Source organism: Zeugodacus cucurbitae, chromosome 3 (assembly GCF_028554725.1).
Source record: "Zeugodacus cucurbitae isolate PBARC_wt_2022May chromosome 3, idZeuCucr1.2, whole genome shotgun sequence".
NCBI lineage: Eukaryota > Metazoa > Arthropoda > Insecta > Diptera > Tephritidae > Zeugodacus > Zeugodacus cucurbitae.
In genome coordinates, this window is record NC_071668.1 from 15501844 (window position 1) to 15555749 (window position 53906).

General features: G+C 35.4%; 2 protein-coding genes across 2 annotated transcripts; both read right to left on the reverse strand.

Moving 5' to 3' along the window:
* Nucleotides 1-13915: 13915 nt before the first annotated feature.
* Nucleotides 13916-41931, reverse strand: LOC105218376 (neural cell adhesion molecule 1). Its single transcript, XM_054227458.1, has 8 exons — nucleotides 41838-41931; nucleotides 38376-39014; nucleotides 32684-32878; nucleotides 29690-29887; nucleotides 28802-28933; nucleotides 26480-26632; nucleotides 17870-18358; nucleotides 13916-16098 (listed from the first exon to the last, which is right to left on the reverse strand). The coding sequence occupies exons 2-8, from the start codon at nucleotides 38425-38427 to the stop codon at nucleotides 15875-15877; spliced, it is 1443 nt and encodes a 480-aa protein (XP_054083433.1). The 5' UTR covers nucleotides 38428-39014; nucleotides 41838-41931; the 3' UTR covers nucleotides 13916-15874.
* Nucleotides 41932-49306: 7375 nt separating this feature from the next.
* LOC105218363 (uncharacterized) lies at nucleotides 49307-51570 on the reverse strand. The gene has a single exon (XM_011193904.3). The coding sequence runs from the start codon at nucleotides 51325-51327 to the stop codon at nucleotides 50146-50148; it is 1182 nt and encodes a 393-aa protein (XP_011192206.2). The 5' UTR covers nucleotides 51328-51570; the 3' UTR covers nucleotides 49307-50145.
* Nucleotides 51571-53906: the final 2336 nt, after the last annotated feature.

Consider the following 53906-nt stretch of genomic DNA (forward strand, 5'->3'; position numbering starts at 1 on the left):
GGAAGGTTCGACATCGAGAAGCTGCAATCACAACCGACAGCCGAACGATTTTCTACTCGACTTGCACTCCTGCTCTCTGAGAGCACTCATCAGCAGCTCGATATAAGGGAGATGTGGAACGGCATCTCAAACTCATTGCATACCGCTGCAGCCGAAACCATTGGCTTTCGGAAAAGCCAAAAAAACAGCTGGTATGATGAGGATTGTCGTCTCGAGTGGAGAGAAAACAGACTGCCTACCTCGCAATGTTGCGATCGACCGCAACACGAGCGGGATGGGAAAGATACCGAGAGCTGAAGAGGGAAGCGAGACGCATTTGCAGAAAAAGAAAGAAAGGGGCAGAAATGCGTGAGTATGAAGAGCTTGACAAGCTAGCCGACAGGGGTAATGCTCGAAAATTTTACGAAAAGATCCGGCGACTAACTGAAGGTTTCAAGACCGGAGCACACTCCTGTAGGACCCCCAGCGGTGATCTAGTGGTTGATGACCAGAGTATACTGTGTTTGTGGAGGGAACACTTATCCAGCCTGCTGAATGGCAGTGAAAGTACAACACCAGGAGATGGCGAACCCGATTCCCCAATCGACGACGATGGAACAGATGTTCCATTGCCCGACCGTGAAGAAATTAGAATAGCAATTACCCGCTTGAAGAACAACAAGGCGGCGGGGGCCGATGGATTGCCGGCCGAGCTATTCAAATACGGCGGCGAAGAGCTGATAAGGTGCATGCATCAGCTTCTTTGCGAAATATGGTCGGAAGAAAGCATGCCTGACGATTGGAATCTCAGTGTACTCTGCCCAATACACAAAAAGGGAGACCCCACAATTTGCGCCAATTACCGTGGGATAAGCCTCCTCAACATCGCGTATAAGGTTCTGTCGAGCGTATTGTGTGAAAGACTAAAGCCCACCGTCAACAAACTGATTGGACCTTATCAGTGTGGCTTTAGACCTGGAAAATCAACAACGGACCAGATATTCACCATGCGCCAAATTTTGGAGAAGACCCGTGAAAATAGGATCGACACACACCATCTCTTTGTCGACTTTAAAGCTGCTTTCGACAGCACGAAAAGGAGCTGCCTTTATGCCGCGATGTCTGAATTTGGTATCCCCGCAAAACTAATACGGCTGTGTAAGCTGACGTTGAGCAACACCAAAAGCTCCGTTAGTTCTGCTTTCTCCAGACTGGCTAAGGAAGCGAAACGTATGGGTCTGGTGGTGAACGAGGACAAGACGAAATATCTCCTGTCGTCAAACAAACAGTCAGCGCATTCGCGTCTTGGCTCCCACGTCACTGTTGACAGTCATAACTTTGAAGTTGTAGATAATTTCGTCTACCTGGGAACCAGCATTAACAGCAATAACAATGTCAGCCTGGAAATCCAACGCAGAATCACTCTTGCCAACAGGTGCTACTATGGACTAAGTAGGCAATTGAAAAGTAAAGTCCTCTCTCGACGAACAAAAACCAAACTCTACAAGTCTCTCATCATTCCCGTCCTACTTTACGGTGCAGAAGCGTGGACGATGTCAACATCCGATGAGACGGCACTAGGAGTTTTCGAGAGGTTTTGTGAAAGGTTTTGCGGAAGATTTATGGTCCCTTAAGAATTGGCAACGGCGAATACCGCAGACGATGGAACGATGAGCTGTATGTGTTATTCGACGACATAGACATAGTCCAGCGAATAAAAAAACAGCGGCTACGCTGGCTAGGACATGTTGTTCGAATGGATGAAGGTGCTCTGAAAGTATTCGATGCAGTACCCGCTGGTGGAAGCAGAGGAAGAGGGAGACCTCCACTCCGATGGAAGGACCAGGTGGAGAGGGACCTGGCTTCGCTTGGAATAACCAATTGGCGCCAAACTGCCAGAAGGAGAGATGCGTTGCGCGCTGTTTTGGACTCGGCTATAACCGCGTAAGCGGTGTCTACGCCAGTTAAGAAGAAGAAGAAGATATCTATAATATAAAAATGAATCGCAAAATGTGTTGCTAAGCGCATAACTCGAGAACCGCTGAACCGATTTCGCAAATTCTTTGTTTAGAATATTTTTGGAGCTACCGGGATGGTTCTTAAATTAGAAAAATTGCCTGAAAAAGTCTTAAATCGACAATTTTCTAATCACCCATACAAACAATTTGTGTCGTTAGTCTCGAAAAAAGTTGATAAGGGCCAAACCGATCTGGCTAATTTTAGTTTTGAAATATTTATGGAAGGCCAGGGAAGGATTAGAAAGTAAGTATACATCGAAAAATTGTGAGGAAGATAATAAAAAGATGATTTTATTTGAATTGACAACAAAATTATAAAAAAAAAAAAAACAAAACAAAAAAAAATAATATTTTGAAAGTTGTCATTTTTGCTTTGTTAAAATATTTTTATCATTGTTCAATTGTATAAGGCTGTGTTGGTAGCCCAAAACAATTTGTAACAAGTAGGGAAAGGCAACCGAACATTTTATACTCTCGCAATATATTGATGTTATTTTATTACACACAATTTGATATAAAGTCCAATAGAATAACGAAAATCAGCATATATATGTACTATCAGCATATATATGAGGGTTGAGGTAATTCCTGAACCAATTTCACTCATTTTCAACGCCCAGTTATAACGGGAATAGGGGCAACTTGGCACCTGTTAGTAGGCAGACAAACGTCAAATCGGCCTTGAAATTACTCCTAAATTGCAAATCAACGAAACACCAGTCTGCAAAATCGCCAAAAAAGAGCTATAAAGAAGATTTTCCAGATATTCAAGCCGCTGAAGGTACTGCACAGGACTTTATAAGATTTAAGCGACAACGAAAATTGATGAAGCCATGATTCTGTTGGCAGGTGATTTTCGCCAGACTATTCCTGGATCAACTGTTGCTGACGAACTAATCACATTCCTAAAATTCGCCAATTAACAACTAACATATGAGTGTTTTTCCAACAATATCATACTGCGATTGAAGAAATAGTTGAAAATGGTAGCGACGCAGTTGACACCTCGATGGATTAATAACATTTTTAACGGGTTTCTGTCATTTCATGGCCTTGAAAGAGGAGCTTATTCACCGTGTTTTTCCTGACATGAAACTATAATATAATAAACATAAATGGCTGATTGAATGACCTATATTGGTGGTAAAAAAACAAGGATCACTTTGATCTTAATGCGACAATTTAGAATTTCGTTAAAAGAGAGTTGACACAGCTACAAACCAGGATGACGTATTCAATTATCCCACAGACTATTTTAAATTGCTGGACTATCCCCACTCACTTGCAATTAAAAGTAGTGTGAGTTGTCATCATGCTGCGTAACATAAATCAACATCAAACTTTGCAAAAGAACAAGACTGGCTGTGAAGAAGGTAATCCATATCGTCACCAAAGCCAAGATAAAGCTAACTATGAAATTTGGTCATTTATTACTTTCTCCAATATACGATTAAGAAAATCAAAGTTTTACAAATTATGATGATTTACGCTTAACACAGATCTACAATAATGTCTATCAATCATTTTAAAATTATCGGCTATAACGTTTTCGTCTTTATGCGTAAGAATTTTTTCTCTGCATTGAAAGATTTACTAATTTAATGTATATCTTAGCCACAAAAACGTGTGGCCGCGTCTGCTAGTAGAATATATTTTTGAATCCAATATCTACATTTTTAAACGATTTTTATTGCAATTTACTTACACAATTTTACTGAAATAAAAGAAAAAATAAAATATTATTAAAAACAGAAAATAAAAAATATATAAAACATAATTAAAATTTAGAAACTAACAATTATAATAAATTATATTTGAAATAATTTTAACTCAATATAAAGTTTTTAGTGAAACAGCGGACACATGTTATTTTATAATAATAATTGCTTTAAAAATGGCATAGGAAAACAAAAGCAAATAAATTGTAAAATATGTGAACAATATGACTAATAAAGAAAAACACATAAAATAGACAATAAAACATTAATTAAGGATACACTCAATTAACATAAATAACACATTGACTGAAATTAAATAACTTTAACTATATTATAGAAGAATAAAATGGGCAAGTCTTGTGTGTTTGATGGGCAATTTGGTCATTAGTTGGTCATCTTTCCAAAAGATAGCTATTCTATATTAACAAAATCGATTCCTTAGGAGAAGGTTACTGTTTATGACAACGTCAAGTGAAAACGGTCGTAGTTCCGTAAGGGTTTGCAGAGTATTTGGTGGGATTGGCAAGGAAACATCTACTTTGAGCTGCTCTCTTATGGCCAAACTCTCAATTCGAACCCGTATTTTCAACAATTAGACCATTTGAAGCAAACAATTGCTCAAAATCGATCATCTGTGGCCAAAGGACAGGAACTGCGCTCCATCGGGACAACTCCTTGTGATTATCACGTGTTTTTGTAAATGGCGAATGTTTTCTTGATAAAAAACTCACGTCAAGAGAAGCTATAAAATGGAATACCAGAGGTGTTTGCCATTAGATGACAAAGACGAGGGTTTTAGAAGAATAAGACCGAATCTAGTATTATTGTTTTCCTCAGTTAAGTACAGTTCAAGATCTTTCAGTATTTAGCAAGATTCTTGAGTTAACTTCACTCTAGTTACCCGATTTATAATAGATTGGAACAGTGTGATCCGAGGAAGATATTCTGCCACAATCTATTGACGACTGAGTTTTCGCAGAGGTAAAGCTCTAGCTATAGTTACCATAATAAATAGATATCCTTTCCTAAAATTAAAATTCTTTTATTCTGCTTTCTATCTATACTACCAATTAGCAATTCTGGGGTACGCGCTATAATTATATTTGATGGTGCTAAATGGACTTCGGCAACTGACATGGACTGTGTTCAATGAAGATACAAAATTTCTTTGCAAGAATTTATAATTTTTTGATAGTAGTTTGTACTCATTTATATTTTGTATATTCATATAATCGAATTATGCTAACACTATTTAGTGATTTGTGAAAATATCAAATTTAGAAAAGTATTTAACTCAATCATTAAATTGTCCAACTATTGCTACTATATTCATAAGTTTATGAACTCTAAAAATGCTTACACTTAAAATGAATATCTGCGGTTGTGTATGTGTAAGCGCGTAGCCACAAAACACCCATAAGAATTTTTATACATACAGATGCTTGAGTATATATATATATGTATAGGTATGTATGTTTTTGATGTGCATATCGCAATTTTGCGGTTAAATTAATATGCATATTTTGCGTTAAATAAAATTGTGGTGGCAATGAAAACAGCTATCAAACGGGTTACAACAATAATAACAGCAACAATAAAAGCATGAGATTAAACAAAACAAACGCACAAATGACCAACCGGCGATCGACAGCCGATAAATATTCGCATATATATATATATATAGTATAAAAAATAATTATTTTTAACAAAAAGTATGCACAGCAATGTAGATTATACCATATGTGTGTGTATAGTGCAAACACACACGCGCCCACACGGATATCCTGTGTGCTGTTTAGCAAATATGATAAGCGTCTGTTGTTGCTGTTTTTGTTGTTATCTTTTGTGTTATCTACATTCAATGAAATTGCAGTGAAATGATTCATTTTCTTCCAAAAAAAAATGAAAAATGAAAATTTATTTTATTAAGTCTCATTCTTTTATTAAATAATGGCACAGAGCATACATAGTATATGCGAGGGTGCATCAAAAAGTAATCAGATTATACAAATTCATAACATTTTTTGTCTTAATTTTGTATTTTGACACACTTTTTATTGAATTTGGGTTGCTCTCCAAACCTTTCTTACAAAAGTTTAAAAATATATATTCTTCAAAGAATTTGTTCAAAAGACCCAAGATTTGGAGTTATCACTAATACAACCTTTAAGTTTCTCCTTTAGAATATACAACTTTGCTTCCGCCGTTTTTTTTGTAAATTTTAGGCATTTTCACTTAGGACAGCCTCACCTTACCTGTCCGAAAGCATTCGATGAGCCTCAGCTTGGAATTAAAAAATAAAAGCAAAATTTCCCGCAAATGTCGAGAACTCGGCTCAAAAAGTGTTATTTTCAGTTCAGAATAAGTTTGGGATGCAAACAGATCTCTACAAATATTTTGTTGGGTTAATGTTGACACAAATGTCCAAGATCGATCAAAAAAAATCGATTTTATCGACCGTCAAGCTCTGGTGGACATCTATTGAAAAACGGTGGAAGCAAAGTTGTAGACCTAATATTTCCGTTTTGAGTACTATTTTTGAAGTCAGCTAACCTAATGAATTTAGTAAAGAAATCGAATATTCGATAGTATTTTCAAAACGTCTTTCTCTAGTCGACCAGTAAAACTTGGTTTATTACGGGACCGAACTAAGAAGTTTAACTCAACATTACTTGACCTTTTACGACTTCCTACCATTTCATTTTCAATAGAAAGACAGCATAATCACGTATACTTCCAGAAAAGTTTCGATAGTAAACAATCTAATGAAACTATCGGCCTAAAATGTTGTCATATAGGAATTTCCAGCTTGATTGGAGAGTATTATCCAGAGTATTATCGAACCAGCTTTAGTTTAAATCGTCGTTACTATATCGAAATTGATATTTGTCTCTTAAAAATATTGAGCTATATATTCAGGTTTTAAGTCAGAGCCCTATTTTCTACAACAATTTGGATATGATTTCATCAATATATTTGATTGGAAAATTCGTCTTTTAGAAGCTAAGTGTGAATCCAAATCTATTCAAACGATCTCAACCTAACCTAAAACTGTTCAACTGCTGCTGAAAGCTCTGAAAATAGTGAAAAAACTTAAAAATTTATATTACCGAAGTACGATAAAAGTTATTTTAGCTCTTTTTAGCTCACCGAGTTCTCTCTTTAGTTCATTAACTGATATCAACAGTCTTTTTAAGTGCTGAGCTTAACTGAATACTAACTTCAACCTATCGTCTTCGAACAGCTATTCTAATCCATAACCAACACTCGGAACTTCCATCTTCCATCAGCACTCCAACCAAACTTCATCGGAAACTTCATAGCACTTTGCTCGAAAACTTGTTGATGCACCCACGTAAATACACAATACATACTGCACAATGCATACACATAAATTTTTTCGAATTTATTTCAAACTACTAGATATTTATATAGATATTACCAATATTCCAGCTTTCCCCCCAATTTCTATGCTTTAAGTCAGTTTTAGCAAATTTATTGCACAATTTTTTTTAAGAGAAATTTGCAAAATTGTTTTATTGTGATATTGCGCTGCATTGTATTGTTGTATTCGTATCTATGAATTTGTGGTTTCGGTATGAAAAGTGCTGATTTAATCAAAATGCCATTTATTTTATTAAGCTTTTGCACAGCATGTGAATATATGTATATGGGTGTGTGTGTGTGTGTGGGTTTATATTTGTTTCGTTGTTGTACTAAAAGTGAATGTGCAAATCTCTTGCCGCACACGACTAACAACTGTTGAATATTATCAAATGGAAAATATTAATTTAATTTACGCATAAATTTAATGAAATGTAGCTTTTTGCAAGGTTAGCAATACTAGAAACGTTGCTTGAAATGATAATCGTACTTAGTTCGGGTTAGGTTGAGGCATCATTGTTCGAATAGTAGTATTTTAGATTGGATTGGAGCATTTTTGAAATCGTCGGACAATCAGGCACCTAATCAATACAAACTAAAAACAAGTAAGGAAGGGCTAAGTTCGGGAGTAACCGAACATTTTATACTCTCGCAATTTATTTATTTAAAAGTATAAAGTCCATTGAAAGTTGGAAACCAAGTTCCACACCGACTTTATATATTGTAATGTAAACGATTCAGATCGTCTTCAAAGTTCTGGTATATAGGAAGTAGGCGTGGTTGTGAAGCGATTTGGCCTATTTTCACAACATATCATTGGGATGTACGAAAACTATTACAAACCAAGTTTCATTGAAATCGATCAAGTAGTTCCTGAGATAGGGTTTTTGACCCATAAGTGGGCGACGCCACGCCCATTTTCCATTTTGTAAAAAAATCTGAGTGCAGCTTCCATCTGCCATTTCTTATGGGAAATTTAGTGTTTCGGACGTTTTTCGTTAGTGAGTTAATCCACTTTAAGTAATTTTCAACCTAACCTTTGTATTGGAGGTGGGCGTGGTTATTATCCGATTTCTTTCATTTTTGGACTGTATTAAGAAGTGGCTAAAAATCGACTGCAGAAAGTTTGGTTTATATTGCTCTATTGGTTTCCGAGATATGTACAAAAAAACTATATGGGGGCGGGGCCACGACCACCTCCCCAAAAAAATTACATCCACATATGCCCCTTCCTAGTGCGATTATTTATACTAAATTTTATTTCCATAGCTTTTTTTATGGCTTAGTTATGGCACTTTGGCTTAGTGTTTTCGGTTTTCGCCATTTTGTGGGCGTGGCAGTGGTCCGATTTTGCTCATTTTCGAAAGCAACCTTCCTATGGTGCCAAGAAATAAGTGTGTTAAACCACGGACTTCTGAACAAGATAACTTAAGAAAGGTGTTTTTAAAAGACCAACAATACTATTGGTCTACAACTTTGCTTCCGCCTTTTTTTTTTTTGTAAATTTAAGTTTTTTTTTGTATAAAAGCGGTTACAAATGTCGATGAGCCTCATCCGCACTTTGGAATTAAAAAAGAAAAGCAAAATTTTCCGCAAATGTCGAGAATTCGGCTCAAAAAGTGACATTTTCAGTTGAGAATAAGTTCGGGATACAAACAGATCTCTACAAATATTTTGTTGGATTAATATTGACACAAATGTCCAAGATCGATATAAAAAAATCGATTTAATCGATCGACCAGTGCTTGACCCTAGAGACATTCCCGCGAACGTCGAGAATTCGGTTCAAAAAGTGACATTTTCAGTTGAGAATAAGTTCGGGATACAAACAGATCTCTACAAATATTTTGTTGGATTAATATAGACAAAAATTTCCAAGATCGATATAAAAAAATTGATTTAATCGATCGACCAGTGCTTGACCCTAGAGACATCTATTGGAAAACGGCGGAAGCAAAGTTGTAGACCAATATGAACACATCCAAAGGAAGATTGCAACAAATTGTATCATGTTTCAAGCATATTGTTGTACCTCCACCTCTAACAACACAATGACACAGCAAATTTGCAAATTTTAAAGCAAAAAAAAACGAAAATTAATACAATTATTATATATTGGCGCCATGCGAACTCATATTTGTACAACTACTTAGTAATAATGCAAAATAATAATATTTCATTCGTTGTTGACATTTCGCCCATATAATATCGTATAAATATAGCCAGCCATATTTACATATTATATTTGATTATGTACGCATGTTATTGATTATATATATATATATATATTTGGCGTAGGAACCGCTTTAAGCGATTATAGCCGAATCCACCAGAGCGCGCCACTCATTCCTCCTTTTTGCTTTTTGGCGCCAACTGGAAACACCAAGTGAAGCCAGGTCACTTTGCACTTGGTCTTTCCACCGGAGTGGAGGTCGTCCTCTTCCGCGGCTTCCTCCAGCGGGTACTGCATCGAATACTTTCAGAGCTGGAGTGTTTTCTTCCATCCGTACAACATGACCTAGCCAGCGTAGCCGCTGTCTTTTTATTCGCTGAACTATGTCAATGTCGTCGTATAAATCGTACAGCTCATCGTTCCATCGTCTGCGGTATTCGCCGTTGCCAATGTTTAGAGGACCATAAATCTTGCGCAAAACCTTTCTCTCGAAAACCCCAAGAGTCGTCTCATCGGATGTTGTCATCGTCCACGCTTCAGCGCCATACATCAGGACGGGAATAATGAGCGACTTATAGAGTTTGATTTTGGTTCGTCGAGAGAGGACTTTACTTTTCAATTGCCTACTCAGTCCAAAGTAGCACCTGTTGGCAAGAGTGATTCTGCGTTGGATTTCAAGGCTGACATTGTTGGTGTTGTTAATGCTGGTTCCCAGATAAACGAAATTATCTACAACTTCAAAGTTATGACTGTCAACAGTGACGTGGGAGCCAAGACGCGAGTGCGCTGACTGTTTGTTTGATGACAGGAGATATTTCGTCTTGTCCTCATTCACCACCAGACCCATACGCTTCGCTTCTTTATCTAGTCTGGAAAACGCAGAACAAACGGCGCGGTTGTTGCTTCCGATGATATCAATATCATCGGCATACGCCAGGAGCTGTACACTCTTGTAGAAGATTGTACCCTCTCTATTTAGTTCTGCAGCTCGTATTATTTTTTCCAGCAATAGATTGAAGAAGTCGCACGATAGTGAGTCACCCTGTCTGAAGCCTCGTTTGGTATCGAACGGCTCGGAGAGGTCCTTCCCGATCCTGACGGAGCTTTTGGTGTTGCTCAACGTCAGCTTACATAGCCGTATTAGTTTTGCAGGGATACCAAATTCAGACATCGCGGCATAAAGGCAGCTCATTTTCGTGCTATCGAAGGCAGCTTTAAAATCGATAAAAAGATGGTGGGTATCGATTCTTCTCTCTCGGGTCTTTTCCAAGATTTGGCGCATGGTGAATATCTGGTCCATTGTAGATTTTCCAGGTCTAAAGCCACACTGATAAGGTCCAATCAGTTCGTTGACGGTGGGCTTTAGTCTTTCACACAATACGCTCGACAAAACCTTATATGCGATATTGAGGAGACTTATACCACGGTAGTTGGCGCAGATTGTGGGGTCTCCCTTCTTATGGATTGGGCAGAGCACACTAAGATTCCAATCGTCAGGCATGCTTTCTTCCGACCATATTCTACAAAGAAGCTGATGCATGCACCTTATCAGTTCTTCGCCGCCGTATTTGAATAGCTCGGCCGGTAATCCATCGGCCCCCGCCGCTTTGTTGTTCTTCAAGCGGGTAATTGCTATTCGAATTTCTTCATGGTCGGGTAATGGAACATCTATTCCATCGTCATCGATTGGGGAATCGGGTTCGCCATCTCCTGGTGTTGTATTTTCACTGCCATTGAGCAGGTCGGAGAAGTGTTCCCTCCATAATCCCAGTGTGAGCAGGTCGGAGAAGTGTTCCCTCCATAATCCCAGATTGATCCATGTTATTGATTACAATGTAATTAAAATTGTATTATAAAACACAAATTATGAATAAATTATGTAGTAAACACAGCTGTTTGTGCGGCTAAAACAATCGATGAAATTAACGGTTTCAATTCGTATTGTTTATTGTTATAAAATTAACTTTTTCCGCTGTCGCATAGTTGCTTTTGTTGCGCCACAGTAAATAAATCAAAGTAAATATTTTTATTATTTACGCAACAGCTGAGCATCAGGTTGGAATGGAAAGGTGGCAAGGGTCAGGTTTTTCTCATTATGGGAATATTCTTATAAGTAAGGAGTTTCTGGTTAATCGATTACAAATAGCTTCAACATTTCTAAAAGAGAGCTTTACAAAATACTGACTAGATGACTGGTTATAAATATGGATTCATAAGGTTACTTAGGAGCTACCTGAGGCGTTGGTTAAAATTATAGGAAAATAGCATAAAATATGTTTCGAATTGCTTTCACATCCACCGTATTCTGCGGATCAGAACTCCATAGACCTTTTCCTGTTTTGAGAACTCAAGCGTTAGATCAAAGGAAAGAAATTGAAACAACATTGAAGATGTGACCTCCGATATAGAAGGCTTTTTTGCATTTTATTTAATTAACTTTCAATTAAATAGAGCATCAAGAGCTGGATATCATGTTCAAATCCCAAAAATTAAACTTTAAACTTTGAGAATATCACTTAGGCTGTACTTTTTAAGAAGCGCCACAGATCAGTTTAGTGAGTGCCGCGATCTTCAGGATTTGTGTCATAAGAACTCCAAATAGTGAGTTAGCCTTAGGTTTATCAGTGATGCTATGCTCGTATATCATTTTTAAAGGCCACATTGTTCTCCGCTTCAGACTTATTTTGAAAAATATATAATATATTGCATTTCTAGCTAATAATGTATGTACTGTACTAGCTACATAATTAATAAATACATATGAAGATACACTAAAGCTTTGTGCCTAATCTGTCAGTCTCTATCAGTCACGTGCCTAAATTGTATCAATATGTATATGGCTTACAATGTAAGTACAATATACCAACAATTACATGAAGGTTATATAGGTCAGCTTTATTTGTTATACAAGTTTTTAATTCTTCGTTTGACCAGATGCAACCAATAACTCTTTGACATGTAAAATAACAAAATCAACAACAATATTTGATGTTCATGTCAGAAAATTTTAACAAAACGAAGTAATAAAAGTTTTTTAAGTAAATACTCGGCCAGTGAACCAAACAACATAAATATTCAAATTGTTCAAATAACTCTATCGAGATGCTATTGGCTTCAAACAAAACGACATAACGTAAAAGCACAATTTTTTAACATACTGGATAGATATGGTCACACCAAATCCATCACAGTCCGAAATTCTTGTTTTCCAATTTTGATGGTTGCGTTAGAAACCGTTCAACAGCACACGAACTGAAGAATTAAACTAACGAAAAACAAAAACAATTGGTTGGTGTCTGTCTAAGTTTTCTGTGACAACAACTAATTATTTGGTGACTCACAATATCGCTCACATCAACTCAAAAAACCAAAAAGTGAAGAATTTCCTACTTTTTATTCATGGATACCAAATTCAGACGTAACGCAATATAGATCACCTCTTTTCGTGTTTTGAAAAGTCGGAATATAGAGGAGGGTATCTCGACATAAGTCACTATTGTGGCTTTTTGGCAATTATCAGCTTCGTGGGCCTAAATTCATGCTGCAGTTCTCGTTAAACCTCATCAGTTCGCTCTTTACAATCTTGTATTCCCAATCTCAACTTATTGCTACTGTTTTTGAAATTCTCAACCGGAAATCCTACAGCGGTAGGATTATTCTTTAGAAGCCGGTGACTGAAAAAATGAACATAAAATTCTCTGCAAGAGTTAATTGATAAGTCACATATTGGTTTGAATCGAGTTAATTGAATCGATTTGCATCACCGTCACTATATACCAGTTGTACTGAAGCAAGTCTCACCTATTTAAATTTTTTATTATATATTATAACAGAAAGATCGTCTAACCAATGGAAAATACCTTAAATTCAATACTTTACAAAAACTACTAAATTTTTTTCTAAAGCTTCTAGAGCTCTTATTAAATAAACACTAAGGGTATAATTCGAAGACACTGCTTGTCTTCTAAGTGCATTCGAGAATTACTTTGACTCACCCCCCAACCTAAAATAATCATTTCGAAACTTGAGTAAAACAACAATTTTCACACATTCATTGGAATTATATTTCGTTTTATTCATTTGTTATTTTGTTTTGCGCATTTCTTTATTTTATATTAACTAGTTTTTTGTTTGTTTTTGTAATATTAAATATTTTAAGCTACAATAATCGTTTCTGTTTAAATTCACGATAATCATACTTCATTTAGTTTTGTGTTCTTTTTTTGGTTTTGTTTAATTTTTTTTGGTTTTGTTTTACATTCAATTTGGACTTATGCACTTACTTAGTAAAATCTTTCAAGTTCGCTATTATGTTTCTTCTTTGTTTTCACTTTACGACACAGATGTGAAATTCGTGCAGAATTTCTTTTAAAAAAGTACAAAAACGATGAATGAATACTTGCGAATGATTCTTTACTGGAAAAAGTGTTGGAAAAGCATATTTATATTTGAAAACAAAAAAAAAATAAAATTTGGAACGAAAAAAAGGCGACATATATTTTTGTAAGGATACTAAGTTTTCTTGATGGATTATCCCTATCTATTTTACAAAAAGAAAAAAATGTGTTTTGAATAAAAATTGTGAGTTCAAAATGTAAAAGTTAAAAATTTAAAACGATAAAAATTTATAAAAGAAGCATTCGGGATCCTGACTAATAACGCCACTGACTTCAAATTTCGGTAGTAATTTTTTTATAATTTCAACTCGTTGTTGGATCGTATCCATGATGAAATGGCACACATTACTGAATAGAAATGGCAAAAGAAAAAAATATGGCGTCGTTCGCTGTCCCTATCGGTCTACTTTTGTAGCGTCCCTATTGAATTGTTAAGGGGTTAGGGGTAGTCAGAGATAGGAAAAATTAGAATTTTCAGTAATTTTTTTTTGCTATTAAATCAATTTATTTTACAAAAGTAGTAATATGGCGTTATTAAAAAATGTTTCGACTCGAAGTCACGAAAATTTAAAAAATAAAATTTATAATTTCCAAAGTTATAGCTCTGTCTGTGTTGACCCAGTTTCAAAAAAAGGTACTTGCGGTGATAATCATAAGTCCTTGGAGATTCATTTAAAATCAATCGGATAAAAAAAAAGTAGTTTTATAAATAGATAATCCTGGGCCTGATCTAAGCTTTTTCTTCAAAAGTTAGAAAAATGGCGGCCTCAGGAAATTTTTTTTTTAGATTTTCGCGAAAAAAATCAACAGTTAATTGGCGGCCTCAGGAAATTTTTTTCAAGATTTTCGTGAAAAAATCAACAGTTAATTGATCTTAAAAATTCGAAATTTTTGAAGAAAAATCCTTCGATCAGGCCTGAGTTTATTATATCTTATTCTAAAAGCTGTATGAATTTTATTAAAATCTACTGAGCGGTTATCGAGTTACAGCTGCCACCAGTTCAAAAATCATAGTTTTGAGATAAACGCATTTAAAGTTTCATACTATCGTGTTGGAGTGCCTGGACGTTCTTTGTTATTTGTCGAATAACTCGAAAAGTAATTATCGGATCAACTTCAAATTTTCAGAGGATACTTTTTTTGATATACCACTTAACGAAATTGCAAAAAACAAAAAAATGATTTTTTGAAATTCCTGACTATCCCTAACCCCTTAAAGGAAAATATAGGGTTCCCGACAATAATATTTTATAACACAAAACACAAAATTTTATAACACAAAATTTTCGATATGAAAAATAAAAGTTGGCTAGTATAAATAAAAAGATTTAAATATTTAATTTCTTTTCAAATATAAAATTTATAATAATTTTAAACTTTGAAAAACTGTAAAAGAAAAAATCGGGATCATGCAAGGTCAGGAGTAACCGTAGAAGTTATTACAAAGAATAAATGATAATGAAAATGCAAAAGTTAAAATTTTTTTGGCTTTGAATATTTCTAAAAAAACAAACAAGTCGGGGGACCACGAAAGAAATATTTCACAATCCCGAAATTTCTGAATTAAAAAATAAATAAATAAAATAAAATTTTTATAACCTCTCATATTTGCAAAAATAATCTCGAAATTTTTATAGAATTTCGAAATTTCGGGATTCGCAAAAACAATAATAACAAAATTTGCGATTTATTTTTTTTAAATATCACAGAATCTAAAAGCAGTGTAATTTTCTAAAAATGTTCAAGGTGCATTTCCAACTCATTATATGTATGTAAGTACATATGCAGAGTCTGTATTCAAAACAAATCAGGTACATAAAAATATAACAGAATTAACTACACACACAACTGCATGTACATACTCGTACTAAATTTTAATAATCGTAAACATTCAACAACAATGCATGTAGTAGTGTGTATCAAATAACTATTTAACAGAGATCGCACCTCACTATAGGCCCTACCTATTACCACCACACATATAATATATGTATGTATGTATTTTACCAATAATTTGCTAAGGAACAAGTAAAGCATTTGGGGGAGAGTGGGGAAATAGGAGAGAGGAAGGCATGAATTGTTAGAGTGACTTACTTTATATGGATGTATGTATGTATGTATGTGCTCAATCACATATACAAATACACAATCAACTACATACACGTACATATGTATGTATTAGTTGTAGTCCATGTTGCTACAAACTTAAATATACGCACTAAATTTGACATATTCACTAAGTGAGTATCCTAAGCCAACTACTAAACATGTTTGCCAGATAATATACGTAACGGTTCTTCGTGCGAAATTTGTTAGTGTTGCGAAAATTTTCACCGTACTCCAATCACTAAGACCAGCTAGATTGCGCGTTGCGGCACGTACCAAATACGTGGTGTTGCGGTCCAAACCGTCGAGCACAAAGCGTCCACCTGTATGTGTAGCGGCGGTGGGTGGTGAATAGTGGAATTGTGTTAAAAGACAAGACATGAATATAAAGTTTAGATAAAATGCTATTTTATGGTTAAATTATATTTGTATTGACAAATTTTAAATTGGCCTTAATGGAATTTATTTTATTGGGCTTGTAAGAACTGAGCAATAAAAAATAAATGTGGAATTGAAATAATAAAATATTAGAAAGAGTGGGAAATATGTCATTTTACTACTCCTTTCTCCCTCTCACTATATAGTTTTCACTCTCCATATTTCTTTCTCTCTGTTTACTAAATTCGCTATCTCTGTCCACACCTAGCAACTCTCCAAATAGCTCTCTATATCTCTTTATTACTTAAGATATCTCTCTCTTTTTCGCTTTCTCTCTCAAATGAGTCATAACTCAAAAGTCAAATATATATCACTTGACTGTTATTGTTTCTTGCTCCTTCTCTCTATATATTTTTTTGCCTCTATATTTTTCCATCCTCGTTACCAAGGTTCTCTAAATTTCTCCACCCTCTCCATATTTGTTAAGTCGCCCGTCTACTCTCTATATCTATTTATTACTTAAGATTTCTCTTCCCTCTCACTTTCTCTCAAACGATTCATATCAAATTCAATATTCATAGTCAAATATACTATATGACTTGACTGAGATTGTTTCTTTCTTCGTCTCTCTAAATAGTTTTCCCCATCCATATTTCCCCTCTCTCGGTTTCTTTGGCTCTCTATCTCCCTCTACACTTGTTAATTCTTCCGTTCACCCTCTATATCACTTTATTACTTAAGATTAAGATGATCTTCACTCAAACGATTTATAACCCAAAGGTCAAATACTTATCACTTTATCAATATTTCTCCTCTCTCTATATAATTTTTCCAATTCACATTTCTCTCTTGTTTTCTCAAGCTATCTATCTATCTTTACACTTGTTAACTCTCCCGTTCACTCTCTATATTTCCTTATTACTTAAGATGTATCTCTCTCTCTTTACCTCTCAATCTTAATTCAATTCCTAACACAAATTGGAAGACCTGGGACTAAATTAAAACTGACTGTACTATTGTATTACCTTAGACCTCCTTATAGTCACTTAAGCCATGAGGCCTAAGCTATTAACAAAAATTTAAAAAATATCTTTAGTCGCTTTTCTACCACTTGGCATAGAGATCTCGACCTCATATGTCAAGGACAGGACTGCCTATAGGCGACTCTCACTAACAATTTCTATATTGAGGTTCGCAAAATACCGCGCATTCCTCAGGAACTCACAGATTTCAACGCTAGAGGCTGGAAACTGCTAGGAAATATATGAAATATCTAGACTTTGCAAAGACTGTTGAATATCTATCTTATGATAAGTACACTCCGAAACGCAGACGAAAGTTCAACAGGTTGAGCCAAGATCATGGAATGCGAAAAGAGTTTGAAGATCTTAGGTTCTAGGAGACCTTTCTGAAGTTCATATATCATAAATTGGAGATACAATCAGCTTAAGTCACAATAAAATCTATAATTTATTATATAAAATATATAAAAACCAAACCAAATACTCGCGTCCATAAAAATAAAAACTCAGGCAAATGAAGACTTCAAAGGACTCATCCCCCATTCAAATCAAAAGCAGAAAAGAACAAGATATTTTTCAAAGAATAAAAAATTACTGCAAACAAACCGGGGAAAATGAAAAAAAAATATTATCCATCAAAATATTCACATTTTACCTCCCTTGCATACACTCCTTAGCATGCATAGGCACTTACCACGTTGCAAGTTGAAATCCTTATGTTTGGCATAACTCCAATTGCCCGCGCTATGCTTAAAATCACTCTCACTCATATATTGCACACGATAGCCGTACGTACGCATAATCTCCTCCATATTCGAATATTTCACCGATCTGATGTCGAGGTCGAAGCCATCGATGAATGCGCGCAGCAATTGGAAACGTGTCGGTCCGCTCGGTTTCTGACCCTTACGCAGTTTAACTATGCGCTCCAACATACCCAACGGATTGGCAACTTTGCACTTATAATCGCCGAGTTGTGTCTCATTTCGGACATGTATCTGTAGCGTTGAACCGTAATCGGCATAGAAAAGGCGATAATTACGTCCGGTAATGGCACGCCCCTCATGCACCCAGGTGAACGAGGGTGGCGGCTCACCCATTGCATCGCATGAAATATTCACCATACCGCCGATATATGCATATTGCACCAATGAAGTGTCATTATCGAACCAATGGGGCTTATCTAATGTAGGTAAAGCGAAAAGCGAAGTACATAGAAGCGCAGGTGGGCACAAGTGTGCGTAGTGCAATGGAATTTGTAGTAAAAAAAGAAGAAGAATGTTGTCGGAATTAAATGAATTGAATGCTAGTTTCAAGTGTACGGTAAATATGATTAGGTGAATTTCGCAGGATATGTACATACACCTACTCTATGGTGCCATATGTGTTTATGACTGTATGTTTGTGTGCGTCGTATGTGTCGGCGTTGTAGTTGCAAAAGTGTAGTTTTTTGCACATTTTGTAAGTTGGTTAACGTTTCTGTAGCGCTTAGGTGATTTTTGAATTTTATTAAATGCATCGGCTGCAAAGCACCCATACTTGCTCTGAGCTTTCATTAGGGTAAGCTTTTTACTGAGCTTTTGATAGAAGAGCTATTTAGTTAGTCTATTTACATTAAAATTTTGATCAAAAGAATCCAAATTTTCTTTTCAAAACGAACCGGGATTGATCGATCAATATGGTAAGTCAAACTATCAGTCAAAACTTGGACACCTTAAATCAGGATATAAGTATACGGTTAGAGACGAAGTATCTATATCGTAGCATATTACAATGAGGACATTGAGATCCGTACCCAAGACAGTTAGATCTATCTAACCGGGGCCCACCAATGACTGTAAACTCGACAGCATTCCTCGAACATCAATTGTAAAATTAGAGTTATGTGGAGCAATAATGTAGCAGATATCGAAATCCAACGCAAAATCAGTCTTGTCAACAGGTGATACTTTGGTCTGAGTTGACAATTCAAAAGTAAAGCCCTCTCTCGACGAACAAAGACCAAACTCCACAACTCCCCCATCATTCCCGTTCTGCTTTATGGTGCAAAAGCGTGAACAATGTCGACATCCGATGAGACGGCACTAGGAGTTTTCGAGAGAAAGGTTACCCGGAAGATGTATGGTCCTATGAACATTGTAAACGAGGAATAACCCAGACGATGAAACGATGAACTGTATGAGTTATACGACGACATTGACATAGTTAAGCGAATTAAAAGACAGCGGTTACGCTGGATAGGTTGTGTTGTCCGATTGAGCGAAAGCGCTCCAGTATTGAAAGTTTTTGATGCAGTATCCGCTGGTTCTGCGGAAGATTTATAGTCCCTTAAGCATTGGCAACGGCGAATACTGCAGAAGTTGAAATGATGAGCTGTATGTGTTATTCGACGACATAGACATAGTCCAGCGAATAAAAAGACAGCGACTACGCTGGCTAGGTCATGTTGTTCGAATGAACGAAAGTGCTCCAGCCCTGAAAGTGTTCGATGCAGTACCCGCTGGTGGAAGCCGAGGGAGAGAGAGACCTCCACTCCGATGGAAGGACCAGGTGAAGAGGGACCTGGCTTCGCTTGGTATAACCAATTGGCGCCAAACTTCCAGAGGAGAGACGCGTGGCGCGCTGTTGTGGACTCGGCTATAACAGCGTAAGCGGTGTCTACACCAGTCAAGAAGAAGGGATCCGCTAGTTGAAGCAGATGAAGAGGAAGACCTCCACCCCATTGGCAAGATCAGGTGGAGGAAGACTTGGCTTCACTTATATTTTCGAATAACATCCAAATATGGACTTTCAAAAAATAGTTTACCAAAATGGCTACACCCTAATGCTGAAAATATTTTTGTAACATGCTTTTAGGCGCATCAGAAGTACCACATATAGCCAGACAGACAGGCAGTCAGTCAGTCAGACGGTTGGCTTAGCAAAATCCCAGGTTTTTTAAATTTCTCTCCAGCTTATGCAACTAAACAGCCCCCCATGAGGCGCACGCACACTTCGCAATAAAAGCGAATTTAACATATGCTTGTGTGTATGCTTGCAATTTGAACTCTCAACCTCTTCTAGTGGGGCTTTAATGTAAAACTTCTGCAGCAAATAGTTTGCGAAAAACTTTCGCTCCAAGCACCAAAATGCAAGCGCCACCACCCACTTTGCGTAACTTTCACTGCGCCACAACTGCAACTGTTCCACTTGTTCATATACATATATGTACAAACATAAGTACTCGTATACATGTCTACCCACTTTCCTACCTAGAAGTGTACGCAGCGGCAAAGTAACATATCGTTTCGCCCAATCCAATCAATTTGAATAGCGGTTTAGTGCACTACAGTGCTACATTTCCAACAACCCAGCTCAGCAGTTACACTGGAGTGTCTTCATGGTACTGCTACTGCAGCTGCTGCCGCTGAAGATGATGGTGGCGTTGTGGGTCTGTGGAGAGTGGTTGTTAGTTAGTGCGCACTGCAAATGCAAACTACGTTTTGCTGCCAAAGTGAAGTGGTGTACCATTCTATGCCATCACCACTACGGCCACCGCTGCAGCCGCCTGCCTTTAGTAAATATTCACTTGTGTCTTTGCTTACGCATTCCTCAGGAATGTGCGTCCGTCCCGCCCAGCCCGCTTGTTAATGTCAAAGTACTAAGTGTAGAGCCGTTTGCCTTTAAAGTTCCAGTTTCATTTCATTAGGCAAATGCGTTTGCGGCGTCGGAGCCGGTCGTCACCCTGTCTTTCCCCGTCTGCATGATAGCTAAGCGCTTATCCGCCCATGTTTTGTTCGGTCCGTCGATCCTTTCATCCGTTCGTTTATCGTTAAGCCCCCATACTTCATCAACAAACAGCAATATTTCTAAATCAGTTTCGGTTTTTTATCCACACACTTTTCGTAGTTTACTAAGGAAACTACAAATTTGCCAGCAATTAAAAGTGTATTTGAGGATAAATCAATTGGGTAAATATGTATATTTAGTAGGGTTGCTTTTTTTCGAAAGTCCGGTAGTGTTTACTGCACTGGCGTTTGATTTTAAACTTTTATTGTTTTTATTCGAGGAAAAGAGTGTTGGAAGAAGGATGGATAAATATATAAAATGCATTGTTGCAAAAGCATTGTTAATAAAAAATTAAGGTAGGTAGAGCTCGGGTTGCTAATGTATCTCTGGACCAACTGGATATTCATTAAGTGAAAATAAGGAATGTGATGGACCGTTTCCATTCTACGACAACATTTAATGTATAGAGAAGAAGAAGTAGTAATAAGAAGAGAGAACTCTTTGGTCGTTGGTATTTCTACAAGCATAACTATAATGAAAGAAGTAAGGACTATAGACTTCTAGGGCTCTCGATTCAATGGGCGTAGCTATTATTTGTCTTTCTGTATCTTTTTGGTATTGACAATAGAAACTCGGAAACCAGGAAGTTGATACGAAAAAGCGGAGGATCAAAGGATTTCAGAGAATCCCTACCAATTCTCATTGAATTTCGAAAATAAGTTAGCACCGCAGTGTGAAGAACAGAACGATTTCAGTAGTCGATCCCGTCTGATCTATAAGATCAGTTGTTTCAGATAGGATTTATCGGAAATCCCTGGATGCCTGAATAATGCAACAAGCTTTGTATCACAATAACAACTTGTTTATGTTTGCTGGACATAGTCTAGTCGTATCACAGCAGATATATTTTGTGCATTCCTTGGAAGTATTTATAACCCATGAAATCCAAATATAGTGCTCATATCAGCATGAATACGATAAGGATTAAGAACTAAAGAATTATGCATAATCGTATCGTCTCGGACGGTGTATATTTTAATGTTGAGTGAACCAAAAAGTGAGTCTATACAATCAGAGGGAATTTCCGAAAACAGATTATATTAATATTTTCAGATCAAGATATCATATTATGTGGATTTGTCGTTATCATCTTTATCTTTAAGGAATTAAAAATCCCATTACCAAACACCGAAGAGGCCTAATTGATGAAGGATCTTCGAAAATATAGACGCATAATTTAGATTACAGATATACTTTAAACGGTATGCCGTTAATGAGTTGTATTTCATTAATCGAAAAATTTTATTATCTCGCAACAAAAGATGCTAAAGAGAGTATTATAGTTTTGTTCACATAACGGTTGTTTGTAACACCCAAAACTAAACGAGTTAGATATAGGGTTATATATACCAAAGTGATCAGGGTGAAGAGTGGAGTTCCATTCCGAATGTCTGTCTGTCCGTCCGTCCGACAGTCTGTGTAAGCTGTAACTTGAGTAAAAATTAAGATATCTTGATGAAACTTGGCACACTTATTTCTTGGCACCATAGGAAAGTTGCTTTCGAAAATGAGCAAAATCGGACCACTGCCACGCCCACAAAATGGCGAAAACCGAAAACACATAAATTGCCATAACTAAGACATAAATAAAGCTATGGAAATAAAATTCGGTGTGAAGGATCGCACTATGAAGGGGCATATTTGGATGTATTTTTTTTTGGGAAGTGGGCGTGGCCCCGCCCCCTACTAAGTTTTTTGTACATATCTCGCAAACCAATAGAGCTATATAAACCAAACTTTCTGCAGTCGTTTTTTAGCCACTTCCTAATACAGTCCAAAAATGAAAGAAATCGGATCATAACCACGCCCACCTCCCATACAAAGGTTAGGTTGAAAATTACTAAAAGTGGGTTAACTCACTAACGAAAAACGTCAGAAACACTAAATTCCACATAAGAAATGGCAGATGAAAGCTGCACTCAGATTTTTTTACAAAATGGAAAATGGGCGTGCCGTCGCCCACTTAATGGTCAAAAACCATATCGTAGGAACTACTCGACCGATTTCAATGATATGTTGTGAAAATAGGCCAAATCGTTTCACAACCACGCCTACTTCCTATATACCAGAACTTTGAAGACAATCTGAATCGTTTACTTTACAATATATAAAGTAAGCACTAGTGAAGATATCGGTGCAGAACTTTGCACAAATACTATGTTAATAGTGTGGCAGCCCCATTCTAAAAATCGCCGAAATCGGACCATAGGTTTTTAAGGCCACATATATCGAACACGAGTACCTCGGTGCTTCTAACTTAATATTAGGGTTTCCAACTTTCAATGGACTTTATACCATATATATGACGAATATGTGGGTGAAATTGTGTATTATATAATATTAATAAAGTTGAATAAATAAATTGCGAGAGTATAAAATGTTCGGTTACACCCGAACTTAGCCCTTCCTTACTTGTTAGATATACATACTATCGCTTAGAAAAATTTAGAATGCGACATTTTTCGAAACGACGAATTATATGAAAAATGGCATCAAAATAATTGATATCTTTACAAGAACCCACCTAGTTTTCTAATGCATTATTTGGGTAATGGGATTAGTTGATAAAGGATGGGTAAATCCGAGGAATTGACGTAGGTACTTCTCTTCTATCTACTATTTCGTTCTGATTACAAGGATTCGATATGAACATCAAGTATCAACCTTTCTATGCCTACCGTATCCTTAAAGTGCGACACTAAACCGATACTGTTATTTAAGCCGATTCAATTTAAAATTTTTATTTTGAATTTTTTTTCTCTGCTTGCATTATATGTGTATATTTGTATGTACATATGTACACGTTGAAATTGGAAAGTTTTGTGCTCATAGAAAGTTTTTATTTCGCTTAAATTTTTATTTAAGCAATAACTTTCTCTACCACAATTCGTATAGTATAAAAGTTGTATGAGACGCAAGTTGCATTTAAATCATAACAGTTACCGCAAAACGCATACTGAAACATACATATGTATATACATTTCATATGAAATTGCAGTGAATAAAGTTGCACTGCTTTGTGGATTCGATTTCGTGTAAAGGAGGGTTCAAAAACAGGTTTTTGGTTGGAAAATTTATTGTTTACAAAACTAGAATTTCATCGTTAAGTAATCTTTTGCAGAATAAAGCAAAATATTGGTGTTATTTAATGAGAAATTATTTCAGTGATGTCTTCGAGTATATTTTCAATGAATTGAGTTTTCACTACTTCGATAAAATTGACTCCAGCAATTATGATATAAAGAGCAGTGTACGACATAAGGGTTACTATATGGTATAAAATAAAACTTTTCCTCATTAGAGCTTGTCTTCCACTATTCGTTGGTGCAGTTGTCAAAGTTAAGACGGATTCGGCTGACGTATTTTTCGCCCCAGCCATGTACTGTTCTTTAGGATCTACACACGTTTTAGTCGGACAATGCAATCTAGTATGCCTTGAACCTTGGAATGACAATTAATCTCAAACTCTAAAAGGTAGCTTCAAAGTAGGGATTTATTGGTGTTTATAGAAATTTTTTTAAGTAATTTAAGACATGGGAAATGGGAGAATAGCTGAATAATGGTCAGTCATGATTAGTGATAGTTACTAATATGGTTTTGTCTCCATTAACAACCAAGATAGCTACCGACTTCGTTCGGTCTTCGTAAACCTTTCAGAGACGCTATTTAGAGCTCGAATTCTGTTTACTTCTCACTATCTCTGGAGGCCATATGTTCCACCTAGAAACTGCGGGAAAATATATAACATATATCTCAAAGGGACGAAATCTTGATAATATTTTTTTTTTTGCTATATAATAATGAAGAAGGAACTAGTAGGTGATCTACTGTCCTCTTCCGTTCTGGCACTGGATCAGTGGACCCAGCACGAGTTCGGTAGTTGGTGGTTAAGAATCAGCAGCCGCCTGACTATGAGATCCTTTTGGCCCAGAGTGTATCGTAGGTGGTCCCCTAAATAACTTGCTCTTTGCAAAATTCAACTCGCCGCAATGGTAATGGTGCTTATTGGACACTGTCCAATGGACTCACATGGCATGAGGCTAAACATCCTCAAGGATGAAAGTTGCTGATGTTGCATGGAAGAGGACGAGATTTTAGACATTTTCACCTTCACTGTACAGCTTTTGCCAGACTGAGACTGAAACATCGCGGCGGTACTAATTTCGATTAACTAGATTAACTGGCTCCTTTACATATCAACCGCCTTAACAAATTTTTTAAAGGCACAAAACGCTTTGTTGGCCCCTGAAGATCTGTGGTATCCATATGTGGAAGTTCGTGGCATCACAAAGGACTTCTATTTTAACTGTCCAAGTGAGATCCATTGAATCAGTTCATTAACCTTTAAAATTTCATTAAAGAAAACTTGCCCACGAACCACCCTGTATGATAGTTTTAAGCACATATATGTAAGTATATATAGAAATATATTTATAGCAATGTTTAGAGCAGACAAATTGGTGAAAGAACGTGCATGCAAGCAGACAAACTAACGAAATAAGAATTAATATATACGGTAACACTTCCATACATACAACTGTATGTGTGTGTGTGTGGAAGGATACAAGTGAGTTGAGTTGCAATATACAAGTATGTATGCATGTGCATACAAAGTACTATCATGGGTGTAAAGCGTTGTGCGTGAATTCATCGCTTTCGGTTTTCGTAATGAAGTGCACTTTAGTGCCGCCTGAGCGTCAATAACGTCGAACACATGCGCATACATACATACGAATGAATGCATGCACATATACATATATACACATGCTTATGCAAGCAGGCATATGCATGTATGTATGTATGCTTGTGGTAAAGGAAATTTACGCTACTGAAATACTTTCGAATTGAGACAACACTTTCACGTGAACTCTCATACCTGTATATATACATACATACATATATAGAAAAATACATATGAGCGTGCATATATAAAAAGGTATGTGCAGTTTTATTTATGCATGCGATTGTGCAGTTAAATGCAAGTTGGCACACCCATTCTCCCATATCTATATGTGCACTGTAAGGCAAACAACGTCGACACTCCACTGCCAACAATTTGGAGTGAGTGCACCGAATAACTGTAAATTAAATGCATGCGCTGCTAACTCGGCTAAAGCCGCTATTATACAACCGCACTCGTCTTACAACGCCCCCCTCCCCAAACAGCATCACAACGCACATACAGTGTTGCATGCAGCGCCGAAGAGTTTAGAACCGCTTACCGCACGGATTTGAAACTACCGTTATACAACTTCATATACAATGTTATATTTATATATATACAAATTCATTGAAATAAGTGCGTGTGTATGTTATGCAACTATATTAAATTGTATGTATGTATGTGGCACATGTTCGTAATGCATGCCTGCAAGTTGGTTGAAAAATTCAATTCTATATATGGTATGTATGTATGTATGTCGATGTATGTGCATGTGTAAGTGTTTTGCTTTGGGACTCCATTGAATACACTTACGTTGTATCCTCAGTAGAATCGTAATTTGTTCGGTATCCGCAAAAGTTGGTGTGATTCTCATTGCACGACACGTGTACTCACCAGCATCCGATTGCTGTACATTCTTAATGAAGAGTCCATCGGAGAGTTTTTTATATTTGGTCGAATTGACGGCTGTGTTATAGAAATAGCGATAAAATTATGTGGAAAATTTCAATACAACTTTTTTTTTCAAAACTCATGTAGCGTGACATTTTTGGAACAGTGATTAATCAATTTTACTATAAAAGTCTATACAAATTTATAACTCAAACATTTTATAAAATATATTTTAAAAATATTTAAGATTTAATTTTATGAGCGTATTATATAAGTCAATAATTGTAATATAACTTGTTGGTATACATTTTTCTCTTATCCTAAAAATTCTAACTTTAACGAAGACTTAATATAAAACTCCGAATTTTCGAATATCCGAGGATCGGGGGTGGTCCCATAAGCCCTGGCTATTTCTTTTACAACACAGTATCCTTTTAGTTCAATACACTTGGTCCATCTCTTATACTAAAAATTACGAGGGCATGAGGTTAATCCAATAAATACCTTTGTTTCTCAACAAAGTCTCCATTTTGCTCGATAGACTTGGTGCAGTTTTTATCCTAAAAATTTTAACTTTCGAAGACCTAATTGAAATTCAGAATTTTCGAATATACGAGGATATGAGGGTGGTCCAATAAGCCCTGGCTATTTCATTCACAACACAATATCCTTTTAGCTCAATACACTTGGTCCATCTCTTCTACTAAAAATTCCAACTTTTCTAAATGTGATACAAAACTTCGGATGTTCGAATAGACGAGGGTACGAGATTAGTCCATTAAATACCTTTGTTTCCCACACAGTCTCCTGATGCACTTGGCACATAGATACTCCACTTCAATCCGTCTAAAAACATGTTCCTAATGCTCTCCGACGGTAACCGCGTCATTAAACTCAACTATCTCTCTGACATTTCAAAGTTTGAAAACAAAAAACAGACAAACGGGGTCCGACCTGGAAAAAACGGCGAATGGCCGTTTGTCCGTGGCAGAGGTATAAGTCAGTGCGTTTTTAAACTCAACTATCTCTCTGACATTTCCAAGTTTGAAAACAAAAACTAGACAAACGGGGTCCGACTTGGAAAATACGGTAGATGGCGCTTTCCTTTGCCAATTTGTCCGTGGCAGAGGTATAAGTCGTTGCGTTTTTATTGTGAAAATCTACTTTTGTCTTCTCCATATGTAGACGTTTTTTCTGCAATTCGGCCTCGATTCGACCCAATAATTCGGTATAGTAGAACTCCGTGACCGGTTTGCCCTTCTCCAGGTAATGTTGATCACACCTTGCGAATCCGTTTCGAAAAAGGTGTCTTTAACCTTTCCGGCCGATAAAGTAATATTCACATTCTGAGTTGTTTTCAGATTCTTTAGTTGAAGTCCACTGTTTTTACTGTTCATCTCTGATATGTATCGATCTCGATCGATAGTCTCGAAATAAAACCAAAACTCTATTGGATTACGCTTAAACAGCATCAAATACTGCTGTAAAAAGGCCTTGAATGAGGATTTTTATCCAGAGTAGTATTTTCAGATGAAATTTTGTCACGTTATACTCTGTGGTGGCGGTATTCGGGGCACATGGGCGTCAAAAAACCACGTTGGAACTTGTTAAACCATTTTGTTGACGGTCACCAACGAAGGAGAGGACTTATAGCACCCTTGTGCTTGTTGATTTACTGCTCGAGATCTCTTCCAAATGAAATAATAGTTGGTAATCCTAAACGTCAACAATATATTTTATAACCTTTCTGAATAGCGAATAACATGAGAGCATATAGGGCGGACTATGAGGGTCCAAGAAGTCTCGTTAACTTTGTATATACCATGAATTTAGACATTTAAACAAAAAAAAAATATTCGAGAGTTTTCGAGAATAAAATCTTTAGCTACACGGGGAACTAAGCTAAAATATGAAAAATGCTACCATTATGTTTCAAGTTCTAGACCTACTTCCAGATCGTTAATACAACTAGTTTGAAGAAACTACCCGTCCTCCAAAGAGAAGTACTTAAATTATCCAAAAATAATTTACTCCATAAAACACTTAATCCATACTAATCATAAAACTGTATACTGAACTAATTTTATTATACCGTTAACTGGCCTTTAACATCTACTTAATAACACCGACACGCATATATTTCAGAGATGTAGGTGTATTTTATACGCCATTTAACGCCTACAATGGCAGTAACTACTAATTTAATTTTATTGCAACACGTGTCATTGCATGCCTACTACTTACTGTTTATATAACCGCCATTGTATAGCCAGGACACTTCCGGACGGGGATCACCTTTAGCAAAACACTTGACCGTGGCGTCACGACCCTCACCCGCTGACTGCACCAGCTCCGTTTTGTCAAAGGAGATTTTCTCTTTTATTTTTTTTTTACGTTTTTCAGTTTTTCGTTGCATTGTGTTGGGTGGACGACGCATATTGTTTGTTGTTTTGTTATTGGGTGTTGATGTTGTTGTTGTGTTGTACGATGAGTTGGCAAAAGCGGTTGAGTAGACGAAATTTTATATTATTTTTTATTTTTTTCGCATTTTTATTTTATTTTATTTTGTTTTTGTTGTTGCCAACCATTCACATCAACCACAATGAGTCAGGCGGATATCCATAATACCACAACAAAGCGTTTACAAGCCGGTAAGTAGGGGCGTATGAGTAACCAACATTAAGGATATACGAAATAAATAGCAACGAAGTTAGTCGACCGAGTGCAAACGGTATTAAGAAACGATGTGTAAGCAAATGTTTAGAAAAATAGAAAATCAAACAAAAAGGACGATAATAAGCGGCAATTTATAGGACCAAGATATATATACATATATATATAAAAACACCTTTGTAAAATGGTTGTATATGTAAACAATGTAAATATGTATGCATGTCTATGTGTGTGTGGATGGCAAAATTGTTGAATAGATTATTTCCTAATTATAAACAAAGTGTGGCAGGCGTTTGCGACACTTCGACTCTGTGAGCTTTGTATAAGTGTGAGCATTTTAGGGACCCACACACACACATACAAAAACAATGTAAAGATTTGAATATGTATGTATGTTTGTATGTATATGTGCGTTTTGTATAAATTACACAAGATAAACCTGCACGGAAGTGAACGTACGATTTACGAGCAGCTCAAAAGACTTCCTCGCCTCACCGCTGCTGGCCACTGTTGCGGTGCTGCCAGCATCCGGCGTTGATGCTGCCGATGATGTGGCCTCATTGTTGTTGTTGTTGTTGTTGTTAGTCAACGTTGCTTCACACGTCCAGTTGCCCTTGTCCGTCAGCGCAATGTGCTCGAAGACCAACGCCAAAAATCCTGCATGCATGCCATTACAAAAAGAAGTAAAAGAAAAATGGAAGAAAGACACGAGAAGAAGAAGTAGAAAAAGCAGATCAGAAGAAGACGGAGTAGTGGCAGAAATATTACATACAAATCAAAAGTGTCACATAAACTGCAAACTCCCTGCTAGTGGTGGTGGTAGTGGTAGGCAGGTAGGTAGTTGAAGGCAGGGACAAGGGAAATATGTGTAATGTATGAATAAATGAATTGAAAGCGAAAATTTTTACTTTATATTCGTGTAATCCGTAAAGTTGCCAACAGCAACAGCAACAAGCATTAAGCATTGAAGACGCATGTACACACGCATGCAAAAGTTAATTACACATACACATACAAGGAAATATACATACACATATATACTCGTATGTGTATGTATGAAACTGTGTGTGCCTATGGACGACACATGTAAGCGGGATTTATGAAAGGATAATTCTTTTTTTTTTTGGTTTATTTGGTTCTTGCAAAAATTTGCATTTTTGTATTACAGTTGTTGATGTGGTTCGTTGGTTGTCTTTCGCTTCGTTGGTTGGACGTTCTCATTGCTTTGCTTTCGCCTCGTAAATGTCAGCATGTCAGTGGCACAAGGCAGTGGCGTAGCGACTAAGACAACTTATAATCAAAAGTGGGGAACTCGTGCTTACTTTTAACTAACCACAAATTCGTTAATAACTGGTTTTCCCGAGCTCGAAATTCAGGCGTTTTTAAAAGTGTACAGCAGGTCGCAACTCTTTTGAAAATATGGTATATTTTTAGATAGTCTATTATTCATGATAGGAAATAAGAGGATGAGTGATTTCTCTATATAGGAATATAACTTAATTGAGGTTAAGTTAAAGTTTTTCTCCACGTCTAAAGTTCTCTTAATATTAAGGAAGAAACCCACAGAAAAATATACTTTCTAAGATATCGTACTAGGCATCTTCCTTTTGGTAGGTGTGATTGAATAAAGAAAAAGTTACTTTAGGCGCTATGGCGGTGAAATCATCAATCAATTTAGCCATCGGCCGCACATTAAATGTGACTCACCGAACTTTTAGCCACCACCACTGAAGCCGTCAGTTCCACATACCAAAACCCTATAATTTCCAACGCCTAGACGCCCAATCTTATGTAAGTTAACTTTGGAAGAGAGCTGGCTATTTGGCCACAGTAAAAGTAGAAAGGTTTACACGATATTTCCAAATAATATATTAATCTATAAGGAAATCATATCTATACACAAGGTCAGGAGATCGAAACATAATGCATCGAAAAGAAGAAATTGATGAGAATTTAAGGTACGATCCGACGACTAATAATACAAAGAATAGATCTAGACAGGTTAAAGATATATAAATTGTAATGAGCACAATGAATTTTGAGATCAATTGAATACAACGAACGACCTAGAATGTCAGGATTTGTAGTCATACGCTGCTCAGGGAACCAGAAGAACTAAGAGAGATCGATTACACAGAAGCCATTTTTATTTAGAAAAAAAGTGGAGCTCAGAAATGTCAGGATTTGCAGTCATATGCTGTTCAGGGAACCAGAAGCTCTAAAAGAGATCGAGGACTCAGAAGCCACATTTATTTAGAAAAAAGTGGACCTCAGAAATGTCAGGATTTGCAGTCATGTGCTGCTCAGGGAACCAGAAGAACTAAGAGAGATCGAGGACTCAGAAGCCATTTTTATTTAGAAAAAAAGTGGATCTCATACTGTCACTAGTTGTGATATACTTTAATACCCGTATAAATTCTGGAAACATCAATGCTTTATGTTAATACGGGTTCGTGGTAATCATATTTTTAAAAGCGAAGTGACAGCGGTCACTCATCAATATACAATGTTTAATCTTCTTCATTCTCTTTTGAACAAGTAAATGTGTTCATAACATTTCACATTACGTTCAGTGATCCCTCACATGTGATTTGAAACTTATAAAATTCAGCTAATATCAGGATATGCACCACGAGTAGGAGAAGATGGGTAAAACATATACATGATGGCAATGGCTCTCTGCTTAGTATTTGATAACCTTCCGAAAAGAACATTTAATATTTTTCGGCAGCCTTCCGAAATCGTCGTGAGGTTATAAGAGATGATAGATAGTAACGAAAACTTTCGAATTTGGTCGAATTTTATTTTATTTTGAGGGTATGCCATACCCTCCATCTCCATAAGAACTTACTTTATTTCCATTTCAAGGAGAATTTCTTTTATAAATATCTCCAAAAAATATGTTTTAACAAAAATTACCAAAAAAAACCCAAAAATTGTAAACTACACCACTGTCCACAGTTCCAAAAGCATTGCCAAGCAACGGTAATTGGCATAGGAGCTGTGTGACTTTTGTAGTGAAAGAGGCGTTGATGCTTTTGCATAATGCCGCAAATGTCAGTGGCAAAGAACAGAAAGTGACAAGGCTGAGTGAGCATCAACTCATACAGCCAGAGTAGTGCGGGGGAACGGGGAAATGACATACAGAAGAACAAAGTGAAAAAAGTTACGCTGACTTTGGGCGGACACCGCATTAGCGTAAACTCGTATATTTCTATGATTAACATGACATATAATTTGTTGGTCAGTTGTATGTACTTCTATACATAATTGCACGGTTTGAAGATAGTGGGTGCTGGGTTTCATTGTAAATGGTAAGGAAAAGTAACCAAATAATGTTTCTAGGAGTAATTATCTGTTTGTTTTTTTTTTTTCAAATATGTTTTATATATGTATGTGGTAAGTAAATGTTGTTTAAATAAATAACAAAAATAATGGCTTCATGTCACCAACCAGTTTTATTTTCGATATGCACACGCCCTTTTGTATTTTCCCTGGGCACCCCTTTGGGGTCTTTCCATTTCGCATTCGCATCCTTTTGTACTGTTTTACAGAATATAATGAAGGAATCATTTACAAAATGTGTAATAGACGGTGTTGAGGGTGCCAAGGTTAGCCAACTGCTATCCAATTGGCCGAGCACAGCAACTGCAAAAGAGAGAGAGAGAGAAAGAGAGAATTATTTAAAAATTTGAGAATCGAAAGTATATAATAATTTTTAAATGGTTTTTATAATAAAATAAAATAACTGAGTATAAAAATTATAAATAAAACCGGGTCTAATAGAATAGAGATAACAATTCATTTTAAAATAAATTCTATATGGGTATGAAAATACCCTTCAGGAAGTGAACTTAACTTCAAAGCCATAAAGGAACTGTATATTATTATTTAATGTTTGAACTTCCTGTAGGATATCTGTTGCAAAGTTACAGACCTGGGTCTAGTATAAAACCGGGAACGTTGCGATATTGTAGAGTTGACCATCAGAGGAATAAATGGTTTACACAACAGTCGGATTTTCATAACCTGAACGGACCCGGTTTTGGATAGAAAGATTTTCCTTAAGATTTACGACCCCTTAAATATTGGCCAAGGCGAATACTGCAGACGATGGAACGATGGGTTATTCGACGATATTGACATAGTTCAGCGAATTGGACGCGGTTTTCTCGATGATGTGGGCGAAGTTGTTCATATCAAATTGTGTGAACTTTTTCACTTTATTAAGACCACAGCGTGGTTCAAAGATGACTCTATAGTGTGAGGGATCACAGTCCCAGTGGTGTCACAATGGGCCTCACAAAGGCCTGGGTGCGTCGTTTGACAACCACTTAACCTAACCTAACCTAGTTCAGCGAATAAAAAGACAACGGTTACGCTGGCTAGGTCACGTTGTTCGAATGGACGAAAGCGCTCCAGCTTTTAAAGTGTTCGATGCAGTACCCGCTTGTGGTAACCGAGGAAGAGGAAGGCCTCCACTCCGGTGGAAAGACCAGGTAGAGAAGGACCTAGCAGCACTTGGTATTTCCAATTGGCGTCAAACTGTCAAAAGAAGAAAAGAAAGGTGCGCTGTCGCAAACTCGGCTATAACCGCGTAAACGGTTCCTACGCCAGTTAAGTATAAGAATATGAATTAAGAGCACAAGAAAATGGTTTACCCAGCACTAAACTACAAAATTAACCTCTGGATTCCTGACTTTGAGGTTATATATTTATAGTCTTTTTGAAAGTTTGAGAGCATTCAAGCAAGAGAGTTTTTTTCTAGCCAAGAGACCTTCTCAAAAATCGGAAGAGATAACAAGAGAAGTATTGAGTTAATGTTTTAAAAAATTTTGGAAAATAAGAGAGGTTTAAGTCATCTCAGATTTTTTAAAAAATAACTTAATCGTTTGTAATTTCGAATTTTCGAACTTGATACATTAGTTACAGAATAAATCGCTTAGGATCGTTTTCTTTATACTTTTTACTTTAATACACACATCAGAACAGACATTGTAATGTTGCTACCTTCGATTTTCATCTCTTGTTTTAACAATTTTTATGCTCGAAATTGTTTTTACTTCGCATTTTTAATATCGCGAATGCACAATGCTCGCTTGGGCATAATATTGTTTTACGATTTCTTTTCACTTCTATTTATGGCACATCAATTGCAAACGAGTGTGCATGTGTGTGTGTGTGTGTACTTCTGCAGATGGCTGCAGTTTGTTGCATCAATTTGGCATCAGCTCCTGCAGCAGTTAATGCAACGAAGAAGAATAAGTGCAACATTTTAGCGCATTGCGTCATTTACGAGTATTGAAAACAAATGCAAAACATATTATGCAATATTGATTGCGTGACTCTTTTATGTGCGGAAAAACAGAATCTTTCAGTTGTTTTCAAAGTTTTAGTAATGTTCATGTACTGCAAATGTTAGCACTTGTTGTTGGTGGTTATTAAAAAGTATTATTTACAGCTGTGCTATGGCCTCGGCAACTTTATGGACTCATAAACACTTCTGTTCATTGAGCAAATGTTGTTCATAACAAAGAAAGGATTCAATTAGTCGAAGAAAACATGAAATTAACAAATATGGGTAGGTTCACTGATGACATAATCGAACATTCAGTATTTTGACACAGTTTGTGAATACGAGTATAATGGGTATTAGATGTATAGAAATTTCTGCGCTTTTTTTTCAAAATATAAAAATGTGAAGATCATATTTGATTAAAAATGAGAGTTATTCAATTATCGAATCCATAGGAAGGTTGGTATTGCATACGGGCGTAGTCGGACCACTGCCACGTCCACAAAATGGCGAAAGCCGGACACATATAAAGTGCCACAAATAAAGTTATTAAAGAACAATTTAGTACAAAGGATCGCACTATGAAGGGGCATATTTGGATTTAATTTTTTTATGAAAGTGAGCCGCGCCCCCTACTAAGTTTTTTGTACATATCTCGTAAACTACTAATGCTATATCAACCAAACTCTCTAGAGTCGTTTCCTTTGGATTTCGCCTTAAATAGTATAAAAATGGAGGAAATCTACTAAAAATACTTTAATTCAGTATGGAAAAACACCATAAATCTTAAATTTCAGGGTAAAGATGGCACAGAAGGGTCCACTCAAATTGCTACACAAAATTTTAAGTAGGTGTGGCGTCGCCCACTTATGGGCCAAAAACCAGATCTCAGGAACTATTCGACGAATTTCAATGAAACTGGGTTTGTATCATTATCTAAGCATCCTAATACTACAGTTTGAAAATTATCGAAATCACAATCACGCCTATTTTCCTTATACCCCAATTTTGTGGTCTATATGTTTGTTTACTTTACAATACATAAATTAAGCACCGGTGAAGGTATCGGAAAAAACTTTGCACAAATACAAATGTACAAACACATTTATAGTGTAGCATCGCCCGTCTAAAAATCTGAAATCGGACCATAAATTTGCAAAGCCCCAGTACCGAAAATGAGGACCTGGGTGCTTCTAAAATATTTTTACCAAAAATATATATAAGAATATTTTTCTTAATATGTCTCTGTGCTAAAAATTAGTGGACTCGGGTCTAGGGTTCCTCTAGCACCCGTATACCTAATATTAGGGGTTTCAAATTTTCAATGGATTTTATACCATATACATATATGACGAATATGTTGGCCAAATTATTTGTTATATTAATAAAATTAATTCGGTTACACCCGAACTTAGCTCTTCCTGGAAGCATTATATCATGTAACGATATTTAGGATAGACTATATTAAAGTGTCGATTACGACATCTATTTATGGTTTGGGGCTGTTGTACTTCCTTTTCTTAATCCAAAATATACATGTATATTTATTAAGTTCCCAAGCACCCTACTGAGTTATTAAATATATATTGACTTAGAATAAGTAAGGAAGGGCTAAGTCGTGGTGTAACTGAACATTTTATACTCTCAAAATTTATTTATTTAATTATATTATTATTATATAATACACAATTTGACGCACATATTCGTCATATATATGGCTTAAATTCCATTGAAAGTTGAAAACCCTAATATTAGGTTAGAAGCACCGAGGTCCTCATGTTCGATATATGGGGCCTTGAAAACCTATGGTCCGATTTCGGCGATTTTTAGAAAGGGGCTGCCACACTATTAACATAGTATTTATGTTCGGATTATCTTTACTAGTGCTTACTTACATATTGTAAAGTAACCGATTCAGATCGTCTTCAAAGTTCTGGTATATAGGAAGTAGGCGTGGTTGTGAAGCGATTTGGCCTATTTTCACAACATATCATTGAGATGTAAAGAAACTATTACCAACCAATTTTCATTGAAATCGGTCGAGCAGTTCCTGAGATATGGTTTTTGACCCATAAGTGGGCGACGCCACGCCCATTTTTCATTTTGTAAAAAAATCTCAGTGCAGCTTCCTTCTGCCATTTCTTATGTAAAATTTGGTGTTTCTGACGTTTCTGGTTAGTGAGTTAACGCACTTTTAGTAATTTTCAACCTAACCTTTGTATGGGAGGTGGGCGTGGTTATTATCCGATTTCTTTCATTTTTGGACTGTATAAGGAAACGGCTAAAATAAACGACTGCAGAAAGTTTGGTTTATATAGCTTTATTGGTTTGCAAGATATATACAAAAAACCTATTTGGGGGCGGGGTCACGCCCACTTTTCCAAAAAAATTACATTAAAATGTGCCCCTCCCTAATTCGATCCTATGTTCCAAATTTTATTTTCATAACTTTATTTATGGCTTAGTTATAGCTCTTTATGTGTTCCAAGTTTCATCAAGATATCTCAATTTTTACTCAAGTTACAGCTTGCACGGACGGACAGACAGACATCCGGATGGAATTTACTCGTCACCCTGATCACTTTGGTATATATAACCTTATATCTAACTCGTTTAGTTTTAGGACTTACAAACAACCGTTATGTGGACAAAACTATAATACTCTCTTAGCAACTTTTGTTGCGAGAGTATAAAAAAATATATTGGCTTAGAAAAGTACGTGTAATTCATCTTGTCTACAGGGAGGATATTCCCGCGATTATACAAAAATAAGAATTCGCGTCTAAGGTTACAGAACGAGAGACGAAGAGAATCATGTTATTATAAATACATGCAAAGACTGGGCAAATGAAGGGGGGTATTTCAATATCTTAGTGAAACGATTAATGTTGATATGTTCATACGATATATGAAAGGCCCTATTTTATATCCCGACCGAAGTTGAAAGTTATGCTATAACTTACAGATTAACTGAGTCTTTTAAGAGTAAGCCGGATATTAATTACGGAAGACCTTTGTGGCAATGAAAGTAATTTAATGAAGCATGAAAACTTTTATACATATACGCATATCAATGAGACCGATCTTTTGGTAGAAACTGCTTCTTGATTTCCGAATTTGTAAACCAGATTTATTTCCCCAAAATTATATAAGGAATATTTTATTACGATTCAATAACAATCAAATGTTTTAAATATATCTTGATTCTGATAACCTATTTCGATAAAAAACTCTCAAAACGTCGAGAAATGTATGTTCTATATAAATATATAACCGTCCGTATATGTCTGACATATCAATTGTTCTCCATTGTCTAAAGTAGTATTCTTCTTTTCTGAAGTCACCACGATATTTTATTCAGAAGACCAGTTTAAAACTATTCTTTTGATTTTGAAATCTATTCTATATTATACTTTGGATAGTTAAGCGAAAAAATTTCAAAGCAAACCACAAGTCGGAAATTATTGTAAGTGGTATGCCCATCTATCATATTCTAACACATCAAATACCATTTTACGCTGGCATAATGCACAAGTCCAACCACATGATGAGCTTGAAACAACTTCAACACATGACAACTCTTGATGTTTCCCCATTATGCAAGCGTTAAGCTCTGACAGCCGAAAGGCCGACAGGATAAAGAGCCAAAAGAAAAAAAAAACCAAAACAAGTGTTTAGCAAAGTACACTGTGTAATAGAAATAGAAATATACAAATTGAGATAAAATGCAAAATGCCAGAAAATATATTATATAATTAGTATGAATGTCCGAGTTTGCATTAGCAAGCGTACAAATATGTGTGTGTGAGTGTGTGTATAAGCAAAATTGTATTCGTAGCAGTTTATTACCATTTTGACTGACGAGTAGAATGAGTAAATGTAATAGAAATAATAAATCCATTGCGAATTCGTATTGTTGTGGTTTGCTGTTTTGTTAGCACGTCAAACGCATACACAGACGCAAACACACAGGCGCACAGGCACACACACGCACGAGAGCCCTTTATAATGTTATTTAAGCCACTTATTTTATGTGCGTTGTTAGTTAGCTGGTTGTTGTTGCTGTTGCTGTTGCTGTTGCTGTTGCTGTCACATTGAATGTACTGCTAGTAATCCACTAAACTCATGCGTAACTGTATACGACGTTGACGTCTGCTGTTGCTGTCAGAGTAACAGTGTATGGTCGCCGCTGATGTGCTGCTAAATTATCCCTTTTAATGTTAACGTAATCCTTTATGGGTAATTAAATCCATTTTATATGTTGCGTATCGCACTACGGCGGCATTAATGTGGAGAAGTGAGGAAATGTTTTTCTTTGTATAGTATTAGCCGTTATTATCTCTGTTTAGTTGTTGCAATATTTTAATGATGTTTGCTTAGCCTAATTGTATGTTAATTTAAACACTTTTATGGGTATTTATAGTTAAGCCTGTTTAATATACTTTTTGTTTGCTTTCTTCTTTATCAGATTAGTATAGTTTCTTGCACCTGTTTTATTTTAATTTCATAATTTTTTTTTAATTATCTCCTACTTTAATTTTTGTTATATTTTAAATTATCTGTAATTAAAATTTTATTTTAGTAAATTCGTTAAATTGAAAAAAGGTTTCCAAATGTTCTTTAATTTAATTAATTTTTTATTTTATAAGATTGGACCGAATAACACTTTAGAAATAAAATAATTTAAATTGTTTTCAATTAAACCAGTTTAAATTTGTTGAAACATAATTGAAACAGCAAAACTACAATTAAATTCAATTAAACTTAGTTCAGTTGATCTCAATTACTATTACTTGTTATTATATTGTAGTCAATTTAATTAATATTTTTATTTCGGTCAACTTAATTGCACTCAATTAGAGTTAATTGAATAAAATTGTAATCAATTTAATTTAAATAATTTGTTTTAAGCAAATATATTGGCATTAATCAATTTTAAACTAGATTAATTTCAGTTCAACTTAATTCAGTTAAGTTTTGGTCATAAAACAAATAAAATTCATTAACAATAATTTAAATTTTTTTTGTTAAAATTACACTTTTTTAAACTTTTAAAAACTTTCGAATTTTATTTATTTCATTTCTATTTGGTGTTGTCTTTTATCAATGTTGCCATGTAGTTCAATAAGTTTTTAAATTTTTTCATTAATTGTTTAATTATTTTGAATTTTTGTTTTTGAATATTTTTATTTGTTTATTCTTCAATTATACACTTTTTATTGGATTTATTTTTGTTTTTAACTTACTTTTCAGTAGTTGTTTAATTAAGATTTTTAATTTAATAATTAAGTAATTTTATTCATTTAGTCTTCATTAATTACTTTTTATTATATTTATTTATATATGTTATATATTTTTTATTTTTCACATTTTTATTCATTTACTTTTTTTTTTAATTTGCTTATTAGTTTAGTTTAGTTTTAAATTTTATTAATTTTTATTTTATTTTATTTTATTTTATATTTTATTTTATTTTATATTATATATTATTTTATTTTATTTTATTTTATATATTTTTTTAATTTTATTTTATTTTATTTTATTTTGTTTTATTTTATTTTATTTTATTTTATTTTATATTTTTTTTTTAATTTAATTTTATTTTATTTTATTTTAATTTATTTTATTTTATTTTATTTTATTTTATTTTACTTTACATTTTTTTTAATTTTATTTTATTTTATTTTATTTTATTTTATTTTATTTTATTTTATTTTATTTTATTTTATTTTATTTTATTTTATTTTATTTTATTTTATTTTATTTTATTTTATTTTATTTTATTTTATTTTATCTTATTTTATTTTATTTTATTTTATTTTATTTTATTTTAATTTATTTTATTTTATTTTATATTTTTTTTTAATTTTATTGTATTTTATTTTATTTTATTTTAATTTATTTTATTTTATTTTATTTTATTTTATTTTATTTTATTTTATTTTATTTTATTTTATTTTATTTTATTTTATTTTATTTTATTTTATTTTATTTTATTTTATATTATTTTATTTTATTTTATTTTATTTCATTTTATTTTATTTTATTTTATTTTATTTCATTTTATTTTATTTTATTTTAGTTTATATATTATATTATATTATTTTATTTTATTTTATTTTATAATTTTTTTAATTTGCGCACCTCTTTTATGTATTGAACTAACTTTTAATCGTTTCTATCATTTCTTATACACATTTGCAAACACTCAACTATTAGAACTTGTGTTGTTGTCATTCACATACTCATATGTACATATGTATGTATGTATGCATGTAATTTGCTATGCTTTAATCATAGAATTTTTGCATAAATATTTTGCGCACTCGTCGTAAGTAACTATCACCCGCATGACATCATTCAGAAGCTTTTGCAAAGCTAACATTTAATTGCCAAGAAGATAGTGTGCGAGCCAAAAGCAAAAAACACAAACAAAGCAGACACCGTTCAAGTGGCCAAGCGACAGCCTACAACAACCACATTCGGTTCACAATCGCCGCCACCAACGACGTTAGCAAAAAAATTGCGTGCTGTAGGTCACACTCGCAGCAGCAACAACGCCCCACGGCGGCATGCCGCCACCGATGACAACATTTTCAAATTTGCCGCCAACCTATCCTTGAAACGTAAATTTCCTGTTATAAACGAGTTCGTTAGTATTCAGTTGGTATTCAGCGGACACAAAACAAAGCACACACTTCGAGCACACAAATATGCGTGAGTACGAACGAGCGATTTCAAATTTTATTTGTTTTTGTAAATCTTGAAATTTTTGAAGCGATTATCCTTTTACGCTTTTGATCACACACTCGCACTCGCGTCAACTCGTATTTAGCCTTCGAGCCGATTTTGGCATATTGGTCGACAAGTCATGGTTATTGCGTAGTCGAAGTGGAAGAAGCAGAAGAAGAGGAGAACGCGTCAAAACGCCGCCACTGCACAATGATGACTGAATTGTTCCTGCTGCCAAACGAAATGGCAAAGCCACCAAACCAAGGATGCGAATGTTGTTGATGGCCATCAACGACCAACACGCACGAATTGAGATTTTCGCTTCATATGACACAGCGAAGGATTCGCACGAACGGCAATGGCAAAGCGAACATTCGGTTGCACGATGCTCCGAAGCGCGCCAGCAGCAGCAATAACAAAAATGCAATGCAGTTGAATAACCGAAACGAAAATTAAGTAAGAGCGTCGTCAATGCAACGCTACCAACACGCTGTCAACGCACTGACAACACAACTAAAGCGTAACACACACACACACGTATGTATGTGTTTGTGATACAATTGCCGTTATCCGTTTTACCGTTGTGGCATTCACTGCTGTCAGCGGAGCGCGTTCGAATCTCGGCTGTATCAGAAATTGCACTGAAGTTACTTCGCATCCTGTCGTATCCTTTATTTTGAACAAATGAAATGTAGTTCATGCAGCTCGTTAAACATGTTGACACACTTTATGCGCTCCGCCATATCCAACCATTCGGGTATGGGCGTAAACGTGTGTTTGTATATGTCCTCTGGTGGCATCATCAGCATCGTATCGAGCATGTTGCACGAGGACATAGCGCTCCATCAACATGCTCGAGTCTCGAAGTGATGTCATGCGGCGCCAATGCACAAATATGCCGGTGTGAGAACGTCTGGTGCTGAGGCGTGTTTCTGGCAACATGTTGCCGAAGGCATTCAGGATATACGTACAAGTGTGTTGACACTGTGTGCAGAGTATGAGAGAGATTTTATACGTGAGTGGTTGAAATTCTCTGAGTGAAAAGTTCTCAGCGTTGTTGAAATGCAAAAGCTTGCTATTTTATAGCAAGGACAATGTTATAAAGGGCGTATAACAGTTTATATTCCCTTAAAGATAAACTATTATGGAATGTATGTGGATGTAGATAACGTTTATTGTCCATAATCTTGCGTTATTGACCATAAACTGTGGGATTTAACTTCACAAAAGCTATTTCAAAAGGTATATTTTAAAGTATCCGAGTTTCTAACCCTAAATGATTTAAAATTTTATTATTAGTCACCATAGATTCGCCAATCCTCTTTAGATTATACACGAACTCAAATTTATTGTAAGAAAAATTTACACATGAAAGCTACAACAATGTTATACAGTTATATTCAATACAAGAGAGTACTTGATTAGCTTAGTAAAGTGGTATAAATGCTTCTTCTTAAATTTTTATTCAATTATACCAATTTATTGTATTTATACCAGTTTTTTGTTCGATTCGCCACTCACTCTCAAAAGTCTGATAATTTTTTTTAATTTTTTTTTTTCGAAAAATATTGCATTGCCAGACACAAAATATGCGAATATATCTCTTTTTTTCTTTCTTCATAACGTAGATGTTTATTTTGGCAAAAGTATGATGTTCTTATTAATTGTGAACTAACTTATTTTTCTTGTCTTATATAACTTCTCTGTAAATGGCTTCACATTAAATTATAGCTTTCTATCACTTCCTTTGAGATACAGTATTATTAAGCGCTTCTTGCATCTTATGGTCAATATGGAAACACAACACGAAATGGTTTTCTTTTTGATTGAAAAGATTTTTAGGAAGGGTTTCGGAAAGAAGAGTTTTTGGAGCGACCATATGCAAACATTTATTGATCGTTATATTCGATAGAATAGACTTGAAATCGAAATACGATATCCATTAATGCATAAATTTACTTTGGAAGAAGAATTCCTCAACTAAATTGCTACTCTAGTCATAAAACTAAACGAGTTAGATATGGAGTTATATATATCTTGACGATCTGCAGTCTTTTCTTTTAGCCACTTCCTTATACAGTTCAAAAATGGAAAAAAATCCGATTATAACCACACTCACCTGAGAAAAAAAATTGAAAATTACTAAAAGAAAAATTTTACAGAAGAAATGGCAGAGGAGAGCTGCACTCAGATTAAAAAAAAATCGAAAATGGGCGTGGCCCATTTATGGCCAAAAATCATATCTCAAAAACTACTCGACCGATTTCAATGAAATTAGGTGCATAATATTTTCTTGATACACTGATAACAATGGAAAATGGGCGAAATCGGTTCACAACCACGACTACTTTCCACATAACTCTATTTTGAATTACATTTGATTTCTTCACTTTATAATGTATACATAAGGAACCACTGAAGATTGCGGAATTAAACTTTACACAAATACTGTATATCATCTGTCGCTTTCCTTGCGGAAAAATTGTCGAAATGGGAATATAACTTTTCAAGGCCCCGGATATCGAACAAGAAGAACTCAATGCCTAAGAGAAATTTTTCACCGAAAATATCGGTAAATGTCTCAAATAATTTAATGTAATTCAGAGGAAATTTAAAAAAAAATTATTAAAATCGGATCATAACTTCCCCTAGCTCCCATGTACTTAATTATAAAATGAACGTATAGTCTTGGATATAATGTACCTTAGTGGTGAAAATGAGTTAAATCGGTTCAGGAACTAACTAAGCCCTCATATACTTTCGTTATTCTATTGGGCTTTATGCTAAATATATGGGTCAAATTGTGTGTTATCTTGATAAAACTATATCAATCAATTGCGAGAGTTTAAAATGTTTGTTTGCACCCGAATTTTGCATTTCCTTACTTGTTTAATCTATAGCTGTTGGATAGTCCATTTACCGAGGAAGGCTATAGGCTATATAGCATCACGCTGCGACCAATATGAAACAGTGGTAAATGTGTAAAAAACGGGGGAAATTATTTATCTTTGAGGGCTTCCGTTCCTTGCGCTGCGAAAGCGGTTCAAGATACACAAAAGTTATGTATACAATGATGGACTAATCATAATAGAAGATAAAATTCATGAGATTTGCGACAAATCCCTAACTGATTTTGGGCTTCCTGCATCAAAAAGAAATTATTCGCTTTTAGACCCGTTAGAAGTAGCATTGCGAAAACCATATGATATAAATGAATTAAATGAGTATATTATTTAAAATGAACCAAGATTAGTTAATGACCAGGTGACAGCGTATAATGGTGTTCTGCAAAGTGTTCGTGAATGAAGGAAGATTTTTTTTTTGACGCTCCCGGTGGGACCGGCATGACATTCATTACTATCTTATATTAGCAAAAGTAAGGTCTCAGGGACAGCTAGCCTTAGCAGTAGCGTAGAAGCTCTAGACAGAACTCTTGGAGATCTTAGAAGCTGTGATAAAATCATTGATGGGATTACTGTTATGTTTGCTGGGGACTTTCGACAAACCATACCCGTAATAGTAAGGGGAACTAGAGCAGGTATTGTAAAGTCTTACCTTAAAAGTTCTCCATTATGGAAGTTTGTAAATATTTTAAAATTATCGACAAATATGACAGCCCATTTGGGGGGAGGTAGTATAACTTTCCCTTCAAAATTACTTTTAGTAGACGGGAAAAAACCTCGTTTTCAAAATAAAATTGGAATTGACCTCGATTTAGGAGTAAGAGTAGGTAACATTGAGGATTTAATATTAAAAGTTTACCCTGACAATGGATGTGTCAAAGGGCAATATTGGCGGCGAGAAACAGTAGCGTGGACGAAATTAATGACATAATTTTAAATAAACTTGAAGGAGATATAGTCACATACACATCTATTGATAATGTAATGGATCAAGAAGATGTGGTCCATCACCCACAGGAATGAAATGTAATCTACGCAGAAGTTCTTTGATAACAGAAATTGACGCGGATGAAGATAAAAATGAAGCCCAAATTCACTATTCCACGCGGACGAAATCGCGGCCACAGCTAGTTATCTAATATGGATTAAAAACTGAGGGAGTAGCTTATGAAATTTCCTTTCAAACCAGGAAAGACTCTGTGGAATAATATCCTTCTCTTTGGATTCTTAAATATATGACTATATATGGTTTATTTACTAAGATTGCGTTTTTTTAAATATGGAACTAATAATGCAAATTAATAGCAGAGCTTAAAATCATAAATATAGTACTTAAACAAAACTAAAATCATCATGGAATTTAATATTTTCACCCTTGCAACAAAAATCCCTTCACGATCCAGACTAAAGCCTTTGGGCTGATACCACATATCTATCACATTTATAATGATTTCATTTCATGTGTGGATTAAAAGTACGGTCAGGCAAATGCCAAAAATGCAAATTCAAATTCGAATATAACCATACATATGTACTCATATATAACTGTAAATATTAATATGCGACCCACTGTTAGCTTTTGGAATATCACATTTCGTTTTTGTTGCAACAACTCATTTAGGGTAATTTCTAACTATTCATTCAAAATTATACATTATACGGCATATATGTATACATATATCTAATGCGTATGTATATATGTATACATAAATACATATATATATATATACAGCTATAATCGTTGTAACTAATACGCTTTTGTTTGTGCACTGAAATATTATGAATTACCTTTCGGTAAATATAAGCTCATTTGCAGCCGCTTGACATTTGGCCCTTTTATCATATTTTATAGATATTGATTTAAGTGGAACATAAATTTTGGATTACTTACATTGGACGTAACCAAATACTAAGTATATATGTATATCGTGTACACATATGAAAAATGTGAATATGCAAATTCAGGCGGCTATCGTACTAGCTTTAGAAAGCTCACATCAGTTTCAGTTAGGGCATTTACAACCCAGGAATGAGTTACACCGATTTCGAATTCCAAGTGTATATCGGTATCTTTGACACCAACTCATTGATTTTTTTATTCTATCACAATGCGAAGAGAACAAAATACTCCCATTTTTAGAATACTACCAAAAAAACGTTCATCAAGATCCTTAGATAACTCACAATTACGAGTCTATTTAGACATGATATGCATTCTATCTGATCTTACTTAAATAACTCTATATAAGGTGTCCAACTATCATCATAATGAAAAACAAGAAAAAACGTTAACTTCGGCTGTATCGAAGCTAATATACCCTTCACAGGTGCATTTCTTTTAGTAACTATGTGTTTAAGCAAATCTAAAGACGTAAGAAAAAGTAATTAAAAAAAAGAAAACTTTTTACTAATTCTTTTTAGCCGGGTTGTTTGCAAGAAACATTAAGGTTATATAGTTAACCGATATGAACAATTTCTTCGGAGATTATATTATTACCTTAAGCAGTAACCCATGTCAAATTTCGTGAAGATATCACGTCAAATGCGAAAATTTTCCATACAAGCCATTAATTCCGATCGTTCGGTTTGTATGGCAGCTATATGCTATAGTGAACCGATCTGGACAATTTTTTCGGAGATAAAATTATTTCTATGAACAATAACTCACACCAAATTTCGTGAAGATATGTAGTAAAATGCGGAAGTTTTCCATACAACCCCTTGATTCCGATCGTTCAGCTTGTATGGCAGCTATATGATATAGTGGTTCGATATCGGCAGTTCCGACGAATGAGCAGCTTCTTGAAGAGAAAATTACATCTGAAAATTTCAAAACGATATCTTAAAAACTGAAGGACTAGTTCGTATATATACAGACAGATGGACATGGCTAAATCGACTCAGTTCAACATACTGATCATTTATATATATACACTTTATAGGGCCTCTGACGCTTCCTTCTGGGTGTTACAAACTTCGTGACAAACTTAATATACCCTGTTCAGGGTATAAAAAACCTCGAGTGTTCTCTTAAGATTAATTTTAGTCTCGTTTTCTAAACCTCAGTTACTATAACAAATCATCAAAATATCTACTCATCTATTAAACTGATCTTATATACATATTTGTCATCGCCAGAACTTTGCACTTCCGTGTTGGTTTAAATATAATACATATTAAATATATTGTGTGTTTATTAAAGCTGTCAAGATTTATGGGAAACTCAGAAGAATTTTTTTTACACAATTTATTTTGTATGCTGAATTTTAATGCACTTTTTTCACAGCCTTTTTTCATTGTCTGTTATCATCAATCTAAACTGAAAATTTTGCGAATAATCGATTTAATTAGTATTCAAAAACAGTGTGAGCACTGTGAAAAATTTCGAAATGATCATACTTGATCATTTTGGGTATTTCTAAATAATCCACACACACACATACTTAAAATCCTAAAACTGATTTTTGAACTTCTACTAACAAAAAATAAGTAAGAATTTGGTTATGTTTCCTTACACTGGAAAAATAATATGGAAAATGTCCTTTTCTGAATTATTTCTGCATAATATTATTCTAAATTTATATTTTGACCAGATACTAAAGGGGAATCCCTAATCCGTCCGATGTTATGAAAAAGTACAAGATCTTTGCTGAAAGCCAAATATTTTATCCTCCCGAAGTTTGCTGTTTCATTGCCCTCACTCCATAATATAAGTTCTACTACTTTCTGATAGTGAATACAACTCTGTGAAAAGTGCTCTGCTAATACAGTCTAATTATATAACACAGTGCAAAGATAAACTGAAGATTTCGATTTGCCAAAAGAAGACGAACACCTAACTTGTGAGGAATAGACGACTATAACGACTGGATATCACTTCTCGTTCACTTCGAGGACGAAACCCTTGATAATATCTGATAAATATTTCCGCTCACTTCAAAGAAAATACCACTGGATTTCTTCAGAAATAAACCCCTTTCAGGAATTTATAAATAAATATGTATGTTTCGAAAAAAGATGGAACCGAAATGTGAAATCTCTAAAATGCTAGATTATACGACTCTTGAGCTATTCCAGAAAAATAGTATGTGAAATATTAATAGACCTTTACGTATTCTCAGTAAACAACATATGGTTCAACGGCGTTACTGGTTAGACTATCTCATTAAAATAGTAACAGTTATTGATAGCAAAGGCAGAGCAAAGACCGGCACGCTGCTCTAGACTTAGCCGAAATCTAAATGAACCATGGTTACTAACGAATTCCTCGCATTCACTACTCCAATAGTACCTCCAGCAATTTTTCGACAAAAATACAAAAGAAACTCCATAAAAAGAGTGCTTTTCAAATGGTCACTAGTTATTTACATATTTTATAGTTATTCTACACTATTTCAATTGTACAGTCAAATAAATACTTGTAGAGACAAGTATGTGCATACATCTACATAAATTTAGACCCCTTACGCGACGTACCGCACGTAGAATATGAAATTGGAAATTGGTCAAGTAAACAAAACGAAAGTGTACTCAACACCTTATGGACAGCTTAGCGCAAAATTAGCGGTGGGGTAACGAAGAAGCTTAACGCGCTTGACGAGACTGTGTCTTATACGTGTATTGTTATGTCATTGCTGATAATGAAATTTAGAATTCGAGAAGCAATTGTCGTCGCTTTAATTGATATTGTTATTATTATTATTTCTGACCACTTTTGTTGTTACGACTGTAGCCAGTGCTACGAAAAAAGTGGCGAATTTGCAAGCGATGACGAAATGTCAGGCAGTCAATTTTATGTGTATGTATTCATGTATATATACATACATACATATATATAAATGACCAAATAAGCATGGATATTGCCAATTTTGTATAAATAGCCTTTTGGGCATGCGCAATCAACATTCCACTTGCAGTTCTCGCACTTGTAAGAAGATAACACAAAAACCACTATCAAAATGATGAAATTGGTAAGTTTGGAAGTGGAGGAGTACAATTCTTCGAATATTTTTCTAAATTATCCTTATTTTCCCCACACAGTTGATCCTCGTTATTGCCGCCCTCTTCGCTGTCGCCATGGCTGTACCCTCACCAGTGGCTGGCCCCAATCCTGAGCCAAACCCACAATATGTGTATGGATCTTACCCAGCTGTGGGCTCCTATCCTTATGTCTACTATGGTTAGCCGAATTGGAAGCTGACCTTTTGACCTTCATCTTACGTTTTCTGACTTGGCTGTGGTTATGGTTTATTGATTTCCAACAATAACAATTTCATATTTGGACAACAGCAGTGATATAAATTAAGGGTGTCGCATGTTTTGATTTCTAGTTTTTTGTTTCGTTTAAGTATTTTGTTAATAAAAATTATTGGATTTGCAAAAAAAAGTCTGTACTTTTTTGTTGTTATAGATTTTCATAATCTCGAGACAGAGCCAGCTTTTAAATTACTCCTGGTATACAGGAATTGGTAAAATTACTCCAAAATTTTAGCTAACAGTTATTATCTGAGGAATATCACGAGTGTTACCAAAGGAAACTGGAAAGGTAAGGGTCTCTTACAGTTAAAATGAATCCAAAGTTTTAGCTAACAGTTAGTATATGAGGAATCCCACGGTAGTTACTGGAAAGACATTGGTCTCTTACAATAAGAGCACATTGGAGAACTTTTGGCAAATATATAGAATGAAAGAAATTTACATCGAGACCATCGATAGTCTGAAGATCCAGTCATAGAGCTAGGTCTGACAGTATCATTACAACATCTATAAAGTGAAGGCTTGGTTAATATCTATTTCAGATTTATCCAAGCTGTCTGAAGATACAGTTATAGAACTATCTGTATCACTGAATCTGCATCTACAACGTGAAGACATTTCCACAGGATAGTTAATATATTTTCAGATTTTGATTTTGTTATAATTTTATTAGATCATTTACAGTTAGTTCTACAGCTCTATCTACACATCGTCAAACTCCATCCGCCTCAAGTGACCTGCTTATACATGTCGAAAACAAATTCACCAAATGCATCGTAAAACATCTCAAGTCCAAGCCATTCGGCCAATGAGCGCAAAACCGTGACCAACCACTTCGGCAGCGGTGTGATCTCACAGACATCTTCGATCACTTGCACACGTGGCAAGAGAGCCGGATGCAATTTCAACTGTTGATGCAACTGTAATGAGTTAAGCGCAATGGTGCAAACATAATTATCGAAGAGCATGAAACACTCGACATTGAAACGCACTAAATCGTTCTCGTTTTCCTTATTATAAGCTGACGTTTGGTGATGTGGTGGTGGCGGCTTCCAACACAACTCTGGACGTATATAGATTTTGAACTTGTATGCGTCGGCGAGATCGAAGAAATGTAGTAAATCTGTATAAGACGGTTCTATAGCATCGTTTATGCGTTCGATTAGCGCCATAAGACGTATGCCACTCTTCGTCTGATATTGACTAATATCACGTGATTGCGTGCCACGACGTCGCGCTCGCGGCGCCATTGGTTCATCCAACTCTAGATCTACATCTGAGCTACTTTTGCGCGCTACCAACTCTTTAGTTTCATGCTTCGACTGTGGCACTGCCAGTGGCAGCTCGCCATTCGGTTGCTGACAACAATCACCATTCAGATTCTTCATAATATTCGCTATGATGGCTGAATTCAGTGTCACCGTCTTCAAGTCTATGTACTTATTACCCACAATTGTTGCGTACTTCTCAAACACATTACTCGCACGCAATTCAGCTAACTCTTGCTTCGTGATGCTGGTCATACCGAGGTGGCCCTCATTATTGCGATCGATCACATGCAATTTGTAGAGGTTATTGTGTTTGCTGGCGGGTGTGATGAGCACCACCACATCCGATGGCCATTTGCCACGTTGCAACTGCTGTATGATTTGATCCAATGAGGTCTCCAAGCGTCGACTGCCGTTGTTCTTGTGTTGTGTATCGAGTCGCGTCGTTGGTGGTTGTACGTCCACGAGACTTTTGATGATGAGCGGTGGTGCATCGTCACTAATTATTGCGCTGCGTACGGTGCGTTTCTTTTTCTGTCCCACCGTCGTTTCGCGTCGCTGACGGTCTTTCAGTAATTTCGCACAAAGATCCCGTATGGTGTCGCCCATCGGCGGTATGGCGTTATTGTTGTTCATATGCATTACGGCGGTTGGAATTTAACTGTTTTCATATATTTAATGAATTCGTGGTAGATTTGTTAATTTATTTGTGATATTATTCGTAAACGTCTTTCGAAAACAAATACACAATAATCGCGAAAATTTTGTTTCATTAAATGAAGTAAAATAATAGAAAATACCAAAAAAAAAAAATTTAACTGTCACGACACTATCTGAAACTATCTGCTGTGTTTCGATTTTTACCGTGTTGTGACAAAAATTTTAAAATTTTCTTAAAGAATTTCAGGCGAATGACGGCATTTGCTTATAAGGTTGATATCAATCTAGAAATTGTATAAGAAAGATTCTATTGAAAACGTTTTTTAAACTTTCTGGGAAAACAAAGGGGTTTTCAAAAGGGACGCTAAAAACGTAGACCGATAGGGACAGCAAACGGCACCATATTTTTTCCCGCTTTTTTCACATATATCTTCAGTAAGGTTTGTCATTTCATCATGGAAAGATATACGAACCAACAACGAGTCGAAATTAATAAAATTTACTACCGAAATTAATATTTGCCGAATGTTTTTGGCCCGAATTGGATGATATGGACTTGGACAATATGTGGTTCCAACAAGACGGTGCCATAAGCCTAACAGCGGTTCCAATAGGACGGTGCCATAAGCCAAACAGCGAATGCCACCATCGATTTATTGAAAACCAAGTTTGGCGGACGTATTATCTGAGGAAATGGCCCAGTCAACTGGCCGCAGTATCGGCCGATTTATGCTTGAGAACAGTCGAAAATTGGGTTCAGCGCATGGACCTCTGCATGCGTGCCCATGGTGGCCATGCAAAATAAATCGAATTCCATAAGAATAAATAATTTCATTAATATCCCAAACCGTTTTTGTTTTATTTAAACAATTTTTATTTAAAAATTTAGACCAGAATGGAGTTTTAAGTAGTTTCAACTGCAAGTTAAGAGATTTTATGGACCTACGCTCTCCTTAATACCTCTGATATGAAAAAACTACGTCAGAAGCAAAGTACTGTCGTTAAATCGACAATTATCTAAGAAATCTTTGCTTGAAACATCTCAAGATCCATCTAGTTAAGTATTACCATCGTCCATACGATCACAAAGAACTTTTCTTTTGATTTCAATACTAATGTTTTTTCCAGTATGAATGTGGGTTTGAAAAGAAGATAATTAGGTTTCAAAAGCTTAGTACTTCTACTGATAATTAATTCAAATGTAACGTTCTCAAGCCTTCGTCTCGCTTCTTCAGCCTATTTGGGAGAATCCAAACTATGTCAAGTTCCACAGTTCTTCAGATCAGCTGGTATGAAACAGTTACTTATAAAACTATAAGTTCTACAAAAAAATTTGAAACTTGTAGGACCATCCAAAATGCACTTAAATTATAAATTATGTTGAATCTCCAGTCCATCCAATCTTAAAACACAAAACACCCAAATTTTCTTATAACAAAAAATGCAATAAAATTTATTAAAAATTGTAAACAGAAAAAAAAAACAAGAAATATGTATCGCGCCACAACCCGAATTTTAAATATAAACATTTAAAGCACAGCTGTATTTCATACACAAATCATTGAACCAAAGCCAACACCGAGTCGAAACCACGAAGAAAAAAGGTAGAAGCAAAACACGAGAATCCTTTCCTTCTAACCATAGTATACATAAGGATATGAGGCATATGGGTAAGCGCCATACACGAGTTGTGGATTGGGCTCAGGGTTGGGTCCAGCCACTGGTGTGGGCACAGCCATGGCGACAGCGAAGAGCGCAGCAATAACGAGGAGCAACTATGTGACGAAGAGAAGGATAATTTAGTAAAATATTTAAAGTGTGATTTTCATCCAGTTCCAAACTTACCAATTTCATCATTTTGATAGAGGTTTTTTGCTTTTTTTTGTGTTATTACAAGTGCTAGAACTGCAAGTGGAATGCTGACACTGAGTGCCTTAGGCGCTATTTATACCTAAAGTCTCTCCGTTGATATTTCCATTGACAAATATTTTTGTGTGACATTTCGTCATCGACACCCTATTTGGCACTTCTTTACCCACACAAATGCAACAACAACAAAGTAATAATATACAAAAAATTATAATGATAATAATCATTGAGAACTTGACTACTTGATTATGAGCAATGGCTCTGCGGCAACGTCAACAACAAGGTTTGTGAGGCAGCATTGCTTCCACACACGTCGCTCTACACTTGTTGAGCATTTCATACAGTGTAGTAAACTTTCGCTACGTGGATTTTTTTTATTTTCTCCTTTTTTAAAAAATCATCTATGAGTTTTTATTAAATTTGTTATTCTGAACGCATCGCCTCCGGCATTTATTACCCACAGCTGGAAGACGTAATATTTTATTTTTGTTTGGAAGACTGATATGTATGTATATACATTTGCTATTTATTACTTCATCCCATTTTTGCGCGAATATTAGCGTGTCTCCGGGAATAAAGCAGGCGCTTAGTGCTCCCCATAATCCCATTAAAGCGTTCCCTATTTGTCTGCCATCATCAGCGCTGGATGACAGCTGGGCTCTACAATGCGCAAGCGCTTTGTCTATCATAAC

What these genes read in the sequence shown, in the direction of transcription:
- LOC105218363 (XM_011193904.3), bottom strand. Translation starts at nt 51,327, where the DNA reads ATGCATATGAACAACAATAACGCCATACCGCCGATGGGCGACACCATA.
- LOC105218376 (XM_054227458.1), bottom strand. Translation starts at nt 38,427, where the DNA reads ATGGATTTATTATTTCTATTACATTTACTCATTCTACTCGTCAGTCAA. An exon ending in TCTACTCGTCAGTCAAAATG is followed by an intron (nt 32,879 to 38,375) that starts GTAATAAACTGC and finishes TCTCTTTTGCAG; the next exon opens with TTGCTGTGCTCGGCCAATTG. An exon ending in GGATTTCAACTTGCAACGTG is followed by an intron (nt 16,099 to 17,869) that starts GTAAGTGCCTAT and finishes CTACACATACAG; the next exon opens with GTGGACGCTTTGTGCTCGAC.